This window comes from Monodon monoceros, unplaced genomic scaffold (assembly GCF_005190385.1).
Source record: "Monodon monoceros isolate NGI ecotype Baffin Bay Population unplaced genomic scaffold, NGI_Narwhal_1 Contig3263_ctg1, whole genome shotgun sequence".
NCBI lineage: Eukaryota > Metazoa > Chordata > Mammalia > Artiodactyla > Monodontidae > Monodon > Monodon monoceros.
In genome coordinates, this window is record NW_021699185.1 from 492617 (window position 1) to 564705 (window position 72089).

The 72089-nt window shown below is 41.9% G+C and overlaps 1 protein-coding gene across 2 annotated transcripts; it reads left to right on the forward strand.

Moving 5' to 3' along the window:
* The first annotated feature begins 12188 nt into the window (after positions 1-12188).
* Positions 12189-27011, forward strand: LOC114904023 (spindle and kinetochore-associated protein 1-like). Of its 2 annotated transcripts, none has more exons than XM_029237385.1 (7): positions 12189-12384; positions 13021-13119; positions 15789-15913; positions 18054-18151; positions 21604-21741; positions 25693-25862; positions 26709-27011. In XM_029237385.1, the coding sequence occupies exons 2-7, from the start codon at positions 13032-13034 to the stop codon at positions 26855-26857; spliced, it is 768 nt and encodes a 255-aa protein (XP_029093218.1). In that variant the 5' UTR covers positions 12189-12384; positions 13021-13031; the 3' UTR covers positions 26858-27011. The 2 variants fall into 2 exon arrangements, with proteins under 2 accessions (XP_029093218.1, XP_029093307.1); XM_029237474.1 differs by having other exon boundaries at positions 12189-12354.
* Positions 27012-72089: the final 45078 nt, after the last annotated feature.

Sequence of the window (72089 nt, forward strand, 5' to 3'; positions counted from 1 at the left end):
CAACAGAATAGAAAGTCCAGAAATAGACTCACTCAAATACAGCCAATTGATTGTTTGCAAAAATGCAAAGGCAATTCAATGGAGAAAAGATAGTATTTTTCAACAAATGATGTTGGAACAGTGGGACATCCACATGCAAAAAAAGAAGAACCTCAGCCCAAACCTCACATCTTATGCAAAAAGTTACTGAAAATGTACCATACAACTAAATGTAAAACATGAAATTATAAAACATCTAGAAGGAAACATAGGAGAAAATCTTTATGATCTGGAGTTATGCAAAGAGTACTTAGACATGACATCAAATTAAGATCCATTAAATAAAAATGTAGAGAAACTGAACTTCATCAAAACTCAAAACTTTTGCTCTGTGAATGACATTGTTCAGAGGATGAAAACAGAAGAAGGGCTGGGAGAATATATTTTAAAAACACATATCCAACAAAAGACGTCTATCTAAAATATATAGGGAACTTTCAAAACTCAAAAGTAAGAAAAGCTAAACAACCCAATCTTAAAACACAGACAATAGATTTGAACAAGCATTTCACCAAAGTTGAATTTCTCTGTGACATCTCCTCAGGTGTCAGTGTTTCACCTGTATTTTAAAATGACTGTTTTAAAATTAAAAATTGTTTTTCCTCGTTTGGTACCTACTGCTGCTGTTGTCACAAGATTTGGTATCCATGGTGAGTACTATGAATGGTGAATGTATCCTTTCACCCACAGTGCCAACAAATTTCAAAAAATAGCCATTATACATTTAAAAGGGAGATTATGGTTTAGGTAAGGTTGGATCAGAGCTGGGATTATGGTTAGGTTTGGGTAAAAGTCATAATAAGTGAGAGAAGAGGAAACCATGAGCAGAGGGTGTTTACAGAGAATGCTGGAAATGGTCCACATTTACGCATTTTATCCTAGGAGTAAGCACGTGGACCTACGTTTGTTTCTGACAGGTGGAGTAATGAGAGTTTTCATTTTATTCTTTATACTCTTCTGTGTTTTTCAAATTTTCAATTAAAAGCATGTGCTCCTCTTATAGTAGAAAAAGCGAGTGCTAAAAAGGAAGATAGTGAAGTTTAATTTCATAAACTTTTAGAGCATGTTGACTGCCCATCTGTGGCCAAGATTCCCTAAGTTTGCATTATGTTTTGCTGGTGCCCTCAAAAGAATGGTGTGCCCTGACATCTAGTGACCATGTGGCAAGGGAGCCTTCCAACCAGCATTCCGGTAAAGCCAAAGTCTGTTTTATCAAGTTTGAAGAAGACAACAAATATACTGTGTTCTAGGTAAAACTTTGATTTGGTTGAAGACTTAGTGGTACCAAACACAGATAAAGTATTCTGTTTTGTGATAATATCTCATCTTTTTTGCATCATCTGGGAATACAGTTTTCCACTCAAAGCTTAACTCTACATTACTACATAAACATTAAATGAACATTCTCACTCAATTCTTAAACTGAATATATTGGACACAACAACCTATCCTCTGGAGTTCATGGTCTTTTGAAATGATACATAGCTCCATCATCAGGAAGAACCCAGGCTTAGTTGTAGCTAATCAGTAAATCCAGGGCATGGCTGTAGCAGTTTCTTACAGTTATGCCCTGTGTTGGTTTGCTAGAACTGCCATAACAAAGTGCCAGGCTGGGTGGCTTAAACAACAGAGATCTGTTGTCTCACAGTTCTGGAGGCTGGAAGTCTAAAATCAAAGTGTTGGCAGGTTTGCTTCCTTCTGAGGTCTGTGAGGAAAGGATTCCTTCCATGCTTCTCTCCTTGGCTTGTGGCTGGCCATCTTCCACCTGTGTCTCTTCACTTCATCTTCCCTTTCAAGGGATCTGTGTCCAAATCTCCCCCTTTTAATAAAGAAATCAGTCATATTGGATTAGTGCCCACTTAATGACCTCAGTTAACTTGGTTACCTCTGAAAGACCCTATCTCCAAGTAGGTCACATTCTGAGGTAGTGGGGTTAGGACTTCAACATATGAATCTGAGGGGTGGGGTGCACAATTCAACCCATAATACCTCCCAATGTTACATTTCAGAAGGAGACCAGTTAGCCTCAGGTTGGTACCTGCAAATCCTCAGCTCCTTGGTTCTTCCCCTCTTCCTTTTCTTCTCCCTCAATAGTGTTTAACCCTGAAGCACATGAAAATTATCTGAGGAATTTTTTTAAAATTCTAATCATGAACCCTACCCGTAGATCAGTTGAATCAGAATTGCTGGAGGAAATTTGCAAGGAAACCTGACCCAAATGAAGGGGTTCAGGAAGGCTTCGGATAGAAGCGGATTTATCTGCTGAATTTTGAAAAATGAATGGAAATGCTTGAGGTAGAAAATAAAGAGGGACATAGCCAAGAACATCGTGAGCAAAGACACAGAGGGGTCAAATAACATGGATGGGCTGGCAGGGTCTGCGTGCGTCTTGGCAGGGCTCATGCACAGGGGCACGGGTGTATCCCTACAAACAAGAGGTACTGGGAGATGAAACTGAGGAGGCAGGCAGGGCCCAAGGGTGGACTTGTGCATCAATTCAGCATTTCAGAAAGGGAGACCCACCATGATCACTGCGCTCACTCCTGACCATCCCGTCCTTGCCTCCTCTATTTGGCTGCCCTCCTGTCAGCCGAATCACAGCTCTGATTCGACTTTTGTAAACAATAACAAGTGTGAGTCAAAAGATACGAAGAAGAATGCTGTTGCCACATCCAAAGGTGCCATGGATGGCAGTGAGTCAGGGTAGAGTGGAAGGGGCAGGACAACGGCTGGGCAAGACTCATGGAACATAATGGATGGTGGGGAGATCTGGACCCAGACAAACAATGGGGCGGATAGTGCAGAAATGCATTGTGTGGAGGGGAGAAGGGAGGTGAACAGCTGGGTCCAGGCATTGAGGTTAAAGACATGATAAGGACCCATGCTGGGTACAAGGGAAAAGGCAGAGGGGAAAGTCTGGGCTAGTGAAGGCCCTGGGAGCAGCTTCACTGGGATGTGGTGAAGGGGAGTAGAGCCACTGCACTGCTGAATGCACAACTGCTAAGCTCTGGAGGGCCGAGCTTTGCTGCTCCAGGCACTGGCGTGGCGCAGGCACACGTGGGCTGGCGTGATGGTGCTGCTTGCTGTGAGTGTGGCCGGGAGCCCTTATCTGCAGTTCAGACTCCTGAGTGAGAGATTCCTGGTGTAATTTGACCATTTTCTAGATTATCCAGGAAGTTTATCTGGAGGTTTGGGGGATATAGTAAACCCTAAGAGTGCTCTGATGATTTCTGATAAATCTTTGAGGCAAAGATTGAAAATCTTGCAATTTATTATAAGCACCTTTGAAATGCATGAGTTACTATTAATTTAGATTTAGATAAGGCTTACACAAGATTTGTAAATGTACCTGTTATACAGAATGTACTTCAGTATGTTTGGTTGCATCCACACAGACAGAAGTTTTCCAAAACATGGAAATTACCTCATCATACAGACTTGGACATCAAAATGACAGTTAATAAAATGAAATTCTAACTGAGTTTTCCTTTTCATTGCTACGTTTTTCTTAAGGAGAAGAACTTTCAGAAGGTAAGCAAGAAAAAGACTTTAGTTCCAGGAAATTAGAACATATTCAGCAAAATGAACACACTGATATAAATGATACCCAAACAGTCTTTTCTGGCTTTCCTGTGCCCTGCTATTAGAGATCTGATCGGCAGCTATTTCCACAATTAATTGATTCTGGAAAATGTGGCAAGATTTACTCTTCTCTATCTCAAGAATCGGACAACTGCCCACTTTGTAAATATCAATATAATAATATCCTTTAAGTGCTTTGGGAAAAGTGTCTGTCAAATAAAAGATACAGTTATGTAACATTACAGTACCCGATTTCAAATATTTATATATAAATATTGATGCGTGTTCTGAGAAATATTTTACCAAATTCACAAAGTATGTCAATATATGAATGCCGTAATCTAACTATGTCCTGACTGCCTTCCGCTTGCCCCTCAGTAACCACTCTCCATGGCCTTCCATCCAGCCCTGGACCCAGGGGGCCTGACCTATACAGACTACTTCAAGAGTTTCCTTTGCTTTCTGACTTCAGGATGGATGTAGCCAATGGGACTGGGAAGATCCACAGGTGGGAGGACAGTAGAGGCAGGTACTTATTCTCCCAGCTTCCTTCCTGCTACGTTCCTGACAGGTGTGCTCTGAACCTAACCAGAGGCCACAGCTCCTGCCTGGTGGCACCTCCATAGAACTGTCTCCCCAGGCTCATGTGACCGTTAGTATTCGTGCTTAGAGATAATAACTGGTCCTTGAGTTTGTGAACGCCAGGGAACCTCGCCATCACTTGTTACCTTCTGTAATCTCTGCCTACACATTGTGGGTAGCTTTTTAATTAAATTCTCCTCCAATTATCCCGTTTGAGTTTTCAGTCTGATCCTTGCCAAGGTATTGAATGATACAATGTGGTTATTCTCCTCCTCTGTGTGAACTAAGCATATGCCCAAAAAAGTGCTAAAACACAACCTTTAATTGTGAAAAACTGGAGAAATTGTGTACTACAAATGTGCTCTATTAATATTTCTCTCTTCTTCCTTTTAAGTATTGATAGAAACCAATGCTCCAATTTCCAGGCAGCTCTGAGTCTCTCTTGAGGTCAGGTCACCCACAGCCTGCCAGGATTCAAGGGATTATTCATACATTGCTAGTGTTTGCGTTGGACATTTTATACCCCTGTATGCAGCAACCATTCTCTAGAATGTGTGAATGAGAAAGAGGATGGATTTTCTTATTATTGAAAAATTATTAAGTAATTTCTTTCATTTGTGTCCTTGTCCCTTCCTCTAAATAGGCAGCTGATCCTATCATCTTATCCTACTATTACATATACACATTCTGTCACATGAAAATACTAGAATCTAGGGATTTCCCTGGCGGTCCAGTGGTTAAGACTGCGCTTCCACTGCAAGGGGCGCGGGTTCGATCCCCGGTCTGGGAACCAAGATCCCGCATGCCGCAGGGAGTGGCTGAAAAGAAAATAATAATTAAAAAAATTTTTTAATTGCTAGACTCTAGAAGCCAGAGATATAAAAGATTAGCCTCCCAGTTTCAGTTGGAGACTACCAACCTTGCTGTGGACTGAATTGTGTCCCCTGAAAATTCATATATTGAAGCCCTAACCCAACATTGTGACTATTTGGAGATATGACTTTTAGGAGTCAATTAAGGTTAAATGAAATCATGAGGCTGGGGAGCTTAATTCGATAGGATTGGTGGCCTTTATAAGAAGAGGACGAGATCTCTCTCTCTCTCTCTCTCTTCCTCTCTCCCCATCCCCGCCCTACCCCAACCCAACCACTCCTGCCACTGGAGGACACAGAGAGAAGGTGGTTGTCTACAAGCCAGGAAGTGGGTTCTCATCAGGAAGCGAATCAGCTGGCACCTTGATCTTGGACTTCCCAGCCTCCAGAACTGTGAGAAGTAAATGTCTGTTGTTTAAGACACCGAGACTATAAATTTTGTTAAAGAAGCTCAAGCTAAGACCGTGCGTCCTTTATTTATGTGTATTGAAAATGCAGGGACAAAAATCCTATCACAGCAGTAACAGTGAATATAACCACTGCTAGCCTACTTGACATATTTGCTTCCAGTCAAACCCCACCCTCACCCCGTTTAAAGAAAGCCCATACTGGTTTACTTTTTCATTAAAGTGACAGATGCTTACATATAAAGATTTAAAGAGCACATCAAAAGGCAAAAGTGAAAATTAAAATGTTACACAAAGGGCAAAATCTGCGAACCACTACTCTGGGTGCTGGGTGGGGTCTTCGCGGCTGGCCCCTCCCAGCGTGGACCCTCTGCCCTGTGAATGAGCTGGAGGGAGGGCCACTGGGGCCCTAGTAGTCTCAGCCTGCCAAGCCTGGGGTGGAGCCTCTTCGTAGGGAGGGGCTGCGTAGAGGAAGGGGATCCCCCGACTTTTTGGTCGCTCTCACCAGAAATTCAGCCTTTTCAACTCAGAGTTGGAGGGAATGAGCAATACTGGTGGCTTGCCCTGCTGGTGAGATACTGTGTTCCCTGATAGAAACCCGAGGGGAGAACGATCCCCACTCTCTTCTTGGCCACAACTGCCTGGAATAGAGCTTCCATCAAGCTGAGCTGGAGTTGGAAAGACAGGAAGGAGGTGGTGGCTCAAGGCCCACAAACTTTCACTGGTCTTAACTAAGTTTTAGAAGCCTTTATGAATAAATATTTCTTAATTTTCTGTATGCCCTTCAGACAACTTCCAGACATTTTAAATGGCTTTTTTTCCCTTCACAGCCTACACTAGTTATGTTTGTTCTGCTGGGGAGCAGGTCCTAGGGGCTCCCCACATTGCCATCCCAGGAGTGAAACCCTCACATATTTTATAATTTCACCTGAGATTCCTTTTTCCACCCATGTGTTGCTGAGAAGTTTGTTGTTTAATTTCGAAATATTTGAGGATTTTCCAGCTATCTTTTTACTATTGATTTCCAATTTAATTCCATTGTTGTCTGAAAACATACTATGTATTATTTCTATTCTTTTAAATTAGTTAAGGTATATTTTATGGCCCAGAATGTGGTCTCTCTTGGTGAATGGTCCATTCAAGCTTGAAAAGGATGTTTATTCTGCTGTTGTTTGACGGAGTATTCTATAAATGCTAATTAGATCAAACTGATAGTGTTGTTCAGTTAAACCATATCCTTAATGTTTTCTGCCTGCTTGATCTATTGGTTATTTGACAGAGGGTTTTGGAGTCTCCAGCTGTGAGAGTGGATTTGTCTATTTTACCTTTCGTTTCTATCAGTTTTTGCCTCATGTATTTTGATGCTGTTGTTAGGTGCATACATGTTTAGGATTGTATGTCTTTTTGGAGAATGACCCCTCTATTATTATGTAGTGTCTCTGTTTATCTCTGATAATTTTTCTTGGTCTGAAGTCTACTTTGTCCAAAATTAATATAGCTATTTCAGTTTTCTTTTGATTAGTGTTATCATGGTATATCTTTACCTCTCTCTTTACTTTTAATCTATTAGATTCTTTATATATAAAGTGGGTTTCTTACAGACAACATATAGTTGGGTCCTGTGTGTGTGGTTTTTTTTTTCTAAATCCAGTCTGACAATCTCTATCGTTTAATTGGTGTAATTAGACCCATTCACATTTAAAGTGATTATTGGTATATTTGGATTAATACCAACAATGTGTGTAACTATTTTCTATTTGTCACCAGAGGCTTATTTTCCTAACTTCTCTGGTTTTAGTTGAGCATTCTTTATTAGTAAACAATTATTCTTCTTTTAAAAAATTTTGGGGAATTCCCCGGTAGTCTAATGGTTAGGACTTGGTGCTTTCGCTGCCATGGTGCAGATTCAATCCCTGGTTGGGGGAACTAAGATCCCGCAAGCTGAGCAGTACGGCCAAATACAAGTGGTTTCCCTAGATTTTGCAATATACAGTAATATTTCTGAAGTACATATATATCACAATATGGCAAAATATTAACATTTGAAGAAATTAAGTGAAGGATATATGAGTGTTTGTTGCTCAACTGTTTCTATTTTTATGTATGTTTGAAATTTTTCAAAATAAAAAGTTAAGTGCAGTTATCTGAGGCACCCTGATATTTTCCCTTCTTATAGCCAATTTGCTTTTTACCTTAATGCTTAAAGAACTCTTTATCTTTAAAGTTGAATAATTTAAATTGAATATTTCTAGTTGTAGAGTATCTCTTAGTAACTTTTCCTGGAATGCAATCTAGAGGCTCAATGTTTTCCCCCCCTTTATTACATCTTTTGGATTCTTCTGGCCCATTTTTGGTGTACTTTACATTTCGGACACCAGTTATCCTCGTGTTGGATCATTTCTATCTTCTGTTTCTGTGGGCTTCTCTGTATTTACTTTACTTTCTTTTTCTTTTTTCAACTGCATGTACTGTAATCATCTTAAACTTCTCTTTTAACTTAATTTTCAACGGTGTCTTTTCTATTTCTTGCTATTTGTACTTCAGTACACTAGTTCTGTAATGGTGGTGTTTGGACCCTCAATTTATATTTTTAAGTTTAATGCTCTCCTTACATCTTTTTCTTTTGTTTCTGTTTATTCTCTTTTCTATGAGGTCTTATTTTTAATTAATTAATATATATACAATTCATATGGATATAAAATTTCTTCCATTCGTTTAAATATGTATTCCTGTAGGTCATTTTCTTTATTCATATTTCTTTATTTTCTTTGCATGGTTTCTTCCTTCCTTGCCTGCCTTTCTCCCTTTTTTCTTTCATTGTTAGATACCCTAAACCAATGTTCTGCTTTTCACAATTTCAAGCAATAGTCCATTGCTTTGAGGAATAGCTCAAACTTTGGATCATTTTCCAATGGGAAACTAGACTCAGTTAGAGAGAAAGCCATGGCCGAGAAGAGGGAAAAAAGAAAGACTATCCCTCAGGTGGTAATCTTCAGATTTCCTTCAATTCTCAGATATGTAGGTTCTCCAATATGATTTCCGGGGTGGTGGTGTTGTTAGGAGCCAGGCCATGCTCTGCTTCTCCTCTCTGCTCCAGAATCTTGTTTCCCTCCTTGACATCAGTTTTAAATGTTTATTACCTTACATTATCTCTCTTTCTTTGTCGACAGTTATTAGTGGTTTTTTGGAAAACGTTTTTTTTTTTTTTAAAAAAAAACTTATTTGAGGTACATTTGTTAAGAAGTAAGGAAAGGAAAATCCATGGGACAATCTTAGTTCTCTTTTCTAACTTAAAAGTCTATTATCCTTACCTAGTCATATTTATATTTAAAAAGCAAGTTACAGGAAGAGAGAAACATTTTTTGAAGAAAAAAATGTCTGATGCTTTGAGCCGGATGTGATCTCAGAAGTGGTTCATTTCTCAAGTTCACAGAGCCAGTTAATGACTGAGCTGGGACTATGAAAAGGTCTCCTGATGGTTTTGTTTTGCATCTTCCTCTGTCTTACTACTGGGTGGAATTTTTAGATGAGAGAGAGAGAGGGAAGTTTTCATGCTGGGGACTTTCCTTTCCTGCCTCTAATCACATTACATGCCTCTGGGCCTTTGTTAAGAGCAGCCTTCTGGCACAGAAATTGCTGCTTGACTATAAAACTAAAAAATTATACATAAGATAAAGACTCAGTAAAGTTAAGAAAGACCACTGGGGGAAAGGGTAAGCTCTTTTTCTTTTTCCTCTCCTCTCTGGTTTAAAAAAACTCCCCTATAAATCATTTTAGGGTATGAAACATTGTAAAAGTGACAAGTTTTGATTTTCTGGGATGACCTCAGCTGCTATGACAGCTAATGAGAATTGAGAAATAGTCCCTGTGGGATCTGTATTACAAGTACATGCTTTGGATTTTAATTTTTTCATCTAGAAAATGGCTTTTAAAAACAAGGCAAAAGGGAATTCCCTGATGGTCCAGAGGTTTGGACTTGGTGCTTTTGTTGCCATGGCCTGGGTTCAATCCTTGGATGGGGAACTAGGATCCTGCAAGCCACACAGGGCAGAAATAAATAAATAAATATAAATAAATAAATAAATAAAACAAGCTAAAGGAGAGTATTTTAATAGGTAAATGTAAAAACATAATCTGTCTGGATGTTATAACTCCCTAAACGGTCAGACTTATCCTGCGTGATCAGTGAGGCATCTCAGAAAGGAAGACCCATCAGTGCTAGAGAGCTATGAACCTGTCCCAAAACTTATTGGACCCACTGGTCACTACTCATCGGTCAAAACCAGAGGAATAAATATTTCCCAAGTTGCCGAGAAATGCAGAGGCCTGTTGCTTAACGAGATCTTTGATCTCTAGTCTACAGTGACAGTTTAGGGACATCCAGAGGTTAAGCTCGACATTTAGCTGCAAGAGAAAGACAAAGAGAAGTACAAAAAGCATGAATAAAGTCTTTTCTGTCAAAGTCAATTGGGTATCAAAAACTTCAAATTTATAGGTAATCTAAAATTGCTCATGTTGTGATATATCATGAGGGAATTAAATGATGATGGAAGTCTATAGGTTCAGAAACACAAAACACGGGAGAAAATGACCCCTTTCTCCTGGGGAGGCAGCAGAGCATCATGGTAAAGAGGACAGTTCTGAGGTCAGGGATCCACTTTGCCATTTACTGACTTGGGCTTATAATTAAGTAATTAGGTTACTTAATTATAAGCCTCAGTTTCCTCATCTGTAAAGTGCAGATCATAATTTAAGTATTCATAAATTTATTACAAAGGTTAAACAGGATAATTTATGTAAAATGCCTGAATTAGAATAAGTACCCAATAAATGTTAATTGATGTTATTGTTATTACTATTTTTCTCTGAAGACTAGAGTTCACATTACTTTTGCTCCTATTTCTTGCAAGGAACAGTCCAGCAATTTCTTACATCTTGCTCTTTTCATTTTTTTCCCTCTTGTCATATGACTGTCCAGACATATGACTTCCCTTTCAACAGGAAAGGGAAGATAGGTGCAGGTCAGGACATTGCTATCCTGGAAGAAATAAATTATTGAGATTCCAAACACAAATAACTTTCTCTCAACCAACCATCTCAGCTTGAAAAAGAATGAAAAAACAATCTTCTTGACATAATGAAAGAGATGGAGATGAGAATGGATGAATATATAAAGGATTCAGAACTTGACAATATCAGTATCATAAGTAAAATCCTTCTCAGAAACTATGGAAGTGAATAGTGAATTGTAGCAATGGTTCTGGAATTTTTCCAAGGAATTATATCAGCAATACAATCATTCCAATGCAGAATAGCTCTCTTTCCTACTTGTAATTTGGGCATGACAATGGAACATAGCTTCTCTGTGGAAAGAGATGGGATACCAATAAATTTTAATTCCCCGTAACAATTTCTGTGAGGCAAGTTGTCTCCTTCACCTTGAATGAGTCATAACCTTGAAGAAGACAGGTTTTTGTTTTGTTTTTACTTCTCCCTGTCCCCTTTGTCTCATAAAAGCAGCTAGATTTTCCTGAGAAACTACCTGTGTCCTACTCTCAGACTTTGTGTTTTGGGTAGGGCTGTCCTGGCTTCCAGCTCCAGGCTACCTAGCGAATCAGACCATTTCACCCCTCCAAATTAGACTGATTGATTCAGAGTGGGCAGATGACCCAAGTCAGGCTGATGAGATTCCATCCTGGGGTTTTTGCTAGATCTCTTAGGAAAGCAAGAACTGCTAACCCATTGAGGTATAAGTCTGGAGGTACCAGAGGTCGCCATAGGGAAAAGGCCGCCTGAGAATGGAACCAACAGGGAGGAATGCATAACTGAGAGATGGAGATGGCTTCCTAATAGTATTCTTGAGTACCTGGGTTCAGCTGTAACTGAACACACACACACACACACACACACACACACACTTTACAGTTTTATACGCCATATAAAGTCTTTTTCCTTGCTTAAGTCAGTTTGGATAGAGTTTCTGTCATTGCAACTGAAGAAGTCCTGCCAAGTAAACCAGTCCCAGAAGGAAATAAGAAGTAGGCAGTGATCCAACTGCTCATTTCTGTTTTTTTCCCACATTTCCCCCCTCTCGTCTTGTATTCAGTGCCTTTACGCTCTCTTCTTCTTGTTTATTTTCTCATGGGAAGTAATCTGATAATGTTTGTCCTTGATGCTGCAGGGTGAATTTCTGTTATGTTATTTTTCATAGAATGTTGACATTTTAAGCCTTACATTTAGTCCTACAATGAAAGGCTTTGTTCCTGCTAAAAGAATTTAGCTCTAAATAAGTAGGCCTGTTGCAATTAAAAGAGATTTAAGAAATGTATCAACCAAATAACAATGTGTAAATTATTGTTTGGATTCTAATTCAAACAAATCAACACTTACAGAGTGTCTGAATTCACTGATTTGAGGTACGGCTTAGACACTGGAATTTGTAAAAGCTGCCCTGGTGATTCTAATGTGTAGCCAACTTGGAGACCCAGTTTAAGCTCGCGATTTGATCCCCCGAGCGCTTAGCCCTGGCTGCTGGACTGTCAGGATTGGGTGACCGACTGAAATCACCCGTTACGGCACGGAGTAGGAGGGGCCTTTGTCCCGGCAGCCTTTCGCGCCCGAGCCAACCCAGCCCCGCCTTTTCCCCGGTCCGGCCCCGCACCACTGCCCCGCCCCTGGCCCCGCTCAGCTGCAGCCCTGGGTAAACCTGGAAACGCAGGAGGCCCCTAAGCAGTGTTTCGCGAGCGCTGACGTGCGCTTGCGCGGTACCAAGACCCAGCGGGCAGTTTGAATTTCGCTCCCGGAGCTGGGTCTCGCCATCCTGGGCTTCCGGTGGAGACTGGAGGGGTCTTTTCGCCTCGCGACCGCACTGAGTAGGCCCTTTGCTCCTGGGTCCGCATAAGGTTGGAGTCTGGTGTTGAGGATCCCGCCTTCGGAAGCGGGCGGAAGGCATTGCTTGGGCGGGGTGGGGGGCTCGGGGCGGTGCCGCGTAGGGCGGAAGAGAGGGCTTGACTTTGCTTCGCCCGGTTAACTGGGGTGGATACTTTAGACCTCACCAACCCTCGGAGTGAATAGCACCTGTTTTCTTTCCTCCCTTCCCTCCACCTCCTTACCGACCCCAAATAGTAAAGCCCCAAACCCAACAGCATGGGAGAAATGCTTACCTGGACCCGTTTCTTTGAACTTACTGTGTTTTTCCTTAAAATTCTTGGGTCTTTGAGTTTTCAAAGAAAATACCAATGTTGTTTTTATGTGTAAGTAAAAGCATCTGTCCCCTTAAATCTATAAGGAAATGACACAGGCTTATCCCCTGTACCCTGGTTTGGGATGCATTAACTACAGAAAGCTCTAAGACAAGTCAGTGCTGGACTTTGGACAGAAACTGAATTTTGTAGAATTGAAAGATATTTCTCTTGAGTTTTTGTACTTTCTTTTCAGGGAGATGTGACTTACTGGGTATTTACCATTCTTGAATTTTGAAAGTGAATATAAATTTGTCTGGCTTCCCTTTTTTTATAAATGTATATCTTTTTCTTCAGAGGCTTAAAGGATGGCCTCCTCAGATCTGGAACAATTATGCTCTCATATTAATGAAAAGATTGGCAATATTAAAAAAACTCTGTCATTAAGAAATTGTGGTAAGTAAAACAGATTCTACTGACTTTGTACATACAAAATGCATTATGATTATTGTCCCACTTTGATATCTTATGCCTGGTTAAGTGAATGTATCTTAGAAAGGTAATTTTAAGTTTTGAATGGTGATTCTTAAAACAGTCTGCCCTCAGTATTTTGAATATTGCAGAGGATACTAAAATGTAAGTTACATTGAACAATGAACTAGCTATTAATTATATTTATTTACTTATGTTTTTCTGAGACACACAAGGCAGAATAGTAAGATTTGAAGGTTATTTAATGTTCCTAGTTCTAGAGCTAAGTAGAGATACTAAAAGACAAGGAAAAAACCAGAAGTGGAAAAGATCCACAGAGATAGAAGTAGCCCATAACCCATCTTGCAGACTGCTTTGGAGGAAGCTGATCAATATATATCACTAGGAAACAACTAATTGAAAATGAAGTTAATTTTTTAAACATCCAGAAACTTGTAAATTGTAACCATCTTCCAAGATATTTTGAAGTGCTGAAAGTGGATGATGCAATGGAAGTGCAGAGAAGTAGGAGGTCCTTGTGAAGTCTGGAAAAATATTGTTTACAAAAATGATGTACTTTCTAGCCATATGTAGGAAAGCTAAAGATTTATTGATAGGTGGAATTCCATCTGCTGGGAAGATCCTGTTGAACTTTTATTGTAGTTTGTATTATGAATTGATAATTTAAAAAAATTCAAATATGAAATTATACTGTTGGAATGTCCTTTCAAATTATACATGTCCTTCTGAGACTTTGATATTCTCCATCTCTTGTTGGGAACCACTAATAAAGAGCCTCATCCATTTTACAGTTGGTGGCTGACATATTCTGTAGAAAGTTAAAGCTGAAGGGACTGTGGGTTCATATTCTCAAGCCCCCTGGTCTCGCACATGAGGAAACTGAGGCTCAGAAGTCAGGTGACTTGCCCCAGTCCCCCAGCTTATGGGTAGTCAGTTGGAACTACAGGTTTTGTGTCCCGATTCCCAGTGTAGTACTTGTCTACTTCTATGCCACTTTTATTGAATAATCTGAAAAAGGACATTTAGGTTTTTAATAAGTAGTCTTCTTTAGATTCTCTTTCTGAGGGCATGATTACTATTGGAAAAATATAATTTAGAGATCTGTTAACGATCAAACCTTGAATTCAAATGACCCCATCAAAGCATGAAGCCTGGATGAAGCAGTCTGACCTGTTAGATAACTACACACTGGGTAACCATCATTTGTACGTGGGGAGAACAATTTGTCTGTTTGGTTCCATGGCCTATTTAGGAAAGCCTAGTAATTTGTTTGCCACTTTGGCTGCTGTAATTTACTAGATCACTACTATCAAAAGTAGTGAATTTATTTTACTACAAATCAGCAAACAAGGCCCTAAAATTTAGGTGACGAAGTTATTTGAGATACCAGTATATCCAACTAGTTGTTTTACCCCCTGCAATTAATCTCAGCAGAGACATCAATACTCTAATTTACTTGTTAATTTCTTTTAGTTGTTACGAACCTACTGTCAAATGCAATTTGCATTGCTTTATTAGATTACGTCGATTAATAATAGTTTGCCTTTACTGAGTGCTTTACTAGGTTCCAAGCACAGTGCTCACCCATCTTATATGTACTTTCCTACTTCTCAGTAACCCTGTGAGGGCAGGTACTGGCGTCTCTGACTTCAGGCCTGGAGGCTTTAGCCATTTCACTCTACTGCATCCGTAATCTATAGATGTGGTCACAGGATGTTTTCAGTTATGTGTATTTCATGATTTGGTTGCTAGAAGTGAAGATGGAAAGATTTGATTGTGAGGATAGTTTTCCTTTTTGTGCTTTTGATCTGCCCTTAAAAATTCTTTTTTTTACTACTTCTCTTATTTCTAGGGCGGAGGGGACTCTGGTTTTCCCATCCTCGTATCTAGGAAGCTAGAGAGAGGGATTAGGAGGTGGGGTTGGGAATTTGAGAGCAGGCTACTCTCCGTCGCCTCCCACCCATTCTTGCAGGCCAGTCCAAACATAAGCTTATCTTCCTGGCCAGTGATTAGAATTTTTCAGGTTTACACATTCACTGAAGATATAGCCCATGAAGAGGGATCCTGGCCTCGTTAGGGATTCTCACTTTCAGCGTCCCGTGCTTTGAAGTCCCAAAGCCTTGGCTCTTATCCCCATTAAAACCAAATATATTAGGTTGCTGAGAGCGACAGCCTCCTCTCTCCAGCATTCCTCTGTACCTCGTCCCCCGCCCCACCACCATTAGGGCGGCTGCAGCATCAGCTGACACGTACGGCCTGGTCTGTGGTTCGCTCTTCATGTGGAAGCCCTTGGTGATTTGCCTTTTTCTCATAAGAGCTCAACTATGCATGTAAAGGGGTGTGTATTTTATCTAGCATTTCTAGGTGTTTTATTAGTGGAACAGTTCTCCAGAAGCAAAAGATTCAGGGGAAACAGTGTAATTATCTCTCTCTTCCTTTTTTTTCATATTACTTAGAAATGAGTTCTTAAGATTCTCCATAGAGACAGTTCCTAGGGGCTGAAACAATAGTTCTTTCTCAACCCTCAGTGTCTCTTTAAGGGAGAGCTCTGTCCCAAGAGTTCAGTTGGATACATGTATGTTTTTTGCTTTTCTATACATTTTATTTTCCATTTTATCTTTGTTTATTAATAGGGCAAGAACCTACCTTGAAGACTATATTAAATAAAATAGGAGATGAGATCATTGTAGTAAATGAACTTCTAAATAAATTGGAATTGGAAATTCAGTATCAAGAACAAACCAACAGTTCACTCAAGGTAATGGTTTTCTAGTGAAAAAAAAAAATAAAAAGGCAATAGATACAGACTCCCTAATCACCAGGGAATTCTTAAGGATTCTTTAAGTTTATAATGTTCTTAGCTTTGTAAGTTATTATTAACGGTAAAGAGTGCCATTTGCATTTTATTTTCCCAGTATAAAGGACTCCAGAGTTCCAGATGTGTTTCTTCCTCCATGCTGGTAGCCGGTCTATTTACTAAAAAGGAATATTTCCTAAATAATTCTTTTTTTTTTTTTTTTTTTTGGCTGTGTTCGGTCTTTGTTGTGGTGTGTGGGCTTTGTCTAGTTGCGGCAAGCAGGGGCTACTCTTCCTTGCAGTGCGCAGGCTTCTCATTGCGGTGGCTTCTCTTGTTGTGGAGCATGGGCTCTAGGCGTGCGGGCTTCAGTAGTTGCAGCACGAGCACTCATTAGTTGCGGCACGCAGGTCCTAGAGCATGCGGACTTTAGTAGTTGCGACGCATGGGCTCAGTAGTTATAGCGCATGGGCTTAGTTGCTCCGTGGCATGTGGGATCTTCCCAGACCAGAAATTGAACCCATGTCCCCTGCATTGGCAGGCAGATTCTCAACCACTGTGCCACCAGAGAAGTCTCTCCTAAATAATTCTTGGTAGGTTTAATTTAAATAAATGATCTCCTGGGAGTGTGGTGTAGGAGGAATGCCTGCCCTGGGGTTTGGAGATGTGGATTCTCACCCTGGCTCCCCGAAGCACCTTCTGCCACCCTGAGAAGGTCATTTTTCCTCTTGGGGTTTCAGTGTCCTCATTTGAAAAGTAATGGGTCATACTGAACTATTTCTTGGGTCCCTTCTATTCTGCATTTCTCTATTTCTATAGAATATAGTATAAGGATTCTCAAGCAAAGAAAAACTTGAGCCTCATTCACACACACATTTTATTCTAAATAAGCCTTCACCTAATCAAAGTGCTAGTGTACTTTCTGATGGGATGGGAAAATATTCAACCTGTACCATAATTACCTCATGCTCTTAGAGCCATTGATATGGTCAAGGTGGCCTCTCTGGTCCTTTTTAAGTCTTACAATCTTCAATGTCTGTAAAGATTTTTCAGCTCTGGGACTGGGCATGATTGTGCCTATCCTACTATCAGTTGAAATGAAATTAGTATCTCTGAACATCATTCATCTCTTTAAAAGAAAGATGTTATACAAATTCAAAACAGAAACCAATAATGGTTTCACCTCTACGCTGCCCAAGAATGCCCACGGTTAGGTGTGGGTTTCGAGAATGTTCAACTCAGGATTAAAGACTATTTGGAATTTTTGTTTACATTATGATTGAAAATCAGATGACGGGAATCCGAAGGTACAGAGTATTTTTCTTATTAAATTTGCGTGAGTTCATAACCTCAAGTTCTAGAGAAAGTTAAATAAAGACAACACAAAATGAAAGTGGTTATGATCAAGTAGGAATTTTCCTTAAGCTGGAATATATGAAAGCCGTTCCAAGCAGTATCTCATCGTTGCATTCTGGGAATGCATTATCACTCCGGTGCTGGGGAACGTTTGCTAAGTCAACAAAAACACTTTACCAGAATGAGAAACATAAATCTTTCATATACTTTTCAGTTGCTTCCCAAGGTTAAAGTATTTTAGAAAGACATGAATGTCAACCCTGCCTGTTGTAATGTTATTCTAACAATTATCCTCTGAAAAAAATCCAGTAGAGAAAAATAATATATCGCCATCCAAAATCAGCTCGAGAACCAAAGGGCTCTTTTTAAATATTGCTGTATTCAGTGCTTTTTCACCGCTCTGCGTTTTGAATACTCAGAATCATTGTGATTGTGGTACATAGTCTTTCATGCTCTTTTTTTAAAAAATTAATTAATTAATTAATTTGGCTGCGCTGGGTCTTAGTTGCAGCATGCAGGATCTTCGTTGCCTCATGCGGGATCTTTGTTGCGGCATGCGGGCTCTTAGTTGCGGCATGCGGGATCTAGTTCCCTGACCAGGGATCGCATCTGGGCCCCCTACATTGGGAGTGCAGAGTCTTTACCACTGGACCACCAGGGAAGCCCCTTTCATGTTCTATCTGACATGTTAAAACACACACAGGCAGGACAGGTGCTTATTTGTGAGCTTTTTCTTTTCTTATTTTAGGAACTCTTTGAATGTCTTGAAGAAGATTATAAAGATGTGGAACATCTCAAAGAAAACATTCCTCCCCATTTGCCTCAAGTAACAGTAACCCAGAACTTGTAAGTATGTTTATAATTATTTTTACTATCTGGTTTTATCAAACTATTAAAACAAACACTTCAAATCTTTTTGCTTTTCTATATACTTGCAATTTTGTTAGTGATTATCCAGGGTTTTGTTTTGTTTTGTTTTGTTACTTATACAAGAAATAGTCTTTCCCCCATCTTTACCAGTTTTCTTATCCCACAGTCTCTGGGAAATATGTCCCCCCTCTTTCCCAAGGGTAAGTCTCCTCTAGACTGTCTTTTTCTACTTTTTCTCATTTCTTTCCCTTAGAGCAGAGTTTGTCAACCTTGGCTCTATTGGCATTTTAGGTCAGATAATTCTTTTTTGTGAAAATAGCATGTTTAGTAGCATCCCTGCCCTCTTCCAACTAAATATCAGTAGCCTCCTGTATCCCCTCCCACCTCCACCCCTCCACCCAGTTGTGACGATGAAAAATGTTGCCAGACATTGCCGTATGTCTTCTGCGGGGCAGAATTTCCCCTGACCCTTGAGAACCACTGCCTTAGGGTAAAACTAAATTTAATGAGCTTCCCACCTTAAAAACAGCTCAAGGAACAAAAACTTAGCTCTGTTTTTACCCTCAAAGTACTGTCCTACCTCTGTCTGTTCACTGCCAGGGTATGTTCGTGCCTGCCCTTTTCCTGAAGCCCCTAAAACCTAGCTTTGGCTGTTAATTACTACCATACTTATGAAAATGATTGCTTGAAGGTCACAAAGGGGTAAAAAATACCTCTTCTGCCCTGATTCTTCTCACATTTTATTTTGCTGCCCATCTTTTTGAAATTCTGTTATTTGCACTGCCACTGTGCTTTCTTAGTTGTCATCCTACATCTTCGACTAGGCTGCCTCCTTTTTCTCTGCCCTCTTTTAAATTACAAGTGTGTCCTAAAGCTCTGTTTTACTCACGCTTAAACTTAACACCATTATTAATGCTCTCAAATGTCCAACTCTGGCCTTGACATGGCATCTAGTTCTGTTTTAATCGCTTGCTGGGAATCTCATGAATGAGCTGTTCTCTCCTCCAGCTTTGCGTGTCTAAGACTAAACTGTCTCCTTGTTACCCACCCATCACCTAGACAGGAACTCGGCATCTTCAACCTGTCTCTCTGTCTCGTAGCCCCAGCCGTCCATTCGACCTCTGCGGGGTTTTGTCTGTCCCTGCCCTCCCTCTGATTGTCTGGCTCCACGAGATCTTCCGTCATCTTTTGTCTTCATGATTGGGGAGCTCCTGTGTTTTGTCTTTCCAGTATTTCTCCACTCCCATCTCTCCAGTCCTCTGCCCAAAATTGTATTTCTTTTTTTCTTTAACTTTATTGAAGTATAGTTGATTTACAAAATTGTATTTCTAAAAGGGGGCTCCAAGTATGTAAAAACATTCCATGGCTAACTTAACTTTTTAACTTTCGAATGTATCATATATACAGAAAAGTAATTAAAGTAATTAGTGTAAATTAAAGTATTAGTGTAAATCAAAGAAGCATGATAAACATCAGCGTATCCACCAGTCAGATTAAGAAATAGGACCCTCCAGTACCTACAGCACTTTTTCTATTGCAGACCCTCCCTCTATCAAAGAGGTAATCATCCTGGAGTTTATGATAATCACAGTTTTGCGTATGTGTTTCCACAAACAACATACTGCTTAAGTTTGAAAACTGAAAGGAAGGCACGAACCTTGCTGTGTAGGAAAAGAGCCATGTTGCTGCAGGAACAGATAAGCTCAACAGAGTCCCTTGTATGTCAGGGTACCTTGGAATTTCACTCCAAGAAGAGAAAATTAGTGGGCAAGGTCATGAACAAATGCTAGGAACAGAGGTCATCATAGGATATCTGCCAGGGTTGTTGGGCTGGACATTGGCAACCCAGCAGGAATATGGCCCGAGGAATAGGAGGAATTTTATTCTAAACTCACTATGGCCTAGCGTCAGCTTTTAGGGCCAGGCCACAGCAGAACCTTTCTATAGGTAGAAATGGTTATTTTCAGTTGATACACACAGCAGGGCCTAAAGATAAGCAAGTACAGGTAAGAATCAGCCAGGCTTACCGTGGAGTCTCAGGTTAGGATTCATGTAAGGATCATGCTACCATAATATCGGGCATCTTCATCTTGACAACCCACCACGTGGCCGTATCCTCATCACACCACCTCAGTCAGGCCTGGTGGCCCTCTGTGTCTGGTACTCTGCTGTCGTCTTGGGATGTCACCTCCCTGTCTTTCCTGGGATTCCCTTCCCTTGCTCCTGGGTTGGATCTTCTCTTTCCTGTATTTCCATCTCCATTTATCGCTTGACTTGCTGCTGGCAACAGGGCTCCATTCCTTCCTTGGCAGTTAAACAACCTAGAAGATACAGCCTACTTGTAGACTCTATTTGCTTGTGGGTAGGAGCTATATTGGGCTTCTCATTGACTCTAGAAATTGGGCAGGACTGAGCCAAGGGTGACCCATGCTCATTGCTGGCAACTAAAATGAGTCTATAGCAGGCAGGATTGATATAGCAAGTCCTTACTTACGAACCTTCAAGTTGCAAACTTTCAAAGATGTGAACATGCTTTCGCATGTCCAATCATGTTAGTTAGTTCATGTGTCTGGCGTACATTGCCACATGTGTGCATTGTCACATGCGTGCGTCCTCTACAAGTGGCTGTGCTTTTGTGTACTTTGCTGTACAGTACTGTATAGAGTGCAGAAGTGCAGTATCTTGATTTCAAGCCCGGGATGTCCAGAGACAAGAGTAAAAGCAGCGGTGATGTAGCTGGTACTGCTAAGAAGCGCCAGCTGTTGTACTGTACGACCGTACTTTGCAAGGTTCTGTCCTGTAAGATTAAAAATGTTGTCTTTATTTTTTGTGTGTGTTTTTTAGGTATTATTTGTGTGAAAAGTATATAAACCTATTACAGCCCAGTACTACATAGCTGATTGTGTTAGTTGGGTACCTAGGCTAACTTGTTGGACTTAGGAACAAATTGGACTTACGAACGCACTCTTGAAACGAAACTCATCTGTATGTAGGGGACTTACTGTACTAGCAACCAATGGGATAAATTCGAAAGAAAGAAATATAAGGCGATTGATGTTTCCATGTCCAGAAATAGGGAAGTCAGGAAGAAAAGCCATTTAGAAGTTAAATTCAACTTTACGCACATTGACTTTGAGGAACCAGTGGGGTAACTGATGAAGATGTTTGGCGCATGTTCTACTTACACCATGTTTTGAGTGTGTAAACAACAATTATATTACTGAAGATTTAGGGACTTGCTTTTTTAACATTCTCACTATTCAGATCTTCATGAGCATTAGGGGTAGGGATAGAAAAAAAAGGTGGGCTATAAACTTATAACAAGATGAATCATGTGTTTGATACTGATCATTTTCAGTTGCAAAACTTTCTGGTATGCTGCAGAATTCTGACGATTACCTGTACATCTGTGCATCTCTATTTTGTAGTGTTAATGGATCAGATCTTGACCCTGAAGAACCTGTCAAAGTTGAAGAAGCTGCACCCACAAAGAAGCCCTCCAAAGAACAAAAGCATGTTAAAGAAATGCCATTTGTAACTTCTGATGAGTTTAATGGCATTCCTGCGTAAGTATTTAAGATAAATTTTAAGATAAATTCAGCTCTTTAATAATCAACATACATGTTGATAAGTATAAGCCTTGATTATATTAATTGTAACATGCTGTGTTCCAACATCGATCTTTTCTAAAATAGTTTTACATTGTACTGTGAAAATGCAGGAAATCTTTTGCTGAAGATGTTTAAAACTATGTTTTTTGGGATTCCCTGGTGGCGCAGTGGTTGAGAGTCTGCCTGCCGATGCAGGGGACACGGGTTCGTGCCCTGGTCTGGGAAGATCCCACATGCCGCGGAGCGGCTGGGCCCGTGAGCCATGGCCGCTAAGCCTGCGCGTCCGGAGCCTGTGCTCCACAACGGGAGAGGGCACGGCAGTGAGAGGCCCGTGTACTGCAAAAAAAAAAAACAAAAAACAAAAAACTATGTTTTTTGTTTAGTTGTAAAACCTTTTCATAGAGAGATCTAGAGATGGATCAATTTGTTGTTGAGTCCTCTCAGGGTCATTTTATGATACAGATTTATCCAGTTACATTTCGGAAGTAGCTTCAGTTTTGCTGCAATTTTAAGGAAAGTGAGTGTGTTGTATAGGTTTGAGAATTAGAACAGAGAGTGCTGTGTTTGTTTGGTTTCCATTTGTCCATTAATTTATGCCACACACTTGTTTGAGTCTGTGCTGAGGAAAAGAATACAGGGTGAATAAGACAAGATGCCTCCCCTGAGAGAGGGCTCCTTTGCTCTTCACAGATGACATGGGGAACCAATTATGGAAATCCGTGTTTTTAAACTCTCATAATTCCAGGGCTTTACTTAACTTCTGGCTTTATATTATTACATTTCTTTTTACTTTCTTATACAAATAATGCACGTTGTTAGAAAATGTTTGTTGTTAGAAGATAAATCATCTGTAATTCCACCACTCAGATAAGAGAGAGTATTTCCTTCTGTATTTTAACTTCACCTACATAACAAGTTGTTTCTGATTGTCATTACAACAATGTAGTTATTCTGTGAATATAGTTTACTTACTTTTTTTTATCATGAGCATTTTTCCATCACTAACTATCATGGAAAACTTGGATTTTAATAGTTATATAATATTTTATTGTGTGGCTACTCTATAAGTTATTTAAGCATGACCTTATTAAGTATTTGGGTTGATTGCATTGTTATGAAGAATGGTGCAATGAAGTTTCTTTTGGACAAGTCTATTTTATAATTCCTTATTTCCTTGAGATAGTGTCCTAGGAGGAGAATCCCTGGGGCAAAGGGCATGATTATTTTACTTGTCTGAGAGTTGTCCATCTGGATTTTGTTGTTTGTTTTTTAATTAATAGACTTTATTTGTTAGAACAGTTTTAGGTTTATAGAAAAATGAGCAGATAGTACATTGTTCTCATACCTGAAAACAGTTTCCCCTATTACTAACATCTTGCATTAGTGTGGTACATTTGTTACCATTGATAAACCAGTCTAGATACTATTAACTAGATATTAACTAAAGTCTGTAGTTTATATTGGGGTTCACTCTTTGTGTTGTACAGTCTATGGATTTTGACAAATGCGTAATGTCATGTGTCCATCATGATAAGAATAGTTTCACTGCCCTAAAAATACCCTGTATGCCACCCTTTCATCTCTCCCCCCTGAGACCCTGGCAGCCACTGATCTTTTTACTGTCTCTATAGTTTCCCTTTTCCTGGGTGTCATATAGTTGGAGTCATACACTGTAGCCTTAGTAATATGCATTTAAGGTTCCCCTCATGTCTTTTCATGGCCTGATAGCTCATTTCTTTTTATCACTGACTAATATTACATCGTGTAGATGTTGCACAGTTTGTTTATTCATTCATCTGTTGAACAACATTTTGGTTACTTCCAGTTTGGGGCAATTATGACTAAAGCTGCTGTGAACATTCACGTGCAGGTTTTTGTGTGGCCATGTTTTCAGCTCACTTGGGTCAACACCTAGGAGTATGATGGCTGGATCCTATGGTAAAACTGTTCAGCTTTGTAAGAAGCTGTCAAACTGTCTCCCATAGTGGCTGTACCATTTTGCATTCCCAACAGAATGAGAGTTCCTGTTGTTCCCCATACTCACCTGCATTTAGTTTTGTCAGTTTTTTCTATTAGCTATTCTAGTAAGTACAATGTACCTGATTGCTTTACTTTTCAGTTTCCTGATGACATAGGATGTTGACCATCTCTTCATATGCATAGCAGCCACTTGAAAAGTATCTGGCAGTTTCACTGTTTTGAGACTAGGAATGAGGCTGACAATTCTCTTTAGTTTTTTGGTTTGTTTGTTTGATTTGGTCACTTGGTCCTTTCCTTTATTGACAGCTTAATTGTCACTAAAATTCTGTTTGATGCTATTCGGTTTTTTAAATTGTCGTTGTTATTGTTGCTCATCAGCTGAGCTAAAGGGAAGAACAAATGGCTGTGAGAACATTGGAATAGAAGGGTCTTCAGAAAATGCTTCCTTGAGGGGAGGATATTAGAATAGTCACGGTAGAGTATTCATTTTTTTTTTTTTTTTTGCCGTACGCGGGCCTCTCACTGTTGTGGCCTCTCCCGTTGCGGAGCACAGGCTCCGGACGCACAGGCTCAGCGGCCATGGCCCACGGGCCCAGCCGCTGTGCGGCACGTGGGATCCTCCTGGACCAGGGCACGAACCCGCGTCCCCTGCATCGGCAGGCAGACTCCCAACCACTGCGCTACCAGGGAAGCCCTAGAGTATTCATTTTTAAACTAAGGAGTTATTTAACGAATGAGAGAAGTTAGAAGATTAGGATAAGGAAGAATGTGTTCCAAGCATAGGACTTTATTTGTCTTTAAAAAGTTAATACTGAGATGGAATTAAAGTGGAAAACATTGGCACTTGTTTTGAGGAAATTAGGAAATAGTTCACATGATTTAAAGGAATTGCATTGTGTTGAGCTGTGGCATCAACCGTGGAAATTGTGGTTAGAAAAATGAGTGGTGAAAACGAATCTAGAAAGGAAGGGAATAATGAAAATGAATGGGTTTTGGTCAATATGAACATTTTCCTTTAAACATATTTATATATTATTTTATCTTAAGGAAGTTTCGATTAGAAAACTGCCCCTTTGAATAGAGGCAAAGGACAGAGTTTAACATAATGAATCCATGATTTGTTGAAGGGAAAAATTGAAGCAGATCATGAAAATTTTGTTTTTGGTCTGTACAGACCACTCAGAATCAAGGGTCTCCTATTCTTATATTCTAAGACCCTGGTGATTGGGAGGACGGGCAGGAGGGAGATTGGATTGGAAGAGTGGGCTTTAGAGTGAAAGAGACAATGCTTAAGGGCATTTGAGTTCAGAATGAATAGTGAGCTGTCCGTCGAGGCTGCCTGTAGTTCTCCTCTGCCGGCCAGCTGTGCAGCTTAACTTCCGGGCCCTTTTGTCCCTTTGCAGCCCCTGCACCATCAGTTCTTCTTCGTCTCAATCAGCATGGTCATCTTTGTTGTCACATTTGTCATCCTTCATCTTCTCTTCCCTCTCTTCCTCTCTCTGAACAGATCCATTTTTGCAGGAAACTAGAGTGGTATGAGTTATATAATTTATTAATAATTAAATTTTTCTTTCCCTTGCTCACAAACATTTAAAAATATGTAAATAAACTTCTATTTGCAATTAATCAGTCTATTTGAATCAGAGTTTGAAAGCCTATTTTAAATTGTAATGTTAATTCTGTAGGTGGAGAATAGGAATTTATGTATCCAGACATAACTAGGGAAGATAAGCACTAATATATTGTGGTCTCTAATTTTTCAAAAGTTGAGATGTGTCTGGTTTATTTGGAAGTTGGTATAAAATTTTTTATATAGAGTACTAATAGCTTTGCTACTGTATAAAGTCATCATATGTAAATGTTTTGCAAAGAAAACAATTGTGTATGATGATTCTTTAGAAAAATTAATCATTTTCTTTTTTACAGGTACATGAAATCACGCTTAACCTATTGTCAAATTAATGATGTTATTAAAGAAATCAACAAGGCAGTAGTTAGTAAATATAAGATCTTACATCAACCAAAAAAGTCTATGAGTTCTGTGGCCAGAAATCTCTATCACAGATTTATTGATGAAGAAACGAAGGAAACCAAAGGTAAAATGAGGGTATATATATATGTGTACATGTCAACTGTTTGGAATGTAACTAAACATGAGAAACAAGATTAATTCCAGAAACTTCTAACTCTAGAAAGGTAGTTCTCAATCAGGGGCAGTTTTCCCACCAGGGAACATTTGGCCATCTCTGGAGACATTTTTGGTTGTTATAGCTGGGGTTGGAGGTGCTACTGGCATCTAGTGAGCAGAAACCAGAGATGCTGCTAAAGTACCCTATAATGCGCAAGACAGCCCTGACAAAATGAATTATCAGCCTAAAATGTCTGTAGTGCCGAGGCTGAGAAATATGGCATTAGAGCCTATTATGGAATGATATCCAATATTTTCAGAATTAGAATAGTAATGATAACAGTTGTTCATGCTTATACTATAGCACTTACTAGGTGCCAGATAGTGTACTAAGGGCTTTAGTCCTCACAGCATCCTTATGAGTTGTGTACTATTATTATTCCTGTTTTTCAGAGTAGGCAAAGAAGGCTTAAGTTACTTGCCCAAGGTCATTCAGTTAAGTGATAAAACTGCTGTGGGTTTCATTCTCTTAACCACTACCGTATGGCGTCTTGAAAAGTGAATTGTTCAGAAGATACCAGCAGATAGCCAGTGATATAATAAGCAGGGCTACGTTTCTGAAATGCTACAGTAAACATTATGCAACTTCAGTTTAAAGAATAATTATTATTTTAGCAAGAATACCAGTTCTCACTGTGCTTGGATAATGATAGGAAAAAGTGATTAGTGCCATTCATAGTCATAATGTAATACATTAAAGACTCATCTTGAAAGTTGTCCTAATAAAAATTAGCATTAATATCTTTATTTTCAGGCCATTATTTTGTAGTGGAAGCTGACATAAAGGAGTTCACAGCTTTGAAAGTTGACAAGAGATTTCACGTGATACTGAATATTTTACGACACTGCCGGAGGCTATCAGAGGTCCGAGGGGGAGGACTTACCCGATATGTTATAACATGAGCTTTTGAACCAGCCAACAGTAGGGTATAGAGGCTATTCCTATAGTTTCCTTATATGTAATTTCTTTATATATAATTTCTTTAGCTGTTTCATTTTCTTTGTTTCTTGTAAAAATAAAACTTAAAAATAAATAAAGCATGTATATTTTAAAATCTACTTCCTTACAGTAAATATTTAATCACCTACCATGTGAGCCTCTGTTCTAGGCATAAAAATGTTCATATTTAGTTTTTGTGCTTAGTGACAGTGCTGCTGACCCCAGTAAGACGATTGCAAATGTGATAATAAAAGTCAAAGTTCAAGAAGATAAGATCAAGGATATCCAGGCTCTTTGGAATTAAAGGTCATTAGTGTCTAAATTCCACTAATGATATTTCAGTCTATAGGCAAAAGTTGGGTTTGGAGGCAGGCCATCCACGTGGTTATTCTGCTTTCCCATGTGTGGTTAAGGAACAGCTTACCTGAAATGCATTCAGTGTAAGTCAGTCTGTAAACATTGGCCTGTAATGAAATTGTAATAGAAGTATTTTGAGATGAAAAAGATGATAAAATAAGACGTGTAAGGTCATGGAAAATGAGTGGTTGGATGGTAAGAATTTAATGGAGTTTCCCTTGCGCACTTAGGGAGGTTGTTAGTCTATCTGTGTCTTAGTGAGCGTTCTCCAGAGAAACAGAACCAAAAGGCTATCTATCTATCTATCTCTATCTCTATATCTATCATCTATCTATCTTTCTATCTATCTATCATCTATCTATTGACTATCTCTTCTATATCTATCTATCTATCTATCTATCTCTCCTATCTCCCCAATCTATCTCTCTATCCATTCTATCTATCTATCTATCTACCTTTCTATCTACCTATCTATCTATGGAGATTCATTATGAGGGATTGGCACATGTGATCATGGAGGCTGAGAGGCCCTCAGGTCTGCTGTCCACAAGCTTATGGATTATGGAGGCCCAGGAAAGCTGGTGGTGTGATTCAGTCTGAGTGTGAAGGTCTGAGAACCAGGGGAGCCAGGCCAGAGCAGATGAGACGAGATGTTACAGCTGAGCAGTGAGGCAGGAAAAAAGAGCAAATTCCTCCTTCCTTCCTCCACCTTTTGTTCTGTTCACGTCGTGGATGGATGGGAGGATGCCCACCCACACAGGGGAGGGTAGTCTGTTTCACTGAGTCCACTGATTCCAATGCTCATGATTTGGTTTAGCTGTATCATCTGGTTTGTAGGAAACACAAGGAATAGAGAAAAAAGTTAAATGTTATCATGAAGAAGCAATCAGACAAATCCAGATATGACATAAGTAAGGTGGTGTCTTAAACACAAGTCAGTAACAGAAAAGAATAAAGGGCTCCTGTTCTAGATTAAAAGACGAAGAGCTTAGTCAAATATAAACCATGAACCTTGATTCCGTTTGAAAAAAAGATTGAGGGACAATTATAGAAATTTTAATATAGGTTGTGTATTAGATGCTGTGAGAGAACTAGTATCCGTTTTCTTAGTTATGATAATAGTCATGGTTATGAAGGAGAGTATCCTTATTTTCTGCAGGTGCATCTGAGGTATTTATTTAGGGATAAAACAGTATGCTTTAAAATGGCTAAGCAATATAATTGGATACATACATACACACGTAGAGCGGATATGGTCAAGTGTTCATTGTTTGATCTAGCTGTTGGTTAGAACGGCATTCGTTGTATTATTCTCTCTCATTTTATGTGTTAACATTTTTTTCCTAATAAAATTTAGAATACTTGTGAAACAAATGTACTGAGTAGATATTTACATTTCATGAAAACACAGATCAGAACTTGCGGGCTGGTGACATGAAGCTGGGAAGGAAGGATTGTGAGCCATCAGTCATGAGCTCATGTGCCCCCTCAGGCACTTGTGAACTTCAAGTTCCTGTATCCATGCTTCCCAGCACTGCTCACTGAGCCCAAGCTGGGTGTTTGAACTTGATGCGTTAGATGAAATTTCTTGAATTATGCTGGATGTAAATATTATTATGTTTACACACAAAGCAATGTATTGGGCATCTAACTTCTGCACTGAGTAATAATGATACACAGTGTACAAAGCTTGATATCTGGGCAATGTGTCACTTTTAGTGAACCATGTTTTCAAATAAGCTTAGGCAGGACATATGCTCTGCTGGTGATGAACATGGACAGATGTTCATTTCTAATGCAGGTTTAACTCGATGAACCTACTTGCCTGTCTTTTTAACAACTGTAGTGCAATTTCAGACTCATATTTTAAATTGAGGATCAATGCAGCAACTCACAAAGCTCAAGTAATTAAAATTCCCTTCCTCTGATGGGTCAACATGACAAATGTGGACACTTCTAATTACAAAAGTTTCCTTGGCAGAGTGATTGTGAGCTGTGCCTCAGCTGTATACTAAAAATTACAACTCTAATCCTTAATCGTGACTCAGAAATCAGATTATTCCTTGGGGATACTCTCTTTAACTTTACCAAATAATTCAGCAACATGGTGCATCAAAAAGAAAACTTAAGCCTCAGAAACCTGGTTCTAGTCCTACCTCTGCCATTTGCTCTCTCTTGGTTCTACCTTCAAAAATTTGACCCCTTCTCAGGGACTTCCCTGGTAGTGCAGTGGTTAAGAATCTGCCTGCCAATGCAGGGGACACGGGTTTGAGCCCTGGTCCGGGAAGATCCCACGTGCTGCGGAGCAGCTAAGCCCGTGCGCCACAACTACTGAGCCTGCATACCACAACTACTGAAGTCTGCATGCCTAGAGCCCGTGCTCTGCAACAAGAGAAGCCACTGCAATGAGAAGCCCGCGCGCAGCAACGAAGACCCAATGCAGCCATAAATAAATAAATTAAATAAATAAATAAATAAATAAATAAATAAATGATATAACCATTCTTCAAAAAAAAAAAAAATTGACCCCGTCTCACAAGCTACCACCCTGGTTCCAGACATCTCCCCTGGGTTAATTCAAAGCTTCCTAACTGGTCTCTGTGTCAATTCTTGCCCTACTGCTGTCTATTCTCCACATGAACCAAAGTTAGATTAGGTCATTCCGCTACTCAGAAACCTTAAGTAGCTCCCCATTTCTTACAGAGCGAAGGCTGAATCCTCACAAAAGCCCATGAGGCCCTTCATGGGTCCCTCGTCAGCACAGCGGCACCGTCTCCTACTCGTCCATTTCCCAACTCTGTTCCAGCCACTCTGGCCGCCATGCTCTTTCTGGAACAGGCCCAGCATGAGTCTCCCCAGACCTTTGCACTGGCTGTTGCCTCTGCCCGGAAAGTTCCTCATCCTTCACCCATGTGACCCTCCCCCTTACCTCTTTTATATCCGCTCAAATGTCATTTGATCCCTTAGGGCTTCTTGGACTACCTTACATTTATATTTACATCTCCCTCTGCAACATTTTCTCTCCTTCCCTGCTTTATTTTCCTTCCTAGCACGAATGTCTATCTCACGGTTTATATATTTTACCAATTTATTTGTCTTTCTCTTCCCACTAGAATATAAACTACAGACACTAGGAGTTTTTGTCCCTTTTATTCACTGTGGTGTCCTCAGCCACTTTCACAGGGCTTTCCAGTAGAGGGCGCTAAATAAACATTTCCTGAACACGCTAACTGGCACAGTTTGTGGCCATGGGCAAGTGATTTCATCTTTCCAGGCTCCAGTTTTCTCCTGTATATATTGAGATGGTTGAACAAAAATTTCTCTCAGGACCTTCTAGTTTTAATATTCTATGGTTCTAATATTCCCGGTTACTTCTGGGAAATACACTTATGATGAAATCCTTCTCTCTGACAGGATTACAAAAAATTGTAAAAAAAAAAAAATTCTGCTGATAAGTACATGGAACGCTCATCTTTTACCCAAAGAATCTGTAAAGTATTAAGCTTCAAGAAATGCTGAAATTCTAAGTTACTAGTTAAATAATAAAAAGAAGCTTCCATTGACTAAGGAAATTTATTAAAAGTTTTTCGGCCAACATCTTTAGTTTTCTAATTAATTTTGCTTATTAGAAATAGTTTTAAGATTTCACGATTTATAAATGTTACGCTTGATCATAATGGAAACTTCTGTGGTATGTTGAATAGACCTATATGTTATAGAACGCAGTTTTGCTTCATAATATTAAAATTTTTTTTAAAGTTTTCTCCCTTTTTAATTTTTTTTTTGGCCATACCACGTGACTTGTGGGATCTTATTTCCCCAACCAGGGATGGAACCCAGGCCAACTGCAGTGGAAGTGCAGAGTCCTAACCACTGGACCACCAGGGAATTCCCAAATGATTTCTTTTATGAAACATTCCATCTCCTAATAAATGATTGCCATTGTTCCATAAATATATCTATTAATACAAGTGGCATAAAAGAAGTGTTACTCAAGATATTGAGGACTCTTCCTGGATATATTTCAAACAGTATTACTCAAACTGGTTCCAAGACTATATGCATGATTAGAAAGTAGAAATAATTTAATATAGTACCAGTTGGAGTTTGTTCAAGTTAAGTCTCTAAGGAACACACACGAGAAATATTTATCAGAAATTATGGTATGGGCTTCCCTGGTGGCACAGCGGTTGGGGATCCACCTGCCAATGCAGGGGTCACGGGTTCGAGCTCTGATCCGGGAAGATCCCACATGCCGTGGAGCAACTAAGACCGTGCGCCACAACTACTGAGCCTGCGCTCTAGAGTCTGCGAGACACAACTACTGAAGCCTGTGTGCCGTGCCTAGAGTCTGTGCTCTGCAACAAGAGAAGCCCGAGCACAGCAATGAAGAGTGGCCGTTGCTTGCCACAACTAAAGAAAGCCTGCACTCAGCAACAAAGACCCAATGCAACCAAAAATAAAATAAATTTATTAAAAAAAAGGAAATTATGGTATTTAGCAAGTTGTACCTCAAGTTCTTTATTGTGAGCACCCTTTTGCTCTGCTGTATTAAAAAGTAGTAAATTAGGTGGTTAGGAGGCTACATCATTTCTTTAAAATTGAGATTAAATTCACCTACAGTAAAATGCACAGATCTTAAGGATACAGATCAGTATCGACCATTGCATATACCCATATAAACTACACCTGTATCATTTTTTGTTTTTTTCTTAAACTTTTTATTTTGAGATAATTATAGGATCACATGCAGTTGTAATAAATAATACAGAGAGAGCCCTGTACCGTATACTTTTTACCTCAATAGTAACATCTTGTACAATTTTTGTACAATATCAGAACCAGGATATTGACATTGATACAGTGGAGACACAGAACATTTTCATTACCACAAGGAATCCTCACGCTGCCCCTTCATAGCCACACCCACTCCCCTCCCACCATCACCTCCTCCTTAGCCCCTGACAACCACTCATCTGTTCTCCATTTTTTGTAATTTTGTCGCTTCAAGAATGTTATATAAATGAAATGATACAGTATGAAACTGTTTGAGACTGGCTGTTTTCATTCAGTATAATTCTCTGGAGATTCATCCAGGTGGTTGCACATATCAACAGTTTCCCTGGTTAAGAATCTACCTGCCAACGCAGGGGACACAGGTTCGATCCCTGGTCCAGGAAGATCCCACATGCCACGGAGCAACTAAGCCACAGTAGTTGTGAGCCACAACTACTGAGCCTGCGCTCTAGAGACCATGCGCCACAACTACTGAGCCCATGTGCTGCAACGATTGAAGCCCACGTGCCTAGAGCCTGTGCTCTGCAACAAGAGAAGCCACCACAATGAGAAGCTCGCGCACTGCAACGAAGAGTAGATCCCACTCGCTGCAACTAGAGAAAGCCCGCATGCAGCAACGAAGACCCAACACAGCCAAAAACAAAAAAAATAAAAGTTAAAAAAAAACCAAACAGCTGTTCCTTGTTATTGCTGAGTAGTGCTCCCCCGTGTGGATGTACCATAGTTAGCTTAATCGTTCCACCTGTAGAAGTATAGCTGCCTTGTTTCCACTTCATAGTTCTCATGAATTCAGCTGCTACAAACATTCACGTACAGGTTATTGTGGGAACGTAAATCTTCATTTACCTGGGACTGCAATTCCCAGGAGTTCAATTGCTGGATCCCGTGGTAGCTGCATGCTTAGTTTCTTTTTTTTCTTTTTTTTTTTTTTTTTTGCGGTACGCGGGCCTCTCACTGTTGTGACCTCTCCCGTTGCGGAGCACAGGCTCTGGACGCGCAGGCTCAGCGGCCATTGCTCAGGGGCCTAGCTGCTCCACGGCATGTGGGATCTTCCCGGACCGGGTCACGAACCCGTGTCCCCTGAATTGGCAGGCGGACTCTCAACCACTGCGCCACCAGGGAAGCCCATGCTTAGTTTCTTAGTTTAGTTTTTTTTTTTAACTGACAAATTGTCTCCCAACGTGGCTGTATTGTTTTAAATTTCCCTCTGAGCACTGCTTTCACTGCATCCCACAAATATTGGTAAGTTGTATTTTTATTTTTCTTCCTTCAAAATCTTTAAAAGTTCATCAGAATTTCTCTTGAGACTCCTTTTTTACCCAGGTGTTATTTAGAAGTGTGTTGTTTAATTTCCAAATATTTTGTGATTTTCCAGCTATCTTTCTGTTATTGATTTTTAGTTTAATTCCATGTTAGTCTGAGGACATACTTTGTATGATTTCTCGTTTACAAATTTGTTAAGGTGTTATTTATGGCCAGGGATGTGGTCTATGCTGGTGACTATTCCATGTGAGCTTGAGAAGAACGTGTAGTCTGCTGTTGTTGGATGAAGTATTTTATAAATGTCAATTAAATCCAGTTGATTGATGGTGCTGTTCAACTCAACTGTGTCCTTACTGATTTTCTGCCTGCTGCATCTGTTGATTACTGAGAGAGGGATGTTGGAAGTCTCCAACTATAATAATGGCTTTGTCTATTTCTCCTTGCAGTTCTTTTTGCCTCATGTATTTTGCTGCTCTGTTGTTGGGTGTATACACATTAAGGATTGTTATATCGTCTTGGAGAACTGGCCCCTTAATCATTAATGCCTATCTTTTTTTTTTTTTTCTTTTGCGGTACGAGGGCCTCTCACTGTTGTGGCCTCTCCCGTTGCGGAGCACAAGCTCCGGACGCGCAGGCTCAGCGGCCATGGCTCACGGGCTCAGCCGCTCCGCGGCACCCGGGACCCTCCCGGACCGGGGCACGAACCCGTGTCCCCTGTATCGGCAGGCGGACTCTCAACCACTGCGCCACCAGGGAAGCCCATTAATGCCCATCTTTATCTCTAGTAATTTTCCTTATTCTGAGGTTGGCTTCGTCTGAAATTAATATAACTACCCCACCTTTGCTTTGATTATTATTAGCAAGGCATCTCTCTTTCTACTCCTTTACTTTTATCTGTCTTTATAATAAAGTGGGTTTTCTGTAGACAACATATAGTTGAGTCTTGATTTTTTATCTACTCTGTCAGTCTCTATCTTTTAATTGGTGTATTTAGACAATTCACATTTAAAGTGATTATTGATATATTTGGATTAACATCTGCCGTACTTGTTACTGTTTTCTATTTGCTACATTTGTCTTTCATTTAAAAAAAAAATCTTCTCTTTTTTCCTGCCTTATCTGGTTTTGAGTGTTTCATATGATTCAATTTTCTCTCCTCCCTTAGCTTGTAAATTATACTTCTTAAAATTTTTTTTTTTAGCAATTGCCCTAGAATTTGTTAACATACATTTGCAACTAATTGAAGTCCACTTTCAAATAACATTATAACAGGTAGTGCACGTAGCTTATAAGAGAATATTTCCAATTGCTCCCTCCCATCCCTTATAACATTGGTGTCATTCATTTCACTTATCCATAAGCTATAATCACCCAATACATTGTTGTTATTTTTTTAACATCTTTATTGGAGTATAATTGCTTTACAATGGTGTGTTAGTTTCTGCTGTATAACAAAGTGAATCAGCTATATGTATACATATATCCCCATATCTCCTCCCTCTTGCATCTCCCTCCCACCCTCCCTATCCCACCCCTCTAGGTGGACACAAAGCACCGAGCTGATCTCCGTGTGCTATGCAACTGCTTCCCACTAGCTATCTGTTTTACATTTGGTAGTGTACATATGTCCATGCCACTCTCTCACTTCACCCCAGCTTACCCTTCCCCCTCCCTGTGTCCTCAAGTCCATTCTCTACGTCTGCGTCTTTATTCCTGTCCTGCCTCTAGGTTCTGAAGAACTTTTTTTTTTAGATTCCATATACATGCATTAGCATACAGTATTTGTTTTTCTCTTTCTGGCTTACTTCACTCTGTATGACAGACTCTAGGTCCATCCACCTCACTACAAATAACTCAATTTCATTCTTTTTTATGGCTGAGTAATATTCCATTGTATATATGTACCACATCTTCTTTATCCATTCTTCTGTCGATGGACACTCAGGTTGCTTCCATATCCTGGCTATTGTAAATAGTACTGCGATGAACATTGTGGTACATGACTGTTTTTGAATTATGGTTTTCTCAGGGTATATGCCCAGTAGTGGAATTGCTGGGTCATATGGTAGCTCTATTTTTAGTTTTTTGATATTGCTATTTTTATTTGAACCAACAGTTATCTCTCAGATCAGTTAAAAATAAGAAAAATATAAGATTTTATCTTCATTTATTTCTTCTCTAAAGGCTCTTCCTGTCTTTATGCAGACCTGAGTTTCTGACCTGTATAATTCTCCTTCTCCCTGAAGAAATTCTTTTAACATTTCTTGCGAGGCTGGTCTACTGGCAACAAATTCCCTCAGCTTTTGTTTGTCTGAAAGAGTCTTTATTTTCCTTTAACTCTTGAAGGATAATTTTTACTGGTGTTTTTTTTTTTTCTTTAAGCCATCCCCTTAAATATGTCACTCCACTCTCTTCATGTTTGCTTGGTTTCTGATGAGAAGTTCAATGCAATTCTTATCCTTGTCCCTCTCTAAGTGAGGTATTTTTTCCTCTGACTCCTTTCAAGATTTTCTCTTTTTCTTTGGTTTTCTGCCATTTGAATGTAATGTGCCTGGGTGTAGATTTTGGGTATTTATCCTGCTTGATGGTCTCTGAGATTCTTGGATCTGTGGTTTGGTATCTGTCGTTAATTTTGGAAAATTCTCATGAATTATTACTTCAAATATTTCTTCTCTCCTTCTTCCCCTTCTGGTATTCCCACGATGTGTATGTTCCCCATCTGTTCACTCATTAGTCCTGGGACATAGGTTGTTTACTCCTAAGGCCCTTTCGCCGTTTCAGTGGAAAGCTAGCAGCGTTTAGTAAAGTCCTCTAACCCAGGAAGATTCAATATCCAGCTCTGTCTCCCCTTTATGAGCAGCAGCTGACAGCTTTCCTCGACTTTTTCATCCTTTCAGGGGTTGCTGCCCACGTGCTCCTTGCAGACCCCTCCTTTCCTCAGTGCACAGCAAGTGCTTGAGTGGAATGTATGAGTAGATCTGGGGACTTCTCCCTCTGTGGCTCCTTCGTTTCTGGGATTTCACCCTTTTATTTCCAGCCCCTCTGGCACTCCCAAAGTCCTTCCTGTGATACCTTGAATCAAGAAAAGGTTGCAGCTTTCTATTTGAATTTTAGTTTACCTGCGCACAGCTGCAGAATACCTTCGGGGAAAAACCTCTCTAAATATGGAAGTTATCCAGTGCAATTCCCTTTTTCCAAGGGGCATAGTCCTTCCACTTCTCCCTGCTTTTGGTCATTTTCCAGAGCCTTCAAACAGTTGTTTTTCTTTAAATAACTTGAATAGAGTTGACTGTTGTTATCTGTGGGAGAGTTAGTTCATTTTATTCCTCCATTACTGGAACTAGAACGTAGGAAGCTGTCTCGACCTTTTTGATGAGAACAGCAAGGTAACCTTCTAGGATATAGACATATTACATGTATTATTTCCCTGGATCACTAGTAATAAAAAATGTCATGTGCCTGCTGTGTGCTCTGAAGGATCCATTAATATTTTCCTACTGAGAGTAAAGAGTAATGAGAGCCACAATTTTCTGTTTTAGACATGTGTATTTTGGATTTAGGAATTTCTTCCAGCAGGACACATATATACCTAGACTTAATCCTGGCCTGTCTCTACAGCTTGGAAGAATATTGACAGAAGTGTGCTTCTGTTTATACTTTTATTATCAACTTTAATAATTGAGGAATGTACATTTGCCAGCTCTCTCTTCTTCTCTGGTCCTTTGTGTTATCAGAAGCAGCTCTTGGTATTAATAAGCTAGAAATAACGATTCATTTCTGGTAATCCTTTCCAAGTTGGAGACCATGATAGGTCACACAATCATTTGTTTCCCTAAATTGGAACACCCAAGCCTTGCTGTTATGTGTGGGCAGGGCATGGAAGTGGGCGGTTCTCTTCTATTCTGAGGTTCTCCTCGGAGGTGGGGCTGGATTCAGAGACGCTTATTCACAAACACCATTGCCATTTGTGAGTGTGAGCTGACTTCTGTCTTGGGGGAGTAGAGGGCATTTACCCTTTCTGCCTCTTTGACCTGCTCTGAGTCAGAAGAGACTCCATGCCACGTGAACTGCCATGTTTCCAAGATTCTGAAGCCCAGAGCACCAGTTCTGAGATGAGTTAACAGCAGTGTTCTGACCCTACAGGTTGGGAATTCATGAGTCAGATGTGATTTTCTGCTTGTGTATACCACCAGAGCAAGGACACAATGATAAAAACAATCTTCGTGTTTTTAAAATATTTGTTCACAACATTAAGAGATTGGACCCCAAGAAACTTGGTGGGGTATGTTTAATTTTATAAAAGGTTAAATCTCATGTTATGTGGACCTCCTCTAGGTGACTATAATCTTAGATGGTGAAATATGTCCCCTGCCATAGTGGATCATGTGGATTATTTGTGAGGATGGAAAGTGATTGCCCAGTTTTCCTAGCTACTAATTTCTCTTTGTTATCTGATTGGATCTCCTAGTTTGGCCATCTCTGAATCATCTTTTGTATCTACCCTTTGGCTCACTCTGCATCTATTCCTAAACCCAACCTTATTCTCAGCCTATTCTGGCTGCATGTGGTCTGAACCCTTAGCCTCCTGAGGTATGCTCCCTCATGCCCCTTTCAGCCAGTATGACTTCTATGGAAGATCCTGCGAGAAGCTTTAGCACAGTGGTCCTCCATCTTTTTTTTCCAATCTGATAGACAAGATAGATCCGTTTCTCCAGTTGACAAATATTTATTGAACATCTACTTTGACTCAGATGTGTTAGAGCCTGGAGATCAGTGATACAAAAAAAAAAAGATATGAGTTTTTACTTCCATGAAGCTTATATTCTAGGAGGGATTACAGCTAAGTAAGTGAAAAATATTAGTGCAATGAATGCTTTGATGTGCGTGTACAGGATATTGTAGGGACACACAGAAACACCAAACATAAATGTATAGGGATCAAGGAAGTGTTCTGGGAGGAGTGATATCTAGGTCAAGGCCCAAGGGTGATTAGGAGGAGAGGGGTCCAAGCAGAAGGATCATGCACATCCTCATGTAGGACACATGCCCAGGAAGGATCCAGGGGTAATGCCTAATCTCCAGCTACCTCCTCTACCCACCCTTTTCTCTCCTGCTTAAGAGAGTACATAGACTACAAGGGGAGCAGTAAAGTCATTGTGGGGATAAATCAGAATCTGCTCTTTTTAAAAAGATAAATCATAAATTATTTACAAACTGCCTGCTCACTAGGAGTCCAGGTATGATCCATAGTTGAGAAATGTACTTCAGAAATGGTTTAATGTACCAGATGTGGTGCCTTACACATAGCAATTAGTAAAGAAAACAAGAAAAGTCATTAGAAAATGCACCCCCTCCCAAAGATAAACACTGTTAAGGGTGGGGATGCATTCTTCCAGTTATTTTTTTCTTTCCAGCTATATGTTAAGCTTATAAAAGAGTCTTGTGCAATATATGTATAATTGGTCCTTTTTATTGACTAGATCATAAGCATTTTCCAATGTTGTTAAATACTATCCTACAACATCATTTAAGTTAGGTACTCTTTCATATGATGCACTTATTTAATTAGTTCCTTATTGTTTGGCATTTGGGGTGCTTCCAAATCTTTCTAAACAACATAATAGTATCTCAGAAAAGTCTGTAAGCTATGTTGCTAAATCTTTCTAGCTTTGGAACTTCTATAAAGTGATTCTTCCATTTCTTAAGTTAAATGTGAGATTCACTCATCATACAATGGGGTAAGTGATACAACAAAAGAGTTTTTTTTGAAATTTGAGAAAAATTGGTTGTGAAAGCTGTAAGAGTAAAAAGAAGCATTATGATTTTCTATTTCATAAATCTAGATAAGGTTCTCAATCTATGTCTGCATGACAACTTTATCATTTGTTGATGATATTATTTACCAAGTTTCTATAGAACTTTGAGGAATAAAATGAAAAGCCATGGATAATAGGTTTAAGCATACAATTAAAATCATAATGTTTTCTTAAAATGTTTACCATCAAAAACGTAAGGGTGGCTTCCCTGGTGGCGCAGTGGTTGAGAGTCCACCTGCCAATGCAGGGGACGTGGGTTTGTGCCCTGGTCCGGGAAGATCCCACATGCCGCGGAGCGGCTGGGCCTGTGAGCCATGGCCGCTGAGCCTGCGTGTCCAGAACCTGTGCTCCGCAACAGGAGAGGTCACAACAGTGAGAGGCCTGCGTACCGCAAAAAAAAACAGAACAAAACCGTAAGGGGATAATTAAAGAAAATTGGTTTCGTAACTTGTAATCAAATTTGGTAGAAGACTAATACTTCATGTAAATTCAGGGGAAGGGGGGCTTGAACCCCTTCTAAGATCAGATTAGTTATTTTTTTTAAATATAAATGTATTTATTTGGCTGCGTTGGGCCTTTGTTGCTGCGTGTGGGCTCTCTCTACTTGCGGCGAGCGGGGTCTACTCTTCGTTGCGATGCGCCAGCTTATTGTGGTGGCTTCTCTTGTGCAGAGAATGGGCTCTAGGCATGCAGGCTTCAGTAGTTGTGGCTTGTGGGCTCAGTAGTTGTAGCTTGCGGGCTCTAGAGCACAGGCTCAGTAGTTGTGGTGCACGGGCTTAGTTGCTCCGCGGCATGTGGGATCTTTCCAGACCAGGACTTGAACCCATGTCCCCTGCACTGGCAGGTGGATTCTAAACCACTGCGCCACCAGGGAAGTCCCAGATTAGTTATTTAAGGCATTTTAAGCTACTTAAACTTATTACTGCTTTCCTTATTATAATACTATCAATGATAATGTGAGTTTATAGTTATTGGAAAATTCTCAGTTAAGTCATAGGGATTTATGAATCCTTTAAAATGTTAATTTTAAAAAGCTGAAATATTATTATCTTGTTAATGTCCATCTGATTTTGAATTTCTCTTAAATCTCTATTTCCTCCAAGAACCAATATGGTTTATAGCACCTTGAGATCATTAGTAGTTAGATCAAAGAAAATTTCTTGCAACATAGATATTTGATCATCTAGAAGCACCCACCAAGAAGGCATATAAACATACTTAATTTTGAAGGAAGTGCTAAACCTTTCATAATTCTACCTGGGTCCACAGTTTTTCTTGCTAAAGTTAATAAGACTGTTTGGCAGTCATAGCCGGCTTATTACAGGTTGATTCCAGGCTGGCCCCTGCTTTCCTCTCTGTCCTATTTTCCAGACTCCTCTCTCTCTCTTTCTCTCTCTCTCTCTCCACCCCACTCTCTCCCCATCCCTCCCTCCCCCTCTCTCCTCTGTGGGCTGTTCAGACTCAGCACGGAGGCCTCTCCATCCCCTGAAGGCTGGGCTGGTTATCAGAGATTTGTGTTCCCACAGGACACCTTCTCACTGGCCTCACTGTTGTCACTGCCCCGGGGGCCCGGAGCCATGGAGCAGGTGGCAGAGGGTCGATCCTGGGAGAGAGTGGAAGGCACGACCATGTGGGCTGAGGCTCCAAGTCCCTGGCACGTGCTCCCCTGTCCCATCAGACTTCACTTACAAACCACAAGAAAATCAAAGATAAAATCGTTAAGAATTCCAAGATGGCAATGGGGGAGGGTGAGTGGGCATTAAACCCCAAGAACGAGGCCTTTCTGAGGAGAGGGAAGGGGGTCTGTGAGACTGTACTGGTCACAAACCGATGAAGCTGGTCCTGCATGTGTAGATTCATTTCATCCTCCTTTGACGGACGTGGAAAACAGTGCACTGAAAGGCTGAGTTACCAGCCAGATACCACAGAACTGAGGTTTGAACGTGGGTGATTTATCCTTGTAGTTTCTGCTCTTAACCCGTATGCTGGCCTGTGATATGTGAGTCAAGGCCAGGATTCACGCTCTGGGAGGTTGGAAGAACGTACGTGCTGCTTAGCGGGTGAGTCTCAGTTACCTGGGTCTCTGGTCCCTGCTGATGGCGTCTCACCTACTCTTTATATTGGACGATGTTAGCAATAAAAGCAGTGTGTCCTCTATCAACATTGTTCTTGTTTTAAAAGAAGTTATTCTCATTACATGTGTAAAATGTTTTTTTAAAAAAATATTAACTTTGCTGGTTTTTTTCTGTTTTTTTTTTTGCGGTACGCGGGCCTCTCACTGTTGTGGCCTCTCCCGTTGCGGAGCACAGGCTCCGGACGCGCAGGCTCAGCGGCCATGGCTCACGGGCCCAGCCGCTCCGCGGCACGTGGGATCCTCCCGGGCCGGGGCACGAACCCGTGTCCCCTGCATTGGCAGGCGGACTCTCAACCACTGCGCCACCAGGGAAGCCCCAACTTTGCTGTTTTTGAAAAACTTGCATCTGTATTGCTCTCCAGTGGCTGTGAAAATGTAAAAAGGGAATGGAATAGCAAGTGGAATAGCAGCTGTGTATTATGTGCCATCATAAAAGCATGAATCATGCCGCTACCGTTTACTGCTTGTGTGCAGACACACAGGTCCACAGAGACCAGATGGGCGATGTCACAGGGATGTGGGCTGGGACAACACGAAACTGGACAGCACTTGTCTAAAAGGGGAAGCTTCCAGTGAGTTCCAGCCTCTGGTTGCCTGGGAGAAGGCAGGCCCAGTTGTTAAAGAAAAGCCCCAGATCCATCTATTTAGGTAAAAGTTCCCAATTTTTCAGTGCAGACAATTAGCTAAAAAAAAAAAAAATCTCTGTGTGGGCCATAACATTTCCATGAGCTGGATTTAGGCTGCAATAACCGCTCACTTGTGACCTTTGGTTTATTGGTGCTTATGGTCAGTTGGGCCCTGTGCTAAGGCTTTCATACAAGTTCCCGCTTCAGTTTACAATATGGCCCCAGGGTGGTTAGCCCCCATTGCATAGATGAGCAAAAGGCACAGAGAAGTGACATAAATTGCCCAAGGTCCCACAGCTGGGATTTGAATCCAGCTCTTTCAGACTCAAAGTCCGTGGTTACTGCCCACCAGGTGGTATGTAAGATTCATCCCATTAAGAAGAAATAGATATTAAATCACTAACATATGTCAGAGACTCTTCTAGGTGACAGATACAGCAGGGAACACTGCCCTCGCTGGAGTGTGTGCTTGTGTGAATCTAATGAAGTAGAGAATGAAGGGGGCAAGGATTTGCTTTGAGCCACAGGATTCCCCGGTTTCCACCCCTTTAGGGCCCAGTTCCATGTTGGCCTCAGTTTATTCCACCAGTTCTATATGCTCTGCCCTCTGCCCAGCCGGCATCCGGATTCTCTGTGCTTCTGTCCAGCCTGGCCCACTACTTTGCTTCCCACTGTTCAGCTCAGAAGTTACTCCCTCATCTCTGCCCTGCACATACGGCCTGGCAACCAAGCAATGCGGCCTTCAACTTGGCCTTGGGGACATGCCTCTCAATCCCAGACCCCACCCCTTCTCAGACATGACCCTGTCAGGGGTGTCACATAAAATGTCCTGCTTATTAAACTTAGGGACACTTGTGCCGTAAAAGAAAGGGTGATATCACCCGAGCCAGCTATTATTCTGTCCAGAAAGTCACACATATTCTTACATGCTAAGTTTTGGAGTTTTATTTCACTTTTAGTTGCACTATTTTTTTTTTATTGTAAGTCAGGTTTATTGAGGTGAAAATTAAATATGGTAAAAATTTCCCCTTTTAAGATGTGTACTTCTTTGAATTTTGACAAACACATACAGTCATGTAACTTCCACCATAGTCAAGACATAAACCATTTCTGTCACCGCCCCTGAAGTTCCCTCCTGGCCCTTTGCTGTCAGTCTCCTTCCCTCATCCTCAGTCCTGAGACACCACTCATCTGTTTTCTGTCCCTGTGGTTTTGTCTTGTCCGTAATGTCAAATAAATGGAATCATACAGTTTGTGGCCTTTTAATTGCTGAACAGTATTCTTAATTGTTCTCGAAGACAAGTGTTTCCTCTGTGGCAACATTAACTTTGAAATTCTAATGAAGACCAATGGGAAATAATGGAAACTTTTGTCTTACAAACCTCTTTCAAGAGCAGGCCAATGTTATTACGTGAAGCATACCTGAATTCAATAGCCTCTATTGGTCTATGCATATAATTCATGGACATACGAGATCAGGCCTCGCCAAACTAATACCTTTCTTGGGGATTGTGGTTGTGTTGGGGTGGGTAGAGACGAGGGAACTAAGGAATTACTGTGGGAATTTTTGCTAAGCTTCTGTCATTCTCACTCCACGTAGAGAATTGCATATATTAATGCTTCAGTGTGGTGCATACTGCTAGTGTTTAAGCAGTACTGCTGCTGAAGTAGCAAGACCAAGGACCGTTGGGTCTGCACAGAAAATTAGTGGTTCTGGGGCACCTCTGTGCATAGGTTGATTGGAATTAGCTTACCTGAGTGACTCAGAGGCAAGTTTGGTGAAGAGGGGAGAGAAATCATTTCAGGCAGGGCGAACAGCACGTGCAAAAGCCCTGTGGCATTGTGCTACGTCCCGGTTAGCATCAACTCAGGGCTGACATTCAGCTGTTTGCACTGGTCAGACTGTCAAGATGGTCAGTATTCATTCTGACGGGTGAGAGCAAGGGCCTTACCACTTATTAAATATTTTAAAATCATCTCCACTGAATGCCCTTTGGCCATTTAGCCTCAGGCAGTTAGGCTGTTGCACATTTGAGCCCAACTAGAAACATGAGCCAGAGGAAAGACAACTGAATCCAGAGACTCTTGTCCATGTTACATATTTAGGCTGAGAGCCGCTCCATACTAAGACTTCCTAGAGAGGCCAGGCCTGTGTAGCTTAACAGTGATAAGTGCCATGGGCAAAATTAGGGTCCCCGGAGTCCTTTTCCTGGGGCCATCAAGAAAACAAGCCGAACTAAAATCACTTATGAAAGTGCCCAGCGTAAAGCAGGTCATCACTAAATATTTGCTGATCTGTTGGCAAAGGACATTCAGGCGTCTCTGTCATTTACGTTTTTTTCTGCAATTGTCTCTCTGATTAATACCTGTTTTACTACAGTAGGTTAGGTTTATTAGGTTTGGTTTAACAGAATTCCATTCTGATTTCTGATATTTAGAGAATATTTAATCCAACTCCAATTTTGCAAATGAGAAAGAAAGTAATTTGGCTACAGGACCCAGCTAGACAGTGGATGCCACTGGGATAGAACTCAAGGTGACAAATTCAAAGTCAATTTACTCACCTGTTTTAATAAAAATAAATCCTCCTCCACACCCCTCACCCAACCTTTCCCCTAAAAAAAGAAAAGAAAAGTGTGTTGTGCTCCTGGAAGCAAGGCAGATTCAATTGCTGGGGGTTTTATTTTTGTTGTTTTTCTTTTTTTTTTTCGGTTGCTGTTTTGAGTCTCAGTTCAGTAAGGTCCTGGTTTGGCTTACAGCAGCAAGTAAATGTCACAGATGAAGTGGATATAAAAAGAAAAAACCCACACACCGCATAAAACTTCAGGACAGCATCTCCGAGAGGCTGATATCCAACAGTTTTATGACGCCATGGTTGGGGCAGGCCCCGCATCCATTGCCTAGAGCTCCCTGGATCTGTAAGGGGGTGGGGGGAGGTCCTGATCCTGCTCACTGATTTTCCAGGATAAAGAAACTGAATTAGGATTAATCTAGGTGAGTGTTATCTCAATGTTGCTAGAATGTTCTTTACTGCCTAAACGACTTCCTTTTATTATATTTTCCTCCTGCACTGGTAGAAGAATAATTTCCAGAGTGTTACATGTCTGGTTTTTGTGACAGAAAAATGGGTGACTGCTCTAATTTCAGTAGTAGAAGGAGAGGAGAGCATCACTACAGCAAACAGCTGGATTCCTTGCTGAGCGCTTTTGCAGTCTAATTAGGGTGAGTTACATAAAATGTAATTTGAACTGAGCTGCCTTCTTTGCAAAGGTAATTTAGACTTTCTGCCTAATCTTAGCCTTCAAAATGAAACTGAATGGAGAACTAGAAATTAGTGGATTTAAAAACAATAGCTTTTTGCCCTTTTTGAATTAACATAAGATTAAGTGAATGCATAAAACCCAGCCATTAAAACCTTCTGAATGGAAAGCATCTCCCCCTGAAGCCGTCGATGAGCCCGTCCTAGGGTGCTGGTGCCTTTGTGTTCCGTTTGGGCAAAAGTGAATAGCAAAGTAGTAAGGGCCTTGTTTTGGGGTCTGACATTTAAACAGTCCTTACAGGTGCCGGAGAATCTCTAGAAGAGCAATAGCGTGCAGTCAGGGAGTCTTTCTCATTGTCAGAGAAATGCCATGGCAACGTGTCTGTGAAGCTGCGTGTGGGCGGACGGGCCTGTGTCAAGTGCAAGTTCACCCCGTGTGTGTGCTCGTGAGTTTCACATGCATCACCCTCCCTGGTAAAGCCTCATGTAACCATATGTAATCCGTCACATATGCTTATATCAGCTACCCCAAAGCAGCTTCGAATCGGTACTTCCAGCTAAGAACAAGGAGAGAAACCGAATAAATTTATCAGTGAGGGGGACGGAAAGTCTGCAGACAAGCCTACGCTGTATGAATGAACCTGAGAACAAAAAGGCACTTCTTAGCTTAGAGCCTGGTCTTTGAGAGTGATTTGATTCTTTCTGCAGGTAGAACAAAATTGAAAAGTCTTTTTCAACTTAGCAATTTAGTTTTGATTACAGAAGATTCGGAGTAACTAAAGTTTTCACAGTTTAGTTGCTGCAGTAGTTGCCACCAACTGTGTTTCAAGGATTTATAAAATATCCTTTAGCTGTTTAGATGGTATAGCTGAAGACCAAGAAAGGATTGGACATGAGTTGGGAGAATAGAGGAAAAGAAGCTACAAGGAAATGAATAAACAGGTACTGATCTACTTCTTTATGCCAGAAACTCTGATGTCTGCTTTACATATGTGCTCGTTTCATTCCTCATGGTGGTCCTTTGAGTAGCTGGAGAAACATCTTCAATTTCTTTCATTTATTCATTTGACAAATATTTATTATGTGCTTATTACACTCAAGGCATAGGACTAGTCCCTGAAATACAATGTTGACCCAAACAGATATGGTCCTTGCTCTGAGGGAGTTTACATGCTAGAGGGGACATGCATATTAATCAAATAGCCATGAAAAGATGATAAATACTGGGAAGGAGAGGTAAATGATACTATGAGAATAGTGAATAGTGAATCAGATAAGCCTTCTTTAAGAAGCATACTTTAGCTGAGATCCTCAAAATGAAGAGGAAATCATTCATTCATGAAGTGAGACGAAAGCATTTCCAGGCAGATGGAAGAAAACGTGCAAAGGTCCTGTGGCAGAAAGCAGTATAGTGATATGAGGGAATAAACTATAGCAAACCTATTACTCAGGGTTCTTTTTTTTTTAACATTTCTTTTAAAAATATTTATTTATTTGGGTATAATTGCTTTACAATGTTATGTAAGCTTCAGGTGTACAACAGTGATTCACAATTTTTAAAGGTTACAGTCCGTTTATAGTTATTATAAAATAATGGCTATATTCCCTGTGCTGTACAATATTTCCTTGTAGCTTATTTATTTTATACAAGTTTATACCTCTTAATGCCCTACCCCTACCCCTATCTTGCCCCTCCCCCCCTTCCCTCTCCCTACTGGTTTTTTCTCTGTGTCTGTGAGTTTGCTTTGTTTTTTGTTATATTCACTAGTTTGTTTTATTTTTTAGATTCCACATATAAGTGATATCATACAGTCTTTATCTTTCTCTGTCTGACTTATTTTGCAAGGTATAATACCCTCCAAGTCCATCCATATTGTTGCAAATAGTAAAATTTCATTCTTTTTTATGGCTGAGTTGTATCCCATTGTATGTATATACCACATCTTCTTTAGCCATTCATCTGTTGCATGGACACTTAGATTACTTCCATATCTTGGCAATTGAGAATAATGCTGCTATGAACATTGGGGTGCACATATCTTTTCAAATTAATGTCTTTGTTTTCTTCTGACATGTACCCAGGAGTGGAATTGCTGGATCATATGGTAGTTCTATTTTTAGTTTTTTGAGGAACCTCCATACTGTTTTCCACAGTGGCTGCGCCAATTTACATTCCCACCAGCAGTGCACAGTTGTTCCCTTTTATCCACATCCTCACCAATGTTTGTTATTTACGTTCTTTTTGATGACAACCATTCTGATAAGTGTGAGGTGATATCTCATTGTAGTTTTGATTTGCATTTCTTTGATTAGAGATGTTGAGCATCTTTTCACGTGCCTGTATGTCTTCTTTGGAAAAATGTCTATCTGTGTCTTCTACCCATTTTTTAATCAGGTTGTTTGTGGTTTTCTTTTTGAGTTGTATGAGGTGTTTATATATTTTGGATATTAACCCCTTATTGGCCTTATCATTTGCAAATATTTTCTCCCACTCAGTAAGTGGTCTTTTCATTTTGTCTATGGTTTCCTTTGCTGTGCAAAAGCTTTTAAGTTTAATTAGGTCCCATACTCAAGGTTCTTAATTGAAAATAATAGAGATCAGTCCTAGAGTGCTGTAGAAGCAAGTCCAGTAACAATGTTCAAAATAATTCCATGGAGCTTGTGCCAAGAAGCTACCACTTACACTGGTGTCACTGGTACCATCAATACTGGGCCCTGGACAATGTTGTAACCACTGGAAACTGGACATAGCCTTTCCTATTGCCACCACCCTCACAAGAATAGATTCTTGCTTTTTTTGCATTAGTTGTTGAGTAATACCCACTCTGGTACGTCTAATTGGGGGAGCCTGGTTTTACATGTACGTACTCTGGGCACAAGGCAGGCTTAGAAAGCAAGGCAGACAATGAGATGCGCAGCTTCAAGTTCTGCCTGTTATAAGGAATTCCCTTCTGTATTGACCTTAAAGCCCATCGTGTCATTCCACTGGTGCCTACATAACATACAGAGTGTTCCGAAAATTCAGACTCTCTAGCAAACTCCCCGTTTGTTGAGGGAGGGGTGTCACTGTGATGGGTGTAAGCCCTTGGGAATGTGAGCTTCCTCATGACACTTACGTGTGACTTTAAGAGCTTTTCAAATACACTGTGCTGTGTATCAGTTATCTACTGTTGCATAACAAGCTACACCAAGACATACTGACTTAAAACAGAAAACATCTATTATCACACGTAGTTTTTGAGGGTCAGGAATCTGGGAGCATCTTAGCCAGGTGGTTCTGGCTCAGGGTTTCTCACAAAGCTGTAATTAAGGTGTCATTTGGGGCTGCAGTCATCTGAAGGCTGGACCGGGGCTGGAGGACCCACTTCCATGGTGGCTCCCTCCCACGGCAGAGGGCAGGGGGTCTCAGTTGCTCCCTAGCTGTTGGCAGGAGGCTTCAGTCGCATGCCACGTGGGCTTCTCCATAGGCTACTTGAGTGTCTTCATGACATGGCACCTTAGTTGTCCCAGAGCAAGTGATCCAGGAAGGAAAACAAGGCATCAACCACAATGTCTTTTATAATCTAGCTTCATAAGTTACATACCATCATTTCTGCTGTATTCCATTGGCCATACAGACCAACCCTGATACCATGTGGGAGAGGACTACGTAAGGCATGAATACCAGAGGTGGAATCATTGGGGTGAGACTGACTACCACATATTGCTTCTTCTTGCTAATGGAGTGCTACTGGGCACATCTGAAATTATTGCTTAGTATATCAGAAAACCCCCAGTTAATGAGGAGAAACTCACACTCTATGTCACATGGCGAACAGGTACTCAATCACTACCAGTGTCTAGTAGAAATCCAGGAACTGTTTCTCAAATGTAGAAGTTACTTTCTAAAGAGGGAGTGGTTTTATTTCAAAACCTTTCAGAGCTGTGGCTGAAATTGCCCACTGGGGGCTCGCTATAGGTTCCTTATGGCATGCCGATCTACCATAGTCACTCAGATCTCCTTGGTCAAAAGTACCACATGGCAGAGCTGTTGATACAGCAGACCGAAGCAGCTGAAGAGACTTCTCTCAGTGTGGATTCCACTCAGAGCTGGAGCATATAAATGGGTCAGAGCAACACAGCTACAAGAAAACCGTAGGACAAATCTGGAAAGTGCAACATTCTACAAAACTGTTAAGGTGGGGCTTCCCTGGTGGCACAGTGGTTGAGAGTCCGCCTGCCGATGCAGGGCACACGGGTTCGTGCCCCGGTCCGGGGAGATCCCACATGCCGCGGAGCGGCTGGGTCCGTGAGCCATGGCCGCTGAGCCTGCGCGTCCGGAGCCTGTGCTCCGCAGCGGGAGGGACCGCAACAGTGAGAGGCCCGTGTACCGCAAAAACAAACAAACAAAAAAAAAAACAAAAAAAAACTGTGAAGGTGTATTGCAGCCACTGACAGGAGAAAGAATTTGCTTCAGGCATTTTCTGTTTTCTTGGGGTTTTTTAGGATAGGTTTTTATATAACACCCACTAGATCAACAGCTGCATACAAGTTTCTGGAGACTGTGTTAATATGTTTTGATAGAAACAGCGTTTGGAGCAGCAGTCACAGATGCTCTACCACTTGACTAAGCTAGTATCATTTTTCTAAGACTTAGCTGTCTTTTACACTAACCCAACATATGATTAAGAAGGTGATGCAATATGAGTTTTTACCCCTGCACCTTTCAAAAGATCTTCAGTTCTTCTAGGGATGCAGTATTGGTTTGGGTTTATTATTTTAGGAGGACAGGGAGATCTAGGAACTTCCTCTAGTTTCTTCCTACCATAATGGCCCTTCTTCCTCAGATCAGGGAGTCAATGTGGAATTTCTGCCCATTGTAGAGTATATTTTTTCTAACTCTACTCTCGAGAATGGGGCAAAAACCTTGAATCAGTGTTGGAGTCCCACTAGAACCACCATGAGATGAACTTGGGCCAGATTTCACTCATCAACTGACCATCACAAGTTCCCTCTGTAATCGATGACCCACTGTAGTATTCTGGGACCTTAGGAACTACTGTTAGCTCAGAACCTGTGTTTGATGATCCCCAAGAAGTCTGGATAATTACCATTCCCCAAAGTCCATTTACCCTAGTAAGTTGCCACAGTTCCCTTTGGCCAAGACTAAAAGGAACAATTGGAGTGTATACTTGGGATGGTCAGCAGGATGTTTCCCTTACAACGCCCCTTCATTCAGGGCACTCTAAGTCTAAATGAGCAAAGTCTGGGATGAGGTGCTTTAGTAAACATTGTGGGTCTACCCACATCCCCTTGGATCCCTTTTAACATTTCTGTGAAACCCTCCCCTGATTTGGGGGTTCTTCTGCTTCTGATGTCCATATCTGCAACTGTCTTCAGACACCAGCCCTTCGGCTTTTGGAGCCACTTTGGTCACATACACAGAGAGCCGGAAATGCCTGGGAGCTTATGACCCCCCTGCCTTCCCTCCTGGGACTCCTGGTCAATGACTGATTGGAGCAAGAGTGTGAAATCATAGCCTCCTTGCCTGGAGCTGGGACACACTCTGAGATCGTTTAAACTCCAGATTTCTTAGTGGGATCAGAGGCTGAGACTTTCCTGGAAATTGCACCTTGCTTGGTTTCTTTTCCTTTCCTATCATGCTTTCTCTGTCCTTACCAGTCTCTCCTGGGAGCACTTCCTTAGTAAATAAGTTGCATAGAAATCTTCATTTCAGGGTCTGCTTCCAAAGAACTTGACTTAAAACAGGAGTCATAACAATTTTGGTGGCTCAGGTCTCTGTTATCAGAATTCGATTTTGTTTGTTCGTTTGTTATACTGAAGAAGGAACTAAATGGACTGGCCATTTATTTCAGTTCTAAAGAGCTCATGGTCAATGACCACTGCCAAAGGTCCCCATGGGTCAGACTCCTCTGTTACATTGGTCCCACATCCTATTCAATAACCACCTCTACCTTGTCTCTGGGAGTTGAACACTGCTCCTAGATTTTACCCACCCTGGAATCCCAGCATTGCCATTGAAATCAGGAAACTCATTTCCATGGCAGGGTCCCCCACCAGCATCCTCAGCCTGTAGAGAATAGGCCCTACCATTACTTTTGAAGATGACGGCAACACTTTCACCAATGTAATTCTCAAGAGCTTGGTAATGGAAGGACATTGTGGGTTCTCTTGAGGTACATGGGAAATGGATGAGTGGGATGCCCATGATAATTCTACCCCAACATTCCTGTACCCCAAGGATGAGTGAGATGCCCATGATAATTCTACTTCAACATTCCTGTACCCCAAGGCATCAGATCCTTTCTCTGTATCCTCACAGCTCAAAGTATACGAGGAACAGGAATACTGGCATCACCTGGAGCCTGTTAGAAATCCAGAATCTTGGACTCTCTCCCAGACCTTACTGAGTCAGAATTTTAACAAGACCTCCACACTATTCGTGTGCACGTTAAAGCTTGAGAAGCAGTACCTTGCAGTCATGCCAGCGAATTTCTGGCATCTCGGCATCTTGCAGTTAGGCCACCCCTGAGCCCAGGTATCAGTCACCTAACTGAAAACACAACGAAAATCATTTCCACCTGCTTGATCTGGCATATTGAATTCAGAGCTTTGGGTACACACCAATACCAGTAAATTCAGCCTGATGCAGCATTATGTTTCCCTCTCCTCAGTCTAGACCCCTATTCTACAAGGTTTTGAAAATAAAAATTAGCAATATCTTACATACCTTTTGGCGTGTTCATCTTCTCCTGGGTTTGTCTTTGTAATTACATCCCAGGCTATGCAGGTACTGAAAACTGGAATCTAACCAAAAGCCTGGAAACAAATAGGGGTGGCAGAACTGAATCATAAGGAGAATGGGCTCCCTTAGCAAGGCACCCACTGAGAGGTGGAATATTGCCTGCTATATCGGTAAACAAAGGATGTCACAGTCATCAGCCATTGCAGCCACAACCTGCTGGTGAGCTGGTGAGCCCTGAGGAAACTCGGGATATGAAAACACAGGATACTGGCCCCAGATAGCTGAGGTACATATTAAAGGAATGATTTCAGTGAGCCTAGACACTTGCATTTTCCCACACATAAAAAAGTGCTAAATTTCTTAACTTGAGATGCCTGGTTTTCTTTAATTAACAATCATCTTTTGCAAAGATCTTTTGCCCTTTGTTGCAAAACTATATATCCTGGCTCCCCTGCGTCACCTCCTTGGAGCAGTTCTCTGTCAGGGTTACCTGAGATACTGCCTCCCTGGCTTGAAGTCCTAAACATTTCTGCTGAATAAAACCTAACTCTCAACTTTTAGGCTGTGAATATTTTTTTAGTCAACACCGCCTCAGCCATGATCTTTAGGGGTCCTTGGGTGAGGAAACGATAACCTCATCAGAAGGAAAAGGAAAGGCTCCTTCTGAGGCTTTCAGATCCTCCGGTTATATCCGTTTCATTTTATATGCCCAAATTTTTACATAGGAATGAATGAGGCTGTGAATTCAACCAATGTTGTAATTCAACAACCTAGAGCTATGGCCATGTGACCTGATATCTGCCAACGAGAGACGAGAGGAGACCAGTTGTTGGGCTTTGGGGAGTTTGTCCTTGCTCCCAAGAGAGAACCAAAGGGAAAGATGGTTTCTGTCTTCCTCTGGAAATCTGAGTCTAGATGTGTTACTTGGTTCTGCTACAGCTCACTTGCTATCAGCCTGAGCATGTAAACATCACTGAGAGCGACAGAGAAAGAGAGATGCCAGGAACCTGGTGCCTTGGAGACCTTGCTGAGTCTTTGATTCCACTAACCCTGGGGGCTGTTTACCTCTGTATTTCCTGTTATGTGAGATGACATCTTTTATAACCTTTTTAGCCTATTTGAGTTGGGATATTTGTTACTGTGGGTAGAATCTGGGCAGAGGAGGACAAGGGTGCCCGTTTATACCAGATCCAACAGCAAATAAGTGAGAGGCCCGGGATTTAAGTTGGTCTGAAGGCAAAGCCCGTATTCTCGGACTGTTGCCCTGCATACAGAAGGAATATTGGGACTTTTATTAGTCGTCTCCTGGTGGTTCTAGGGCAGGTGATGGCAAGGGCCAGGTAGTAAAGGTTTTAGGTTTTGTGGGCCATATGGTCTCTGTCTCAATTACTCAACCCTGCCCTTGTAGCAAAAGTAGCCATAGACAATATGCAAATGAGTGGGTGTGGATGTGTGACAGTAAAACTTTATTTACCGAAACAGGTAGTGGACCTATGGGTTGTAGTTTGCCCATCCCTCTAACAGAGTAAAATGTTCTGGAATTAGATCCTACGTTTTCATTACAAGTGTCATTGTATGAAATATTGACTGAGTCTAATTTAAGTGTTTGCGACAAAATGTAAAACTTCAACACAGAGCCAAATCCCGCGTTGCATTTCTGAGAAGCTTTTCTCTATATCCTTCAATAGCAGGATTTGGGCCAACATAATGTGAGTTGATTTCTAAATACTGAGCAAGTAAGAAAGGTTCGCAAATGAAGGGTTATGACCAAGCGCCCTAGGGTATTTGGAAAGGCAGCCCTGGGAGGCTGAGTGGATGCCGTGCCTGCCTGAGAATTCTGGGAGGTGAGGTTGTTTTTCCCTCTGATTCCATCTACTGCTTCCCCTATCCCCCTAAGGCAGCGACTCAGACAGATACTCTCTAGCTGGGAGCGCTTGTGGCATAGGGCACTGTGGGTGTGGTTTAGAAGTGGGGGTGGGGAAACAGATGAGGGATGTGTGGACCAAAAATGTCACCTGCCACATCAGTAAACTAAAGGTGTTGCAGCCATCAAGCCATCACCGCTGCAGCCACCCCCTGAGGGGCTCCAGGATGGAGAGAAACAGGATACAGGCCCTAGATGGTTAAGGTGCATATCAAAGGAATGATTTCAATGAGCCCAGACTCTTGCATCTTCCGATACACAGAAACAGGCTAAATTCATTAACTTGAGACGTCTTGTTTTTCTTTAATTAACAATAATCTTTTGATGTTCTGACTACGTGGGTTTTTTGTTTGTTTGCAAAAACTCCTATCTATCCTGGCTCCTGCCTTACCTCTTTGGAACAGTCCCTCAGATCTATCTGAGAGGCTGTGTGCTGGACATAAATCCTCAGCAAGTCCACTGAATAAAACAATTCTCAACTTTTAGGCTGTGTTTTTTTCTTTTCAGTTGACAGTGGGGATCCCTCCCATGTCTTTTCCCCAGAGAGTGTTCAGATAATCCTAGATAACCAGAGCTTTTGACTTGTTCTACCATGATTATCAGTGAATTAAATGGTCTTTGTTGGGAGCCTGTAAGGTTTTTGGTCTATGGGAAGAGGAACATTTATAGCCCTGTTTACTTGGTTTCTGTCCTAGGGCTTACAACAGTAATTGAAGGGTGCATCAGTCAGGATCTGGATCAGGGTGTTGGCCAGAGTTGGGGAAAGAGAGAGGAGACTAGAAACTGAAACTAGAGATAAAGAACAGCACTTAATGAGGTTGCAGTGGCTGAGGATAGGGAAAAATGAAAATGCTTCCATTTTCTGCATAGTGGACATTCTCAGGAGAGGCACATTTTAAGACTGATTCTCTACAGAGCAGAGTATTTAATATGTCAGCCTAGCAGTAATACCGGCAAGAGTGCCACTTTTCTAACTGCCTTGATGAAGGCCAGCTCTGGCCTTGGCTCAGACAGTGCGTTTGTGCCTGGCCCATCCTCCTCAGCCTGGGAAGCATTGAAGTCCTGGCTCCTGCCTCAGGCTGGCTTCCTGGCACTCCCTCTGAGTTGGTTCATCTTGTCAGTTACTGCTGGAGAAAAGCTCCCTGGGGCCGCTGGCCTGAGCAGAGGGAACCCAAGACACAGTGAAGCTATTCCGGCTCCCCACACGCTGGATGAGGTCCCCATCAGTGCTTGTTAATTTCAGCCACGGGGTCCTCTGCTCGTGGCTCAGGAGGGAGGGTCATAAAGCAAACGTGACAAGCATTTCATTTTACGGGTTGCTTTCCGAAGCCCTTGCTAGAAGAAGAGATTTCAAAAGACAAAACAATGATCTGCATATCACAGGTGTTGACTAAGCAAAGCCACAGTCCGGAACCGCCACAGATCTCAGAGCTCGGGGCCCGGCCGGGAGCACAGAGCAGCTGCTTTCAAAGGAGATTCTTAGAGAGAAAGTCATAACTTATTCATGCTTCATAAACACACACGGGCATTCGGGCCCCTTAAACACAGTGTGCCACTGCACTTCAATGCACAGCGAAGCGGTACCATTTGCAGCACAGATTCTGCCAGCTGCCGGTGTAGAGAGAGCTCCTGCGAGGAGGTGGCTAGCTGTCAGGCCCAAAGCTCTAGTGACTGATTTGAATACGGGAAATGCTGGCCTCCTTGGCCACAGGAAAGACATTTGGGGCCATTTTGGGTTTTTCTTAATTTGGTGCAATTTGTTGTGATAAACTAGAAAGTCTTAGTATCTGAACTTTCTTGATAGCTGAGAAGAGGTACAAATTAGAAATAGCAAACCTACTAGAGAAGGTGAAGAAGCAGCAAACTCGTTATCTCGTAACTGGATGTTCTGCCTGGTCAGAATCAAGAGCTGGGCTGTCAAGAGTAACCTTTTCCCAAGGCCTAGATGGCTTCAATTCAGCACTCTGTACAACTATAGGCATTTGGATGGAACAAAACATCAACATTAAAACATCGAATACTCCAGCACACCTGATAACCAAGTAGGTCTTTATTGATAACGCTCTTGCAAGCCCTGTTGACACAGCACACCTCATATACTTCAGAGGAATAGCCTGGGGACAAGCCTCTATCCTAACATTTATCAACTAGAATCATGGCTGGAAGGCCCTTTTGGAGATCACTTAGTTCAGTGACTCTGAAGTCACTGGAGTAGTATTACCCCACTCTCCCCTACCCGCCCCCAACGGGGCATCTGGAAATGTTTGGAGGTGGTTTTGGTTTTCATAATGACTGTGGGTGCGGCCTTATAACTGGCAGTTAGAGCCCAGGAATTCAGGGACCTTAAACATCTTGCCACAATGAGCAATTCTTCCCAAGAAGAATCGTCCCAACTAAAAGGTCAGTAGTATTCAGCTTAGACTGATTGTCACATTTTACAGATGAGAAAGCTGAGGTTCCAGGATAGGAAGTCTTTTGTCCAAGATCATCCAGGTTAGTACCAGAGCTGGGTCCAAGGTCCCAGATTCCTGACTCCTGCTTCAGAGTATCCTTTGTTAAGTTTCCAGCAACCACATTTCATAAAATTAAAAGTAGGAGTGTGTCTGACTAGTAGGAGAGCACCATAGGACAGCAGGATAGCATTCTAAACCAGGATGACCCTGGAAAGAGCCTCACAGCTCTGCATAAAACTGACATGGTGCCTGGGCTCAAGGGTCTCACCCGCTAAGATCTACCATTAAGAGGGCAGTCTTGGTGAGCAGGGCTAACAGTGGAGAGCCTCCTTTATCACCAGGAAAAGGGGATGCTGTAACTTCAGGTCATCTGGGCTAGATGCTTTGGTGGCAGCAGACCCTGCTCCCCAGAGGAAGAGCCTCCTGCCCATCAGTGGGGCAGAACTTGCTGGGTTCCACCCAAAAGAAGAAAGCATAAAGCAGCTGGTTCACTCACAATAGATCACAGGCATTTGACTTTCTACATGCATTTGTGTTAAAACACACACAAATAAAAACAAAAAAGGAAGCCCTGAGGTGGGTGGTGTCAGTTTTTCAGATAAGAAAAGTTGTTTATAGAGCCTGCAATTTTCTGTTGGTCCCTCCAGCTCGAAATGCTTGACCTGCCCTGAATCTCCTGTACTTTGAATCTTCCATGCACTTATCACGTTCTGTTCCTCCTTCGTAATATTTCTACACATTTAGTGGCTCCTTCATTAGACACAAGCTCCCCGAGTGCAGAGACTCTGTCGGGTCACTGCAGGTACTAAAGATGCTGCACACGGTTAAGCACATGGTAGATTTTTCATAAATCCTTGTTGCAGAAGTGCAGGCTGACCAACTCAACCACGGAGTCTTTTTTCTTCTGCTGCTGCTATGCCGAGCGCTCACACGTATGGGGACCATCCCATTCTCCTTTCATTTTTTGAGGTATCGAAAAAGTTAGGAGTCAGACGGTGGGGTTTTGAATCCTGCCTACACCACTTATGGTGTGACCTTGGACAGTCACTCAGGGACACCTCTTTGAGCTTCGGGGTCCACATCTGTCCAATGAGCGTAATAATAGTACTGACCTCACAAGGCTGTTGTGAGGATTCAATATGGGATAATATGTGTCATTCTGGGGTGTTTTGCAACACTAACAACCAATTCTCCGGACACCAACTGGGTTCCCAATAATTCTTCAGTTATGACACTAACTACCACAGATTTAAGAGTTTAGTCCTGAAGTGGAAATTTGGCCTCTATACGCCAGTACTGAATTGAATCTTGGAGACAGAGTTGTGGGTGAAGTAGAAAAGAGTAGCTTTATTGCTTTGCCAGGCAAAGGGGGCCACAGCAGGCTAATGCCCTCAAAACTGTGTCCCAACCCGGGGGGAGGGAGGGTGGATTGTGAGGAGTGTTATAGTCAGGATTGTTGAATAAGGATCAGGGTGCCTGCAGGGCCTGCATTCCTCCAACCCAGGGATCATCTGGCTTCTGTTGTTCTCAAGGTTATCGAACTGAGAACTTCTCCCTCCTCTCTGGAAAGAAGAAAGAAGTTAACATCAAGTGGTTAACATCTTCCATTTGGTGGGGGTTTTAGTTCTGCAGCAGAGCTCAAAGATATTGTTATGTGTATCCCTTAAGGTGGAACCAGGACCCTGCCCCAAAGCTGTACTATTGTTTCTTGGCTGTTCCTCCTTTTTCTCTGCATCCCCTCCCTTCCCAGATTAGCAACTGTTCGAATATGCCCTTTGGAACTCAGGAAAGGTCGTGGAGGCTGGAGTCTGTTCCCTACAAACAAGAAATGGGGGACATGGAAAGGCTTCCATGCCCAGGAGCCCCTCAGGGTCCTGCTAAGTTTCACTATCGTCCAGGAAATTCCAACTGTTTTAGGAGCTCTTTGCCAGGAACTGGGGACATAGACCACATATATTTCTTTCTTTCTTTTTTTAAATAAATTTTATTTATTTATTTATTTATTTTTGCCTGCATTGGGTCTTTGTTCCTGCGCATGGGCCCTCTCTAGTTGAGGCAAGCGGAGGCTACTCTTTGTTGCGGCGTGTGGGCCTCTCATTGCAGGGGCCTCTCCCGCTGTGGAGCACTGGCTCTTGGTGTGCAGGCTTCAGTATTTGTGGTACACGGGCTCAGCAGTTTTGGCCTGCAGGCTCTTGAGCACAGGCTCAGTAGTTGTGGCGCACAGGCCTTGTTGCTCCGTGGAATGTGGGATCTTCCCAGACCAGGGCTCAAACCTGTGTCCCCTGCACTGGCAGGCATATTCCCAACGACTGCACCACCAGGGAAGCCCCATATATTTCTTCCTATACCACAGTCATATTTAGCATAATGCCTGGTGCCTCAGTAAATGTCATCTGTCATCATTGTCAACATCACCATTACCTTCTTGAGTTAAGCCTATTCTCTTGCAAGTGAGGAAGGTTCCTGGGATGTAGATTGAAGATACAAATTATTGTTTCTAATTAAAATAGGAAAGCAGTCAGAAAAATACAAGGGTCGGTACACTGAGGCTTGACATTCAGAATCTGTTAATTCTAAACAGACTGCCTCTGCCTGAAAGGCCACACTCAGGGCAAAAGACCATATGGTGGCTTGGTTGGTGGCATCTGACAGAGTGCTGAAGAACTACCCTTTGGCCCAACTCTTTTTAACTTAAATGATCTGGAAAAGAGAATAAATCACACATCATGGCCACCCAAAATTGTGTCAAGCATTAAAAACAACTCAGAAATAAGAAGTTGCAAAATTATTAGTCTCCAAGATGGAAAATATGATTTGATGAAGAATGTTGGCAATGCCAATCTATGTTAATTCACATAGGCTTCTGTGTCCCTGGCTTGATAGAAATAGTTTTCAGGCAGGCTAGGATTTTTTTTTTTTTTTTTTTTTTTGTGGTACGCGCGCCTCTCACTGCTGTGGCCTCTCCCGTTGCGGAGCACAGGCTCCAGACGTGCAAGCTCAGCGGCCATGGCTCACGGGCCCAGTCGCTCCGCGGCATGTGGGATCCTCCCGGACCGGGGCACGAATCCGTGTCCCCTGCATCGGCAGGTGGACTCTCAACCACTGCGCCACCAGGGAAGCCCCAGGCTAGGATTTTAATTAAAGTGAATAAAGGCTCACTGCACTCTCTCAAGTGATCATTATCAACCAAGCTCTCATAAGATTGGAATAAACTGGTGAGGATTTGCAAGAGGAGTAACTTTGCATAGAACTTTTGATGCTCGTGGGAGTCCTTAGAAATTATTTAGTTTAACACCATTATTTTACAAGAAAAGAAACTGAAGCCTAAGGAGGTGATATGACTTGCCCACATCCTACACAGTAAGTAACATAACTCAGCTCCACCAGCCTCCATCCAGGACTCCCCTCACTACACCATTTTAAGAAACTGTGTAGAAATTGGTGATGGTTCTCCTATCTCTGTTTTTTTCTGCTTCTAATCTTAAAAGGAGAAAGTTTTCAGATGCTGAGAATTTCTGATATGCTCATTATATTTCCTGAGCTTTTTTATGCTTTGAACATCTATATATAATAAAATGATCTTCCTTCATGGGAAACGATGTCATGTTTTTCTCCCAGAATCTTCTCTGTGCAGCATTCTGGAGAGGCACATTAACCTACAAAGAGAGAGTTGGTCAAGCCTCAGGCCAAGGTCCATTCCAGTCCCGCAGCTGTTGTTCCGCATTCACTTCCTTTAGAAGCCAGGCTCTGCTCTTGCAAGCTGACCAAACTGGCTGGTGTCAGATAGATGGTGCAGCTGAATGAAATGTGGAATCATCGCATTTTCCCATTAATCAATTATACAAGACTCTGAGTCATCTTTCCTCTAAAATCCAATTACTTCCATGGTGGAGATTTCTCCCCCTCCATTAAATATGTCAGAAGTTAAGCTGGAAAGAAATCACATGGGCTCATTTATCAGTGAAAGAGAAGTTCACTCATACAGGACAATGGGAGTGAGAACAACTTGAAACAGCTCGAATGCTGACGGACCAGTTACCTACTGTTTCTTGCTCTGCAGAAAAGAAAACACAAATAATCCCCATTTATTAATGATGGAAGAAAGAGCACAGTCAAGAGGCTTTCTTGGAGAAAATGCTCCAGGTCCTCTTGCATTCCCAAGATTAAGCTCTATCTTCGTTTATTGTAATATTATTGACAATAATAATGGTTTGAATTTTTTCCATTAGGTAGGTCCAGATGCTTTTCAAATGTCAAGTCCTGCCACCACCACCACCATCATCATCACCATCATCCCATAGTGTTCATCTCTGCATCCCATCCAATGATGCCTTAGTCCGTTTGGGTCCTATAACAAAACACCACAGACTGGGTGGCTTATAAAAAACAGAAATTTATTTCTCATAGTTCTGGAGGCTGGAAGTCTGACATCATGGTGAGGGCCCTCCAGTATATGAAGGTGCTAATTTCTCCGCATCCTTGCCAATACTTGTTAGTATCTGACTTTCTGATTATAGCCACCATAGTAGGTGTGAAGTGGTATCTCATGGTTTTAATTTGCATTTCCCTGATGCTAATAATGTTGAGCATCATTTTAGGTGCTTATTGGCATTTTGTGTATCTTCTTTGGAGAAATGTCTATTCAGATCCTTTGTCTATTTTTAATTAGGTTATTTAGACTTCTCACTGTATCCCCACGTGGTGGAAGGCGTTAGGGGGCTCTGCAGGGTCTCTTTTATAAGGACACTAATCCCATTCATGAGGTCTCTACCCTCATGACCTAAGCATCTCCCAAAGACCCCAACTCCTACTGCTATCACATTGGGCATTAAGATTTCAACATATGAATTTTGTGGGAAGACAAACATTCAGACCATAGGAGATGGTGAGAACACTGTGCTTTTTACCTATTCTTGAATTAAAGGCCAGAATGGTAAGTAGTGTGAGCTGTTTATGGCAATCAGATGGACTCTTGGTGTGAAAATTCAAGTCCACAAATTAGTTCAGAGACCTTTCTTTCCTCCTTAAGGCTTCCTGATCAGCCAAGTGGGCACAGCCGAGTACACTTGGCGAGGTCAGACTCAAGACAAACTGAGGAATCTTCAGTCCTCTCAGAAACCTGCTGTCTCCATCCAACAAGCTGGAGTCTCCCTTCCTGGGAACCTGTGGAGGGGCCTCTAGATCCACGTGGGATTCTCTACTTTTCGGTTTCCAGTGACTTGGGTCTTAAGCACACCCCAAAATGGATAGGGAGCGTCCCTAGGATCTGAGAGTAGGGGATCAACTCCAGGGATCCTCCTTTCTGAACAGGTTTTTAGTGGGAGGTTTCCAGGATTGCATTTAGTTGGGGAACTGTGGGCATCGTTTACTAACGTGTCTATTCTAAAAGCTCTCAGAGTGGTGTGGGTAGCAGTAATATCAACAGTACCATAGAAGCCATTTATTGAATGTTTATTAAGTGCTTGGAACTGTGTTAAACATTTCATGGTCTTTCTTATTTAATTCTTATAACAACCCAGTGAGGTGGGTATTATCTCTCTTTTACAGGTGAGGAACTTGAAACTCAGAGGTGAAATAATTTGCCCAAGGTCATACAAAGCAAATGACAAAGCTAAGATAGAAATCAGTCCGTCTCACTCTGAAGCTACTTGGCCACTACTTTCTGGTGCTCCCAAGTGTTCTAATTTAGAGATTCAAGTCCCATCTTTGGAGATCAGTAGGAAAGACCCACAGGCACAAAATCTATCTCCCCTTAACCTGGCCAGCCTCAAGCAGGCTGGCTCCTAACATTTGTGGGGTTGCACACGTTGCAAAGGGTGCCCCACATGACTAAATATATAAATATTTTAAAGTTATAAATCCAGCTAACAAATTGTTAAAGAAGCTATGTTGTGTATTTATTTATTTATGAAGTATAGTTGATTTACAGTATTAGTCTCAGGTGTACAACAGAGTGATTCAATATTTTTATAGATTTTTATAGATTATATTACAATATTTTTATAGATTATATTACATTTAAAGTTATTACAAAATAATGGCTATATTTCCCTGTGCTGTGCAATATATCCTTGTTGCTTATCTATTTTATACATAGCAGTTTATATCTCTTAATTCTCTACTGCTATCGTGCCCCTTCCCCCTTCCCTCTCCCCACTGGTAACTGTTTGTTCTCTATATCTGTGAGTCTGTTTCTGTTGTGTTCCATACATTTGTTTGTTTTATTTTTTAGATTCCACATATAAGTTGTAACATAGAGTATTTGTCTTTCTCTACCTGACTTATTTCACTAAGCATAATAGTTTCTAGGTCCATCCGCATTGTTACAAATGGCAGAATTTCATTCTTTTTATATTTGAGTAATATTCCATTGTATAAATATATATATACCACATCTTCTTTATCCATTCATCTGTTGATGGGTGCTTAGGTTGCTTCCATATCTTGGCAATTGTACTAATGCTGCTATGGATATTGGGAGCAGGGTGGAATTGCTGGATTATACAATAGTTCTATTTTTAGTTTTTGGAGGAAACTCCATACTGTTTCCACAGTGGCTGCACCAATGTACATTCTCACCAACAGTGCACAAGTGTTCCCTTTTCTCCATGTCCTCACCAATATTTGTTATTTGTGATCTTTTTGATGCTTGCCACTGTGACAGGTGTGAAGTGATATCTCATTGAGGTTTTGATTTGCACTTCTCTGATGATTAGCGATGTTGAGCATCTTTTCATGTGCCTGTTGGCCACCTGTATGTCTTTGGAAAAATGTCTATTCAGATTTTCTGCCCACTTTTTGATAGGGTTGTTTGTTTTTTTGATATTGAGTTGTATGAGCTGTTTATATATTTTGGATATTAACCCCTTATTGGTCAAATCATTTGCAAATATTTTTTCCCATTCAGTAGGTTGTCTTTTCTTTTTTGTTGATGGTTTCCTTCGTCGTGCAAAAGCTTTAAAGTTTAATTAGGTCCCATTTGTTTATTTTCTGCTTTTATTTCTTTTGCCTTAGGAGACAGATCCAAAAAAATCGCTACAGTTTATGTAAAAAAAAAGTTTTGTTTCTGCCTTGACAAATATACCTTCATAAACCCTGAAACTGAATAATACATATGTGGTATAATAAAAAATAACTATTTGGTCTTTGTTCCTAGTTTCTGGCACAGAGCCCCTGAAAGCCTTGAAATATACGGTCTTTTGTATGTTAATGAGATGGCGCCAGAGATGGGGGGAGGGGCTAGATACTTTGGGATAGAGGCTGGTCGTCAGGTCAAAAATACCACACCATAATTAGAGAATGGAAACTTTCAGCCTTATCCCCTGACTTCTAGGGAGTGGAAAGGAGCTGGAGCTTGAGTTTGGTTTGTGGCCAGTGATTCAATCAATTATGCCTATGTAATGAAACCTCCATTAAACAGCAGGGTTCAAGGAGCTTCCTGGTTGGTGAACACCTCAAGATGCTGGGAGGATGATGTGTCCCATGATGGGAGATGGCATGTAATCTCTGAGACCCTCCCCCTATACCCTGCCCTGTGCATCTCTTCCATTTAACTGTTCCTGAGTTTATCCTTTATAGTAAACCCATAATAGTAAGCAAAGTGCTTTTCTGAGTTCTGTGAGTCACTCTAGAGAATTGTTGAACCTGAGAAGGGGGTTGTGGGAGCCCCCCAAATAGTAGCCTATCAGCCAGAAGTATAGGCCCCTGGGACTTGTCGGTGGCATCTGAAATGGGGGCTGTCTTGTGGGGCTGAGCCCTTAACTTTGAGGTCTGCACTTATTCAGGCTAGTTAGTGAAAGAATTGAATTGAATTGTTGGACATCTGGTTATTCTTGGAGAATTGGAGAATTGGTTGTTGGTGCTGGAAAAACCCACACACATTTGGTGTTAGAAGTGGTATCAGAAAACACCCCACAATGTATAAAGCTATAAATCTCCTTAGTCTTTTAAATGACTAAGTTGAATGACTGAGGCACATAATTTTGATTGTGTGTGTGATGTGGGTCCTTGAAAGCACAGGCCCAAGGCTGGGGTCCCTCTTGTCCAGGCATAAGGGTGGTGCTGGCCTAAAGGGACATAAGGGATGGTCTAGCGTAAATCTAACTCTTTGAATGGAAAGCATGGCTCAAACAGTATACGCTTTATAAAAGACAACTTACTGTGATTTGGGGGTGATGAATTTGAATGAAGCCACAGTAAAGCTTTAAATTGGGCTCTGTGATTTGATCTCATTTTTGCTGTAATAATTCAGTTTTATATATATATATATTTTAATTAATTAATTAACCTTTGTCTGTGTTGGGTTTTCGTTGATGCGCACAGGCTTTCTTTAGCTGGGACGAACGGGGGCTACCCTTCGTTGCGGTTCGTGGGCTTCTCATTGCGGTGGCTTCTCTTGTTGCGGAGCACGGGCTCTAGGTGTGCGGGCTTCAGTAGTTGTGGCTCACAGTGTCTAGAGCACAGGCTCAGTAGTTGTGGCTCACAGACTCTAGAGCACAGGCTCAGTAGTTATGGCACATAGGCTTAGTTGTTCCGTGGCATGTGGGATTCCTCCCAGACCAGGGCTCGAACCCGTGTCCCCTGCACTGGCCACCAGGGAAGCCCAACAATTCAGTTTTTAAATTACTGTTTGGCATGGAATTACTTATCCCTAAACTCAGAACGATTGAGTTTTCTTGTGTGTGTATTTAAACTCTATTAGGCAATCTAGGTTTGAGCTTTAAGACTTAACAGAAATACCGTTTTATCTTTGGAGAAATGTGTTAGTCACTTTTCAACTATGCAGAAACACCCCTTTGCCTTTTGAAAAGAACACTTCCCCAAAGGGAAGTAGGATTTCTGATTTTAAACATTTCAGGTCAAAGACAAAAGGTTAAGATTCCTGATATATATAGTGTTTTTCTTATAAGTAAGATAAAAATGGAAATGCAGTAGAAAAACAGGAAAAGGACATGAATCAACAATTCACCAAAGAAATATAAATGATCAACACATGTTATGAAAAGATACTCAACCTCACTAATAATAAAAAACCCACAAATCAAAACAATAGGCTGTTTTGTGGATTATCTTTTTTTTTTTTAACCTGTTAGACTGGGGGGAACGATTGACAATATGAGAAAACAGACTTTCTCAACCTGCAAGATGAAGTGTCAATTGGGTAGGCTATTTTGGGGCATGGGGTCAGTGTAGCGTAATCTGCTATAATTGGAAATGTTCAAAAACACTGACTTGACAACTAACTTCTAGGAATTTATCCTAAAGAAACATACCACTGTCCAAATATATATGAAGAAGGATGCTCCTTGCTACAGTGTTTATTAGAGTGCAAAACTGTATATTCAAGAGTCCCCGATTCCACCATCTGATCTGATACCAACTGCAGGTTTGGAGAGCCCCAAGATCACCTTCAGTTTCAATAATTTGCTGGAAGGACTTGCAGAACTCAGCAAAGCCATTACACTAACAGTTACGTTTATCATAGCAGAAGAGCACGGATTAAAATCAGCCAAGGGGAGAGGCACACAGAGCAGGGTCCAGGAGACACCAAGCACAGTTTCCAGTGCTCCCTCCTGATTCCTCAGTGGAGTCATGCAGGCAACACCAATATCTCCCAGCAACAGTATGTGGCAATATGCATGGCATTTTGCCAACCAATGAAGATCACTTGAGCTCTGGTGTTCAAAGATTTTGTTGGCGTTTGGTCACATAGACCTAGCTGACCACCTGCATGGCTGACTTTAGTCTCCAGACCCTCCAGAGGTCGAGTTGCTACTGTGTGACCTAAGAACCCTCAACCATAAATCACATTGTTAACAAAGGCTATCCAGCATGGCCCAAGGCCTCCAGGTAAACAAGGACACTCTTATCAGGCCAGAGAGTTAAGCAGAAGGTGTCTAATCGAGGGCCCATGTCACAGTAGGGAACTTAGATTTTATTCTGTAGATGGAGAAGATTCATTGAAGAATCTTAACAAGGGGCTACCAGGAAAAGATGTGTGTTGCAGACAGAACATTATGGCAGAGTTAGTAATGAACAATTGGAGTGGAATGAACCTGGAGGCTGGGAGGCCATTGTACTTATCTGGTTAAAGATGCGAACATGATCTCAAAGTTTGTTCATTTCTACCCCTGGCAGCACTGCTCCCAACTGAGGCCCAGCCTCACATGCAAATCTGAACTGGCTGCCATTATATTAAAACACTCAGCTCCACTAATGAGCGGGGTCTGGAATGGGTCTAGTTGCCAAGAGCTTAGTGTCTGGGGTAGGTAAGGTGAATTCAGGGAGCCCAAACCTTCCCCTGGGTGCATCATTTTTTTTGCCTCCTCTCCGTGATTGTGCCCACCTCTGTATCTGTTTCCTGATATGTGCTCCAGGTGTCCAAAGGTGAGCTGTCCTGAGCTATCTACTGTATGACCAGCTGCCTTTTCTAGGCCCTCTCACTCTGGCATGAAGGACAGAACATCCTTCCTCATCTTCACTTCTGGACATGATTCTGCTCCTCACAGAAGGATCTCCTGGAACCATGAATTCTGCCATTCACCCAACTCCCAGCACTGTCCAGAGAAGAATGGCTAATGCATGCTCTCTCCCCACTCCCCTGGGCCCATGCAAGCAGTGCCAGCGAGCCCAGCAATCTTTCCCACTGTCGTGGGGCAGCTTCAAGATTGTTTCTATGCAGTATTCCAGGAAACCACTCAAGAATTAACACTGGCCATAAAGATGAAGGCCATTTGTTGTTCTTGATGGAGGGCCCTGCCCCCTCAGATGTTGATACTATCCAAGGTGACTTCCATTTCACCACAATCCTCCAGTTTGGGTTGTTGGCATTCCTGGGACCTCATCTGGTCTCGAGTGCACTTACTCCTGGTTTCTCTCTTCAACTTGGATGTCTTGAGGCCAAGTCTACCTGAGCCACAACAATTCCAAGATATGAATTATGGAGACAGTTTGTGCTTCTGGGAATTTGGAGGCCCAATCAAGCCTTTGGTCAGCCAATATATTGAGAAGTCCTGCCCTCCCCACAGCACTGGGTGCAGCCCAGGTGACACAGGCTTTCTTCCCCAGGAGCTTACTAGCCGGTTGGAGAGATATCATATGGCGCCATTAGATGAACCTAAAACTCCAGCCATCATAAGCTAAATGCTAAATGAGCAGAGAGGATGACAAGTGCTGGAGGAATTCAAAACACACAGGAGCAGATATTTTCAGAGACAGCACACAGGGCTCCACCCCCGATGCATCAGCCCGTCACTGGCACTGGTCTCACAAGTGCCAGATGATGGGGAGGCAAAGCCAGATGATGCTGCGGAACGAGCATGCAGGAGGAGATGGTGCCCTGCCAGCCCGGCGGGGCCCACAGGGCTTTGGGGATGCCTCCTGGTACTGGTGGAGGTTGCAGGAGGCCGGCAGGAGTGGGCGAGCAGAAGGAACGCCAGACGCCAGGAACATTCACGCGGTTCCCTGCCATTACCTGAAGTAAACTCAGCTGCACCCACGGGCCCTGAAATCCCTAGGAAAGCAGCAGGCAGAGGAGCCATTTCCGGGTCAGGGAGGCTGGTACGTGCTCTGCGAGGTTTCCTGGTGGCTTCACAACCGCTGGGGCCTGTAGGCTTAGGAAAATGGAGAACAGGGGCTGGGGCAGCGGGAGCAGAGCCCCGGCTTCCTACACACTGGCCCCAACCGTGGACTCTTCTGGGGCTTGGGGCCTGAGCAGAGATAGGTCCTTGCCTTACCATTTCCTGGGAATTGCCCAGGCCTCCGTGGGGCCTCGGGACAGGAGTGGGCCTGGTTTTTAGTGGACTCCTAGGGATTTGCCCCTGACCGGTCCGGGCCAAGACCATTTTGGAGTGAAAGACAAAGATGTGAAGAGGCTGAGGTAAATCACGTTAGGTACGATTCTACCTTCCCCGCAATATTTGTGTCTAGTGGTTAATCAGGCAGATATGAACCGAAGGAAGGATGGACTGAGGAAGACACGCTGAGAAGTGGAAAGAAGCAACCTCACCTCTTCACCTTGGGGATCCCTCTCCTTTCCCCCAAAGAAGGCTCCCTGGTGCAAAGCTTGGAAAAGTGTCTGTCACTGGGCCCAGCAGGAAGGGCAGGTAAGAATCACGGGATTGGAGATACACGAAACAGTAGCCAATATTCATTTCATGAATCACTCGGTGTATTACACACAACACAGTTTAGTCAAAGTAGAGGAAAGGGAGTAATGGACCACCTCAAGGAGATGTCCGGGAGGGAGGTATCTCAGCCTGAGCAGTGATCTCCGGTCCGGCAAGGGGGTCTCATGACCAGCATGAGTGGAAAGTCGCCTTATGCTCCAGCAGGGCTCTGACAGCTCTCAGCAGCATGGGGTCGGGTCCTGCAGCAAAGAGCCTTCAAGTTAGTTGGCTCCGTGGTCTCTTTTTTTTTAAAATCAGGGGAGATATTATTTATTTATTTATTTATTTATTTATTTATGGCTGTGTTGGGTCTTCGTTTCTGTGCGAGGGCTTTCTCTAGTTGTGGTGAGCGGGGGCCACTCTTCATCGCAGTGTGCAGGCCTCTCACTATCGCGGCCTCTATTGTTGCGGAGCACAGGTTCCAGACGCACAGGCTCAGTAATTGTGGCTCACAGGCCCAGTTGCTCGGCGGCATGTGGGATCTTCCCAGACCAGGGCGCGAACCCACGTCCCCTGCATTGGCAGGCAGACTCCCAACCACTGCGCCAGGGAAGCCCCGTGGTCTCTTTTTAAGGAGCAAAAGTTACCCCAGGGGAGGGGGTCTTGGCTCAATCAGTTGCTCCTTCTGTTCCTGTGACATAACGTGAACCATCAAATTTCTTATCTAACGCTCTTAGTTTATCCATCTAAGACACTCACGGTCCTACAGTGGACATTTCAAAACAACTACTATGGAAGTTCATCTTGATCACCATGACTCCATTTTGGACCACTTAACATGCCTTAACATAGGTTAAATCCCATACGTTTCACACAAGATGAGTAGGAATCATAACACAAAAGAAATCACATCATAACAAAAAGACTTAAGGAGAATGCAGAATATCCTCAGAGGAGGTAACTACAGAAAACCAGGAAAGCCACACCCACCTCCTGGAGCAAACTTATTAGAAGGCTTGTGTCCTTTATTTCCCGGCTCCCCTCCCCGACATTGTAATCATCTCTATGGCCTGTGGTCAGATGTTGAGGGGATCCTGTCTGGGGCACCTTCTAAGCATCTGGCAAATCAGTCCCTTCTTCTCCATCTCTGTTGCCTGCCCTGATGGAGGCCATGGCCTTCCCTTGCCTGCACTGCCCCCTACCTGGGCTTCCTGATTCTAATCTTGCCCCGTAAACAAATAACCTGGATTTTATATTTCCCTTCTGGGAAGGTAATCTGTCAGAAATACAAAGCTGTTTGTGTCACTCTCCTGTTTAAATCCAAACTCTAGATCACAGCTTTCACACCTCTAATTGACCTGGCACATAGTCCGAGACACTCCCAGGACGCCTCCTGTCTCCTGCCGCATTGCCCTTCACTCCGTTTCTCAAGGGCACCTAGCTTTTGGGATTTTGCACATGCTAATCCCGTCGTCAGGAATGATTTTTCTTCTGTTCTGGGCACTGTGGACTCCTTCCCAGCCTCAGTACTTGGCTGAAATGAACAAAGGTCTTCCCTGACTGCCTTACCCACTTTGTATCATTGGTCATAAGATACCACCAACTGTAAGACATACCATTATTCCATGTACCACTCAGAAAGTAAAAATGCCACTCGTTATCATCTAAGGTCTCATCTATGATAAGGTGCATCTTGATTTCAGAAATATTAAAATGTTAAATAAGAAAAGCGTGTCTAGAATCAATGATATATGGCCAGTAGGTTTTTCCTGTTATTCTCTATCATTGTACTTTGTTCACTCCCATCACAGCACTTAGCCCAACTTTTAATACTATGTATTATTATAGATATATTATTCATTGGAGAGCTGGCTGTGAACTGAAAGGCCCATGATATCTGTCTTGTCATGACTTACAGCAAGCTGCCACCACAGTTCCTGGTCCACAGCAGACACTTCATAAATGGCTGTTGACTAAGCAAGTGAGAGTACGGAGCACTGGCCTGGACTCTGAGAGATGGGGACTCTAATCTGGCTCTGTCCTTAACCTTGACCCTGGCCAAACTCTCTGCTTCCCTGGGCTCCTTATGTATAAAATGAAAGGCTTGAACTTGGAAATGCCCCATGGTCTCTCCCAGCTCTTACTAACATGCCATTGTCAACTGAAAAAAAAAAAAAGCACAACCTAAGAGTTGAGAATTATGTTTTATTTGATGGACAAAACTGAGAACTTAAGCCCACGGGATGCAGCCTCTCAGATAGCTCGGAAGGACTGCTCCAAAGAGGGAAGGGAGGAGCCAGGATATTTAGGAGTTTTTGCAACAAAGACTAGGCAGTCAGACATCAAAAGGTTACTGTTAATTGAAGAAAACCAAATAGCTCAAGTTAAGGAGTTTAGCACTTTTCTATGTATGTGAAGATGCAAGAGTCTGGGCTCACTGAAATCATTCCTTTGATATGTACTTCAGCTATCTGGGGGCTGTGTCCTGCTTTTCTCCATCCTGAATCCCCTCAGAGTGCACAGTTGGCGTGACTGCAGTGGCTGAGGGCTTGGTAACAGGCAGCCTGTTTGTCTCCAACCTGAGTTCCCTCAGGGCTGGTTGTAGTGGCCTGATGACTGCAACATCCATTGTTTACTGATATGGCAGGCAACATTTTTTTCACTCACACCGTGAACTAGTGAAGAAAGCTTTTCCCGTCGTTTAGGTCCCATAGAAAAAGTGTCTTATTCCCATAAACGCAAGAGGGACCCTTGCACACCTGCTCCCCTTCAGCCACTTTATCACGTTGGTTGATTTCTTCAAATCCAGAGAAATAAAACAGGAAAAAAATGCAGGGCAGCAGAGAAGACCACTGTCGTGCTGGCTGGGGCCACCCTGTGCTGCTCGCACACGTGCTCTGCAAGAGCATTAAGAATAAACGAGATTGTAGCAATCTTTTCTTAGGTCAGTCTCCCAAGGCAACAGACATAAAAGCAAAAATAAACAAATAGGACCTAATCAAACTTACAAGCTTTTGCACAGCAAAAGAAACCATAAACAAAACAAAAAGACAATCTTTGGAATGGGAGAAAATATTTGTAAATGAAGCAACTGACAAGGGCTTAATTTCCAAAATATACAAACAACTCATTCAACTCAACAACAACAAAAAACCCAGCATCCCCATCGAAAAATAGGCAGAAGACCGAAATAGACATTTCTCCAAAGAAGACATACAGATGGTCAATAGGCACATGAAAAGATGCTCAACATTGCTAATTATTAGAAAAATGCAAATCAAAACTACAATGAGGTATCACCTCACACCGGTCAGAATGGCCATCATCAAAAATTCTACAAACAATAAATGCTGGAGAGGGTGTGGAGAAAAGGGAATCTCCTACACTGTTGGTGGGAATGTTAAGTTGGTGCAGCCACTATGGAAAACAGTATGGAGGTTCCTCAGAAAACTAAAAATAGAGTTACCATATGATCCAGCAATCCCACTCCTGGGCGTATATCCAGACAAAACTATAATTCAAAAAGATAGGGCTTCCCTGGTGGCGCAGTGGTTGAGAGTCCACCTGCCGATGCAGGGGACACAGGTTCGTGCCCCGGTCCGGGAAGATCCCACATGCTGTGGAACAGCTGGGCCGGTGAGCCATGGCCGCTGGGCCTGCGCGTCCGGAGCCTGTGCTCCGCAATGGGAGAGGCCACAACAGTGAGAGGCCCAC

What these genes read in the sequence shown, in the direction of transcription:
- LOC114904023 (XM_029237385.1), top strand. Translation starts at nt 13,032, where the DNA reads ATGGCCTCCTCAGATCTGGAACAATTATGCTCTCATATTAATGAAAAG. An exon ending in AAACCAACAGTTCACTCAAG is followed by an intron (nt 15,914 to 18,053) that starts GTAATGGTTTTC and finishes TTCTTATTTTAG; the next exon opens with GAACTCTTTGAATGTCTTGA. An exon ending in GAGTTTAATGGCATTCCTGC is followed by an intron (nt 21,742 to 25,692) that starts GTAAGTATTTAA and finishes TCTTTTTTACAG; the next exon opens with GTACATGAAATCACGCTTAA.